At 39.6% G+C, this 72,089-nt stretch overlaps 1 long non-coding RNA gene across 1 annotated transcript; it reads right to left on the bottom strand.

The window, feature by feature from the left end:
• Positions 1-27,146: 27,146 nt before the first annotated feature.
• On the bottom strand, positions 27,147-45,257 carry LOC117559072. Its single transcript, XR_004570920.1, has 4 exons — positions 45,214-45,257; positions 30,222-30,272; positions 29,127-29,592; positions 27,147-27,668 (listed from the first exon to the last, which is right to left on the bottom strand). It is a non-coding gene; the product is annotated as an uncharacterized LOC117559072 (long non-coding RNA).
• Positions 45,258-72,089: the final 26,832 nt, after the last annotated feature.

Genomic DNA, 72,089 nt, shown 5'->3' with positions numbered 1-72,089 from the left:
GTAGATCTCGGCAGACTGGCAACTTTAAAAGTAGATCTCGGTTCAAAAAAGGTTGGGCACCCCTGATCTACACTGTAGCTAATGGGCAGATTACAATAAAGCCTTGACACTTGAAACTTGAAATGATCAAAACTCCATTGTCTCACTGAAACAGCCCTAAAAATCACAAACTGCCTTTAAAGAAAGCCAATTCTGTGCAAAGTACTTGATATTCTACCAAGAAACCAAATTCCTTACAAAGTACTTCATATTCTACCAGTTGTAAAAGTATCTTAATAACACAAACAAAAGCAAAAAAAGCATTAATGTTAACACAACTGGATTGTCTTACTGTAATCACAAACGTACCTTTAAGAGTCACAGTCTTAAAGAAGTATTTCATTTTTCTAGTTTTACAGCTAAACAAGTCATACTATCATCATTAAATATATCTGGTTTTATCGTTGACAAATAATGACCTACTAAGGATACTCTAACAGGTTTCACATCAAAGAGGTAATAAAGTCTTATCACCCCCCTATTGTGCAACATCCTTTATGAGGGGGCAATAAAACAATAAACATACAAGTCCTAAAAGTGAATGGGGCCTCGCCTTCAATGCTGTATCTAGTTCTCTATATATCCATGAACAAATTCATTGAGTTTCATTTCAAACTGTGAGCAACTTTCCAACAAAAGACAAAAGTACGAGGCATCAGACAATGAAAACAATATTTGGACCTGGGGTGTAATTTACCACAACTCAGTGTAAATGTAACATCCCTTACCATCCTAGAGAGCACACCAATGTTGTACTGTATCATATGTTTTACTTCTCTGGAATGGGCATTGTATACCTTTTATTGGACCTTTATTTTATTATAAAGCCTTCGTAACTTCAGTTACATACAACTTAATAAATTACCTGTCATTCATATTATATACTGTAAATGCAGATTATCACAAAGACTACGTTAGCTTTTGAAGATGACTCTCAGACAAAACACTGAGCTGTTGTTGTGAAATTCCAGCAGCAGGTATGAAGAAGATAACATTCTCCAGATCTGTAAAGTATCACTTCCAGCTGTTGTGAAAACCCATCACAGCTGTCTACAGTTAAACCCTGTATTGTCTGTTGCAGAGGTGGTAATAATAGTACGCTTTGATTGTAGCCACAATACAGATCCGATCTCGCCTCCAATCTACCACACAATCTTAACAGTACCAGGAAGGTGAGGTTGGGTGGAGAAGAATGTTGAGATTACATTTTCTTCAGTGATTAGCTGTATTGAAAAGGAATGAATATCATTGTTTCACAATAGTATTTGATTTGCAGTAAATATTTGTACATCTAAAGGGAAAAGTCTCTAGGTACAATAAGTGATACGTCCCCCTCTAGGGTAGAGGAGATTAACATACACCAGTATGGAATTGGTATAAATATAAGCGTTTATTTATAGATATAATAGCGGTAGCAAAATAATAAAGCATGCAGCCTGGCACAAACAAAGTCCAACACAGGCGCAGGATTACAATGAAAAACCAACAGAAGGAGCCTAGTTAACACCAGGAAATAAATGTTAAACGAAAAGTAACAAAACAACCCTCACAGTCAAAAGGATACAAACTAACAAAAGAGCCTGTCTTATAAAACACCACTATACTAAGGGGCAAACAGTCAACATGGAGCTAATCTAAACACAATACTACTACAGAATACACAAGTTAACCACCGTTTAACAGAATGATCTATCATCAAGAGCAAGTAGCGTGAGGTGTCTGTTCGTACAGCAGACCCTCCTGAATGTTCACAGTCCACAGCCTTTGTAGTCCTCCCCTGGAAGTTGTGCGCCGGATGTATGCAGGGATTGGAGGACGTCAAACCAAACACCTCTTCGGAAACGAGGGCGGAACAGCCAATAACATCCAGGGAACCTCCAAGCTCATTTGCATACACACAGAAAGATCAAATACAGAATCAATAGGATCGGAGAGACGACGGCCGTAACGGTAAGGTAGAACCACCTTGTCATGTTGCTACTTTGAGCAAGGACGTTTTCGGGTTGATTGTTTTTCATTAGAAATACGGAAAACTACCAGTCCAGTTTTCATGAAACTTGGTGGAGGGGTGTGACATTGGCCAATGAAGGATCCATATACTTGTTCAGTGGATCGGAATCAAGCGGTAGATACACCAATACATTTCCAGTTTTCCAAGATAGGGCATGACCTTGGATGAGGTCTCACTCTTGCTCGCAGTATATTTTAAGAGTGTGAAGTCGTGTTTTGCATATTTTCGAACATTTTCAAGGACAATTAAAAGTTAAAAAAAGGCTAATAAAGGCTGCAGAATAAAAAGCTAATTATTTAAAATAAGCCTTATCATAGCATGTCTCGACCCTTTCTGCAGAGAGTAATAGGAATGGCACACACACTGTATCTGGATGTTTTCAGAATTATCTCTCAAGCACTCTAAAACGATTTGTCCTTAACCACGGCAGACACAGAGGTGCTATCTCGTTGCTTTCGCTTCTTTAGTTTTACTGTGTTGCAGGGTTCACTAGGAGAGGCCACCGTTTTGTATCAGCATTGTTTTTTTGTTTTTTTAAAGATAAACCATTTTTTTCACATCTTATGAAGCATGAGGAAAAAGCTACATTCTCTCACATTGGCCTGTCTGGGAAAGAAGAATGCTGATTTGCTTGAGGTAAGGAGAAGCAATGGCCATTTAATTAACCTTTCCTGCCTCAATCTGCTCACAACAATTTTGCCTGTGACTCCCTTTAATAGTTTAATGACCTTGCTGTCAGTAAGACTGAGAGGAGGACTGAGTCAAGGTATGATTTAATTAAAGGAGTCCATATGTTTAAGACTGCACCTACGGAGATGCAGAAACATTGGTGTTCCTGGGAGTGACAGCAATGACCTCGCTATTGAGTTTTATAATGACAGCAAGCGGCAAATAGTAAATAATTAGAAAGGAAAAGCGGAAGAAAGGCACTCTTTGAATAGTGTGGATGTATGTTTATCACTAGTGTTTTGTTCAATGTCCATTAGTGCTGACTTTATCCAGAATATGGTGCTAGTGGCCCTTTCAGAAAATAATCTGCTTCCATATGCAAACCAACTGCATTAAAGAATACATACAGCACCTTACAACCTTTATGTGTGCAGTGTTTGAGCCAGGACTGTTTGAGGAGGTCAGATGTGCCAGGTTATACTTTTCTATAGTGCCACAGCTACAGTGAAAGCTGCATCAAAGTATTAGCAAAATGATACAAGAATAGAAGTTAGACATAACATTTTAGGCATTTGGACATTTTTATACGGAAGAAAAGTAGGCTCTGAAGGTGCTCCCATTTCATCAGGACTCAACATTGACACTGACAAATATTTAATCCGTTTTTTTAGTCAACTTTTAATCCTAACCATGATCATTTCATCAAGTGGTTTTGTCGCCTTTAGATAACCAAGTAGTTATGTTACATTTCTCAGCGCCTACAACATATTTAAAACTGCAACCATTTAGCTCTGTCTGAAGCAACAGTGTCATTATTGAAAAAAGAACATCAACAGTGTTTTGCACCAAGATCCCGATGTAAAGCCATTTTGACTGAAGAAAAAAAATAGTCTGGCCAACTTGGGGCCCTACACGAGATTGTGTTATGAGGCCCCCCTCACGAGCATGCTCGTGAACTGTTAGCGCCGGAGCCTCGCTGCGGGGAAACTATTGTGCGCATAATTGCGCCACATTTGCGGATGAGATGAGGCCCCCTATGCAAGATGAGTCCCCACGCAGTCTGTGTGATCTGCGTGTAGGGAGGGGCGGCCCTGCCAACAGGTGAACTGCTGGGACAGCAGCGTAACTTAAATAATGGCAGCACTGATCAAGGTTTTCTTTAACTGTCCAAGTCTGTTCACAGTTATTTTTCATGAACCAGTCTTTAAACTGGACTATGGTGATTTGATGTATATGAATGCACCTGCCAATTGCCTGGTCAAGTTAGATGCTGCGTATCACAGTGCACTGAGATTTGTGACAAATTGTAAAGCATTAACCCATCACTGTACCCTGTATACAAGGGCTGGTTTGCTTTCACTAACTGTACGGAGGCTCAGTCACTGGTACATTTTTATATACAAAGCCATGTTAGGGAAACTTCCATCTTATATCTGCTCCCTGATCTCACAGAAAATTGTATGTGGCTACTGCCTGAGATCGAATGCTGTGGTTTTATTAAATGTGCCAACTGCTAGGACTGTCTTAGGGAAGACAGCTTTTAGATGTGCAGCGCCTGTCTTGGAATAGTCTGCAAATTAAATGGAAACTGAACAATCTGGTGCCACTAAATGTTTTTAAAGCTCGGTTGGATGCGACTCAATCGGAAGCTATTGGTACCTGTTTATGTGGATAATTATGTAAATGATGCTGTATGATGTCCTTTTGTTGTTCTATTTATGTTTTTATGTTTCATGTGGAACTACTTGAGCAGGTCTCCCTTGAAAAAGAGATCAATGATCTCAATGGGATTTATCTGTCTAAATAAAGGTTTGAAATGAAATGAAATGAAACACTGCCTGAGCCCATACTGATTTCCTGTTAGTGTTTACTTCCAGTGGGTCTTCTTCAAGATCTGGATTTGGTTTTCAGTGTTGCAACAGCTGAAAACCCATTTCACAGAGGTAAGATGTGGCGAAGGGAAGAAGAATGTGCACAGCTCTCTGCCCGATTACTGGATACTGCCTCTCCACTCCAAGCCAGAATTCACGTTCATTTGGTTTCAGTTGTGTGTGTGTGAGCAGGCTTGGATTGGCCACTGGGAGATTCGGGACTTTTCCCGTGGGCCGCTGCTGTTGGTGGGCTGCTGCCTTCGGTGGGTCACTGGCTCTGGCATAGGTGGGGCGTGGACTTTCACAGCGCCGGTGTGCCGGTACCGCCGCCGCATCTGCCGCCGCAAACACCCGCCATTGCGAGGCTCCAGTGCAGTGGCGCTGTGAAAGTCTACCGCTGTTGCGAGTCTCCGGCTGTAACAGTCCACTACCGCCCACAAGGACCCAGGTTCGATTCCGGCCTGAGGTCCAAAAAATGTATTTAAAAAATAAATAATAATCTCCCGTTCATCGCATCTATTCACGACCCACCTATCACATCTCTGCGCCCCACCAGTGGGGCGGGCCCCACACTTTGAGAAACGCTGTGCTAGTCCCTTAATTAAGTGTTTACTTCCTGGTTGCGGTCGAATGGTTCAAAAATGTATTTTAACCCCTTTCCTTCTCTTGTTCGCTTTTTTTTTCTTTACTGGGGACAGTTTAGTCATTGTGAATCCAAAGTTTAGTTTTGCTCTCCATAACAGGGATGCAAACTCATCAGGAATGAAAAAGGTGACAAGGATCCGAGCCCCCCACCCCACGGAATATCGGCTTTAAAATGAGGAATAACAGAGGATGTTAGCAGTCTGAACAACTAAGTCTGGAGCCACACGAGAACGGTAACGCAAACTAACCGAAATCGTTATCAAAAAAGTCTTCCATCCACACGCAATAGGCACCAGAAACGTGTCCTTCCACACGAGACCGCTCGACCTGCTGAAGACGCTGTAGTACATATGCCGGGCCTGTAAGTGGCGCTGTACTTCTGCCACAAATTACACCAAAAGCAGCGAAGAAGACTTCCAAGACTCTGATCTCTCTCTCCTGTCCGATTAGACTTCACTCGCGTTTATGTCCATATTGATCAGATCTATCTAGTTCTAGCTAATGATATGACTGCCTGAGTGTCAAAGGACACCTAAACAATAAGCGACATTTTGACCGGAGAATTTTAGATTTCGGCTAACGGAAACTCTGCCGTGCGGGGGGGTCTGCTGGAGGCACCTGCTGAGTGCACCTGCTGGGTGCACCGGGACCTGGCTCGAAACACTCGGAAAACTGTTGTTGTTCTTGTTGGCGAAACACATCAGCAATGACGCGGGTGACACAGGGTTGAGCAGGAGAGGTGGGGAGAGGCGGGGCTATTGCGTCATCGTTATCAGAAAATGATCGTATACTGTAGGGCAGGGGTAGGCAAGTAAGTTTGGCCGTGGGCCAATTTTTTGCTGTGCCGCAAGATGGCGGGCCAGAACATAATCAAAGCCTAATTCAAGGAATTTATTTTGGTAAGAGGGCGCAGCGCCCCTGTTCCCCGGTTCAGAAACAACTCTGATATCGCTGATAAGCCTCCCCATCAACACTCTGATGCGCAGTCAGATCCGCTGATTGGTTCACTGATGATATAGGCGCCCAATCCAGAGCCTGTGGCTAGACCCGCCCAAAGGGAGGCTCGTCCTCTCTAGCCCCATTTCAGTCCCAAAGCCAGGGCTATTATCTGTATTTTAACAGACTTATCTTTTAAATTGAGGTGTATTTATTGTTCTCTTCAAAGTTTATTTTTCTCTGAAATTGTAGGGAGGATGGTCCTCCCTTTCCTCAATGGACGAGCCTCCACTGAGTAAAGTAACTAGCAGTGTTATTTAACATGCTTTTATTCTGATAAGTATTGTCAAGTTCTCTGGGTTTTTGGCATTTATTTGAGTGTTTGCCCACATTTGAGAGGCTTGAGGGACAACTGGAATCATTTTTCCTTTTCTTTATTTAAACTTTTCAAGGACACATTAGGATTCTTTCAGGTTGAAAACCTTTAAAATATACCAAAGGACAAAATAAATCAATTACAGCAGTTTTGCTTTGCAATTTCATATATTATAACCTAAATTAATCAGTAACCAAGTATTTTACTCAAACTCAATGTATTTAATAGTTAAATAAGTACTTTAATTGACCTGGTTCCCCCCAACCACACATTTGCCATATGTGACCCGCTCTATCGAAATCAGTCGAAAGTCGCAACGGCTCATTTCAAAATAAACGTGGATTTGCGTACAAAAATAGTTTTTCGGGGTTCGGGTGTTTTGTTTGATTTTAAATAAACAAAGTCTTGGCTTTCAGAATATGACATTTTTATTTCCAAAATCACAAGATAAATACATGTTTGAAGCTTGAAAAGGGAAGATGACAGCTCTCCCTCGCCACTCTGCTCTTCCACAGCGCCGCTTCCCCTCCCTCCGCTGAATGTAAGCGGATATTTCGGGACAGAATTTATTTTACCGGACAAATTTGAAACTTACCGGTCATGTTTCAATAATAATAATAAGAATGGTGTAGCAGAGTTTCCGTTAGCAGGTAATCACCGGACTATGACCGGATATGCTGATGTTTAAAACTCAGTTAATGGGGCTCATTTTTATATTGCTTCAGTTTATAATCGTTACAGATCAAAAAGTTCAGATTCATTTTTCAATAAATGATTCCACAAACATAATTATTACATTCAAACAAACTACTTGTTGTAGATGAAGTACACTATTCAAAAGTTTACAATAACTTTGAATAATAACACGGGAGAAACGGATCCTCTCTTTTCCCCTCTCCCTCCCTCTCTCTCCTGACAGCCCGTCAGTTTCTCATGCAGCTCGCTAAACAGTGGGCGGGGCTTCAGGTGATCATGCAGAGCTGCGTGTCTCCATCAGACTCAGCAGCTGATCTGATCTCTCTCTTGGGTCTGGTTACACTTCACTCGCGTTTATGTCCATATCGATCAGATCCAGCTCTCCTGATCGGCCTTTATAGAGAGCACCGATCAAACTATTAAGAGTGAATATCGGCCGATAATGACCGGCGGCCGATCGATCGGCGGCTAACGGAAACCCTGATGTGCGACTGTCGGTCCTATGTTGTAAAAAAAAAAAAAAAAAAAAAAAAAATCAAAATAATATTTAATTTTTGACTCTCAAAATTACGGGCCAAATATTATTGCTGGCGGGCCAACAATGGCCCGCGGGCCGCCTGTTGCCGACCCATGCTGTAGGGCGTAGACACGGAGCCGTTTGGCCCCCCAGAGCGCTTCGTCCGCAGATCTACCCACCTTGGGATCCGTTATCGTTATCTGCGTTTCCCTGTCGGCCTCGTGTGGCTGAACCGTCTATTATGATAGAGAACTGTAGCGGATATGACCGTTACCGTTCTCGTGTGGCTCCAGCCTAAAGCAGCAGTGGTAATAATAACAAACACCAAAGAGTCACATCTAATACATAAAAGCATTTATATTAATTGTGTAGCAGTCAGTTTAGTCAGCATTTAAAAAAAGTATTTTCATGCCTCTGTGCAAGGCTTAGTCTGTCTATCTTTATAGCCAGTGGTGTAAGTACTATACTTGGGTACAATTTTGAGATACTTGAATTGTACTTAAAGGTGGGGTAGGTAAGTTTGAGAAACCAGCTCGAGTGCGCTAGAATTCGAAAATACACAACCGGAAAAAATCTGCCACTTCCTTACAGAGCCCCTCCTCCAACACACACGAACGCGCACATGACCAATGAGGGCACGAGATAAGTTTGTGCACAGATGGAAGGCTGACAGGCAGGTAGGCCATCCAGTTATTTTAGCCGGGCCGGCTAAAACGATTGGTCGTGCTTTTTACAGCGCCACGGTTTCCACAAATGACATTTTTTAATGGATTTTTTGTCAAAGCACTTCAGATATTCATTGCTATCGGGATGTTAAGAGCATTCCATGGAATATAACAAAAAGTGTATCTCGAGCCGGTTTCTCAAACTTACCTACCCCACCTTTAAGTATTTCAATGTTTTGCTACTTTGTACTTCTACTCCACTACAAGTCAGAGGTAAATAGTGTACTTTTACTCCACTACATGTATTAATACCTTTAGTTACTTCACAGATGTGGATGAATGATGTGAAATATAATCAAGTGTTAAATCAGACTTTAGTTCCAACTGGAGTAAATCCACAAGCTACCCTGCAGTCATTCAAACTAGCTGCACCTTTACCAGCTTTGAGAACACTTTCATGATCAATCATTATAAAACATATCATATATATTATTCTGAAATGGACCAATCTGCACAATGACTACTTTTACTGTCGCTACTTTAAGTATACGTTGATGCTAATACTTTTGTACTTTTACTTGAGTAACATTTTGAATGCAGGACTTTTACAACTAACAGAGTATTCCTACACTCTGGTACTTCTACTATTTCTCAAGTACAAGATCTGAATACTTCTACTTTCACTCAAGTAGAAGATCTGAGTACTTCTACTTTTACTCTAGTACAATATTTGAATACTTCTACCACCTCTGTTTATAGCCTATAAAAAAAACTATTAGAACACAAAGTCTAAAGCTAACGTTAGCAGATAGTGACAATGTATGCTAGTTAGCTAGCTCAATGATTCCTTAAATAATATTGCGACAGAAAAACTTTTCAGTTCACATCACGCTCTGCCACTCCTACAGGGAGCTCTGCTCTGAATACCTCAACTGTTCTAACAGCGCTCCGAGTTCAGCACCGCTCCAGTCTGTGCCTGAGGGACACCGGACCGCACAGTTACTGTTAACGAATGCACCCGTAGGTAATGTAGCTGCTGAAGTTAGACCCTCATCGCAGAGCAGCAGAGTTCAGCCGACAGACAGGAAGACTCGAGCACACAGCTCGCGCTTCATTATAATATATAAAAAAGAACACCATGCGTGTCATGATGGCACATAACAGCTCGCTGCCGCAGATTACTTCGGGTCCTGGACATTTTCTAACTGGCTGATAAAATTATAAATCGATGCACTATACAAATTATTGATAATGGCTGTTTTTTTTGTGTGTTACATAAATCACATAATAGATATTTTTAAAATTCTTAATATTTAACCGAAAAATAACCCAACTAACAGCGTAGATCGTGCTCATTGGTTATTGGAGCAATGGTCACCTACACTACATCACTAGTGTACATATCAACACATTCCTACAAAAGCTTTAGTGTCTTTTTTTATTTTAACAAGTATTTTTCTCACTATAGATTTGAAACAGCTATTCTGGCATAATCATCCTTAATATTATGACTAAACATGAGAGGAGAGAAATAAATGTCAGTCTATAATTTACTATAATCAAAGTAGACGAAAATTCCTTCGGACTCTATTTTTTAAACAATGATTCCCCCTTCCTAATCTTTTTAATGTTGTGCTTGAAATGAGCCTGTGGCTCTCTTTGTGGCAGCTCAGAGGATGATGGAGGACTGCCATGGTCACCTATGGCAGCTCAGCGGACTGCCATACACAGTACCGGTCCACTGATGAGAGTGAAATTACTTCATAATAGTAGGGGTGTTCCTGGGTTTATATAACGATATGATAATCCTCTTTTCACACAATGATGATAATGATCATTATTATGGCAGGGGAGTAGGGGGCGAGGAAACAGCTCGGAATGGAGACTTTGCTGCATAATCCTCCTGCCTTGAAAGGTTAAATACGGATTTGAATACTATGATCCCCCACTCTGAAAATGATAGTACCGTATTTGAAGCAAATGTGCTGATTGTGCACTTTACCTTGCGGAGCAGCATGAGTGCCACACTCCACCAAAGAAGACATGCTTACAGCTCTGTATTTGCACAAATGGTAGCAAAAAAAACATTCTTTAAGGATGACTGACATTAAAAATTCATTGTTAGAGGAAATGTTGTTATACCTAAGTTTGATTGGGGACTGTCGTAGCCTATAAGGCTAGCAAAGCAGGCATCGAGCCAGAATCACTAGAGCAGAAAAAAGTGGGTAGGGATGTGAATGTGTTTCAGCTCTTTAATGTTGCACTACAGTACCATCATGTTTGCCTTAACCTGTCACCTCAGCTACTCTATAGCTAACAACAAGACACTGCGACTGAAAGCTTCCAAGTGCAAATGTGTTTAACTCGGTATGCAAATGCTACATACTCAATTACATGCACTTCTTTTCGCAGTGTAAATTCAAATAGCTATGTGGATGTAACATAATACAAAATGAAATACATACTATCTGAAATGTACACTAATTGGGTTTAGAATAGATGCTGTCAGACATTTGACTGATCATTTCTAAATTCAATTACACATTTTATATCATTGGTTTTTCAATGAACCTTCTGAATTCAATATCCGACACATAAAAACAATGGTCCACTAAAATATCTATGTTCTGTGTATCAACAATAGACAACAGCCCATGTATAGAAATACAATGGACATCACCCATTGTCTTGACTACTGCCTTTAAGGCTCAAGTTTAGCATTTGGTTATTCACCATCTTGGTTTCAGTGTATATGTGGATGAGAGAGTGGAGCTGTAAAGGAGCAGGCCTGAGGGGAGGCCCTGTCAGCATAGTGAACGCTCACTGGCACGGTTAGTAAGGTGAATCCATAACTCACATTAACTTTGACATTGATTGAGGTGCTAATTTTGGCTAGTAAAACACATGCTTACCACAAATGTACTGACTGGAAAAATGTAAACTCTGAACACTGAACAATGCGTTGGAATCGACTTGGATGAGGCGTCTTGATAGTGTCTTGTTAATGCCAAGGTAGCCATGCACCAATGTACTCATCATTTTTTGTACATGTTTTACAAAATGAACATCAATTTCTGCTGTAGAAGATTTAGCAATTTGATATCATAAAATTGTTAGGAAAAGAGGGTATTACTGATATATCCATTCCAGAAGTAGGGTTATCTTGTACCCTCAGAGATAATATACTCACTGAAGTACCATCGTTTTAGCTGAACGTCTTCCCGCATCCTCGTGCCGTGACCAATGGAGCGGTCGTATGATCTGGCTGGATGTTGGTTTGACTTTCTCTAGAATCTATGCTTTACTTGGGTTCCCAGATGTTTAATCTGAATTCTATACATCATATTATTGCAACAGAATTTGGCAACGTAAATATACTGTATGTTGAATATATATATATTGAATTTTGGATTCTGAATTTGTGAACATTGAAAAAAAAGTGAAGATGAGTTGTTAAAAATTCAAACAATTGAAATCTACAAACAATTCAGATTATTTATTGCATAATTATTTGGTGCTGGAAATGAATTGGCTTTTTAATTTTCAAATCAGATGGAACAGATGTACTACTATACAATACTGATGTCTCTATGCTAACATGTTATATTTGACATTCTCACAAAAATCACAATGACAAAGGTAACATGCTGATGTGTCCCATGTTGTCTATCTTCTAGTGGTGTGAAAGCACAAGGTTAAAAGTCAGAGGATCAATATAGTCATTAGAAATGATCAGAATGATCTGAAGGTTTACTCTGTCCAACAGCTTCTATTCCCCCGTCTTCCTGCTGATTGTAGAGGCACTCATTATGGGACGTACATTGGGACTTTGGCTTAAGTGAGTCACATTGTGTTATGTCCTCGCTCATGTATTCCTCCTCATTCAAATGTATGATAATCTGTATTGCAGGATACATTATTTCTAAATAAAAGGCTCTTCACTCAAGCAGTTAGTCATTATGTAGAGACCCTGAATCTGAAGCACCTTCCCCATGCATTACCCACTACCTCTATGTACATGAAGCTCATGATGTTTGGAACAATAATATTTTATGTTGTTTTTGTCTTTAATTTCACAAATGCTCAATGCAAATGAGGTAAAACGCCTAATAATGAATGTTTTATATATTTGTGATTTATAATTAAAAAGACATTTATGACAGAAAACTGCCCTTATCTTTTTATTTCTGTTAACAAGTGGCAGAATTGTTGCCCATGAAAGAAAATCAAACTCTTGTTGACTTTTGTCATCTTACAAACTTGTTGAACGACCACTCATAAGCAGGCTCTGAACGTGGCTCCACTCCAGAAAGTGACTGAACTTTGGGTGAACCGTTTTGTGTGTGAACGCAGATTTTGCGGCATCTCTATTAAGAACACGCATTATGTGCTTCCTTGGAACATCTAAACATTTTTGATGTAAAAACTGCTTTTTTAATAACTGTAACTCAGAAAAGTTGTTTTAGAAACTGCGACAAAGTTTTAGAAAACACTTCAGTCTGAAAGGTGAAAAACTAGCTGTATTATATTATTGTAGTCATTCAAACAAATACAAATATATATATTGTAAAAACTTGGTTAAACTTGAGTAAGGGGTTTTTCCAGGGTTATACCTTGACAATACAATGGAGAATATTTTATCAATAATAGGGCTTAATTTTTGTGTTACTTTCTATGGAACTATAGTGTATGAAATGAACACCATGCTTTATTAAGGAGGACCTGATAATAGCAATTGAGACCATAAACTCATTAGGTTATTAAATGTTTACTGAATCATGATGAATCAAGTGAAAAGCAGGGTCATTTGTTCATAGACTTCCATACAATCGGTCTAATTGTCCCTTTCGAGACAATTATATGTGTCCGGCCCATTAGCCTTAGCGTACAATGTGTTGGAGCTCTAGCCAATAGAAGAGTGAGTGCTACATAGTGATTTCATTTTGTTACGGAAGTAAACAAAGGAATGGAAATGAACTGCATTAGTGGTATTTTGCCTTTATCCTGATACAAAGTGTGGCAGACTGGAAACAAGGAGAGAAAGGCGTATGCAACAAAGATCCTATGGCTGGAATCAAAACAGGAGATGTGATCAAGTGGCATACTCAACCTTCAGCTACACAAGGATTGGATTTGATCAGCTTTATTTAAGATGATCCATTAAAATATCTCCACATCGGCCCCAATACTGAAACTGAGGACCAGCTTGAACATCTCTAGTGACAATTTGGCTAACATGGTGTTGATAACAGGAAAGGAAAACGTTGGTAATAATGTGTTAGCGATGGGCTAACTAGCTTCCATTAATTAGGTTTTGTAATGGTTATATTCTCTTAATAAAACTATTATAGAGAAAATTGTGTGAAGGCTTTGCAAATGTAGACTTATAATATGTTAATAATTTCATAAAATCACAATTGTAAAAAGGTGTACAAATATGGTTGAACAGTTGTTTGTATTAGGAATGAGTGCTTTTAATGTGTAACTGTACAGTATGCAGTTGTCTCACATGTTTTTTGAAATCTAACCTTAATTGTGCCACAGGTCATGAAAAACAGTGATGTCATAGGACAGGGGATTCTGATGCTTCTTTCATTGCTGACTTACTACATGTACACTGTCTGTTTGGTCTCATGCGATTTCACATTTCTGTGACAGGATTCAGAGAAATGACATTCCTTGCTATGTTTTATGCTAAATCCCAACGTACATATATATTAAATAATGTGATGTCTTGAATACAAAAATGAAAGCAGGAAATCGAAGATGTTCTCCTACAGAGTGGGTGTTCACACACACACACACACACACACACACACACACACACACACACACACACACACACACACACACACACACACACACACACACACACACACACACACACACACACAGTTTGCATGATGCTATGATGCATACATGTGCATACTTTCTGTGTGAGGAGAGACTAGCATGTGTGATGCAGTGAGTGAGTGCAGGGGGGGAGGGGAGTTTGTGCCAAATTTCAAACATGATTTACATTCTCAATGTAACGTATTAAAACGTTGACAGGGCAAAAGGGATTCACAAGATGCTGCATTAGAAACTCAATTTCTGTGATGAATTGCCTGAAGCCACTGAATTACAAACTGCTCCCTACCACCTTCCCCGATTCGCCCCCTCCCATGGCTCAGAAGTTTTTTTGTGCGTGTCAAAATCTTCTTAAACCTCTCTCTTAATCTGATCTGCTGAATGTGAGAGGGTGAAAGGATTTCCAGACTAAAAAGCATTCATTTTTCGTCTTGTTGTGCTTTGCCTTTTCCAAGTGCTGGGTCAGTAATATTCAAAACTTGCTGCTTTGCTCTTCCGTCTCCCCCGCCCCACTCCGCTTGTCTCGGCTTATGGATGTCCTCTCCACTCCGACTCTCCGTCATTATGTGTGACTGGTGAAAAGCGGCCACCATGCCAAACTAAGTGTAAGCATTATTAACTAAGTAGTGCAGATTGATGTTGACAAATATCTATATAGGGTGTTAGCAATCGGTTATGTACAGCTATGATATATATACCACACACACACACACACACACACACACACACACACACACACACACACACACACACACACACACACACACACACACACACACACACACACACACACACACACACACACACACACACACACACACACACACACACACCACACACACACACACACACACACACACACCACACACACACACACACACACACACACACACACACACACACACACACACACACACACACACACACACACACACACTTTACCGGACTACAATGACTAAATGAATACAACTCTATTGCTCGTGGTGATCAGTCAGTTCAACGGTGCAAAGCAGAAATGAGAGTATGTGAAACAATGTTTTATTTGGATAAATGACATTATGCATTGAAATAAACATTAAGTTCTGACAATCACTATAGGTTTTCCAGAAGTATCATGATTCATGACTCTTTTAATTGTTAGAAACAATGATAACTTGTTCTGTCATTTACAGCCATAGGGTGCAAGTCATAATATTTGAATAGCTATTTGCAGACAGTTTGTTTTTTATTTCATGCAAAATACAAATAATGCTACATTTTGTTGGACAAATATATGAGTTTAAATCCAATTCTCCCAGATGCTGGGGGCAGAAGCCAACCCCAGATGAACTCTCGACCTTAGACTGAGCGTTGTCTGCTTGGCATTTAATATTTTAAGTTTTTTCGCCGCTGTGTCCGCCATTTTGTGGGCTCCTCTTGGATGTGTCCTTAGGTTCTGGAACCTGGTTGCTACGTCTTATATAGGAGCTGATGACTAGCATGTACCAAAAAGGAAAAAACCCAGTCAGGGGGCGGGGGCTCTGCATAGACACCACCATACAATTGGTTCATAAGTGATGATAGAGTGAGATTATTTTTGTTGTCTATACTTTACAAATAATTCCTTTTAGAAGTCCTTTCCCATGAATCTAGTTTTAAAGTATGGTGCAACTTAGACTTGAACCTACGTTTTTCAGGCCAATTTATGTCACATCCAAACAATAATAATATCCGCAGTCCTAGGTCTTCTATCCCCCTTTTGTAATCAAATATACAGACCTCTCAGCCTGCGTGTTGAAATAGCACTTCCTCTCAGGCAGGAGCAGAAAGCACATGCTGGTTGGCCATTGGCTGTAGTCTTTGTGAAGTATTTCTGGCCAAGACACGTGATGTGAGAGTTGGCCTTTGTTGCTGCCTATTCTTTGATGTGGGTTTGCTGTGTCTGGTTCTTTAGTGAAACCAGTCCTGTTTACCTACCTGAACAAATCCCCAATCCTTCTCTTTGTATTTTAAATAATAAGGTGCACAGAAAAAACTCAAACGTTGACTTTAATTCATTATGTCAACAGATTTCACATCACTGTATTAGGTTAGTTGAAAGCAATAATATGAACTTGAACCTAATATTTTCTATTTAAACTTAATATTGTTGCTTTCAACTAACCTAATAAATGTTCTGTGACATTTGTTGACATACAACATTTAATTAAAGTCAACATTTCAGTTTGTTCAGTGTGGCTGGAGGGATTTGTCTGTCCCGAGCCATGATTAGTGATCCATTCCTAGATGGTTTTATTCTGAATAAAGCATTTGTATGTGACATTGTGGAAGCTACACATTAAACATTTACATTGTTTGTGGTTAAAACATGTATTTAGTTGTTTTTTTGTGCTCTTGTTCAGGGTTATAAATATGTACACTCTTGCCAAAATAAGCAGGCTTAGTCTACATCACCCTGTTTACTCTACATCAGAGAATTAGGTCTGGCAGTCCAGAGATGTTCACAAGTCTTTTTTTGCAAGTCCAAGTCAAGTCTCAAGTCTTTGGTCACGAGTCCAAGTCAAGTCTCAAGTCTTTGTGGGGTGAGACTTGATCAAGTCTCAAGTCTTTGGTCACAAGTCCAAGTCAAGTCTCAAGTCTTTGTGGGGTGAGACTTGATCAAGTCTCAAGTCTTTGGTCACGAGTCCAAGTCAAGTCTCAAGTCTCTAAAAAAGTCTCATGTCTCTTCTGTTTGTAATAAGCCTTCTATTGTCTGCTGCTATCCAGTCTGTTAAGAATACTGCACAGCTATATCTAAGAAATTCAAAGCATTTACTGTATTATTATCACTCCTATATCTATTAGCATACAGTATCAGTACTGATTAGTTGTTTGCTAATTGATCACTTTAAACAGGCTATTGCAATGCAATATGAGGAAAAACATCACACTTTAGCTAAATGCAAACAACTTATAAGCAAAACACTTCAGAATCAGAAATCAGTATCACAAATACTTTATTAATCCCCCACAGGGAAACTGTGTTAAAAGTACTTCAAAGTAAACATTTGTTCTGTGCCATTTGTAACTAAAAAACTATTGCTGCAATATTATCTGAAATATACTGAACTGGTGATATTAAAAAATGACCTGTTCCAAAAGAGATATCTATCATTAACACCATTTACCAGCCAAATGCTGGTCAATCATGCAAGTGGCTGGTACTGTATGTTGCACGCACCAGCCAAACATAACAATGGCAATCTATTGAGTGGCTGGTAACATTTCAACACTCACTAGGCTAGCCATTTGGCCAGTGGACAAAAATGTTAAAATTTGACCTCTGCAACCGTATTGTTTAATTACACTGGGTCTCTAATGACATCTTTTAAGTCTACTATAAATAAACATATTCCTCTATCCTCTCACTCAAACCCAGTGTAATGGTAACCTGATAAACCTGTAACATTAACGTTACGTGGTCAACAATAAACCTGTAACCTGCCTATAAACCGACAGATGTATTTATGTATGTAACTATGTATTTTTCTACGTTTAACGTTAGCCAGTAGATGGTGGCAGCGGAATGTAATGATTAACGTTACCGACCTTTTTTATGTCATGTCAAGAGTTGGATGTCAACGCCACTCAATGCAAACAAGTGTGACAAGCAAACATTCACTCATCTTTTCAAATATTCAGTTACAAAGCTAGTAGCAAGCTAAGTTAACATTACATAGCTGATGCTGAGCTAAACATGTTTGCTAACCGTCCATATGCGTTAATGTGACTGACCTCTCCGGGTGAGTTTTCAAGTGCCTGATGACATTTGACGTTGTTGCACCAGCATCCTTGATTTTAATATTGCAGACTTTGCAGTGTGCGCTCCTTTTGTTGGTGCCGCCGGCGTTTTGTTCGAAGTTTTTATAGTTGAACCTAATTACAAGCGGTACAGCTGCAGGTGTGCCGCCGGTCGCCATGGTGTTACCATGATGTTAATGTTAATGTTAAAGGTGGGGTAGGTACGTTTGAGAAACCGGCTCGAGATACACTTTTTGTTATATTCCATGGAATGCTCTTAACATCCCGATAGCCGGCCCGGCTAAAGTAACTGGATGGCCTACCTGCCTGTCAGCCTCCCATCGGGGCACAAACTGATCTCGTGCCCTCATTGGTCATGTGCGCGTTCGTGTGTGTTGGAGGAGGGGCTCTGTGAGGAAGTGGCAGATTTTCTCCGGTTGTGTATTTTCAAATTCTAGCGATCTCGAGCCGGTTTCTCAAACTTACCTACCCCACCTTTAATACGCCAAAAATAGAAAACACAATGATTGTTCACGAGTCCCAAAACACGAGTCCAAGTCGAGTCCGAAGTCTTTTGAGCAGGAGTCCAAGTCAAGTCTGAAGTCTCTGTGTGTGCGACTTAAGTGCGACTCGAGTCCGAGTCACAGACTCGAGTCCCCATCTCTGTGGCAGTCACACATTTACTTTTATTATTTTATACTATTGCAATATTATAAAAGAGCATTTTCTATTCCGTCTGATATCATTAATTTTAATTGTATCTAATATAAGGCCTCGTATTTGTTCATTTCCTATTCTGTATTCCATTTATCCTGCCAGAATGTCACCAAGTTCAAAGCATATATAAGCAAGAATAGTATACAATATGAAAATATTATCTGTATGAAGTGTGTTTTTCAGATCCATCTTTAGCTCTGCTACATTGTGTGGCCATGTTTGGTACCCACCCTGAAAAAACGGAATCTTATTTTGAGTGTGGAGTGTCAGAAATAGGATAATAGAAATATAAACAGTGAATAGAGAGCTCGAAGATGAACAATAAATAACTGGAGGAGGAAAAGTACTTCTTCACACGAGTGTCTGAATCATTGTTCTTTGGGTTGATGTTTTATATAAGGATGATGGTGCGGCCCGTGTGATTGTGCCTTTGCTCTTTGTTCTGCTTGATTTACAGCAGCACTACAATGGTGGAATAGGAGTTGGGCTTTGCTGCTTGTGAAGAGGTTTTGGGTAATGCAAGCGGGGTCTTTTGTTTGTGAGCTTGATTGCAAGGAGTAGGGAAGCCTTGGAGCTGTCATCCCAATAAAGAAAGCTCCTCTTACAGCGTTAACACCAACATCCAATCAAAAGAGGGGGAAACAGATTTAGTTCACTGCTGTTTGCTTTTCACACAGAAAGGCCCATGCATTAATGGAAATCCAAATATTCCAGCATTACCAGAGGATGATAATGTAAATTCAAGTTAATATTGGTACAATGTGTGTGTGACAGTTTGCCATAATGCGCTCTTCCTGGATTAGTCATTCATTAAACAGGTTTGCCATGCAAAGCCACTGTCAGATGTTTGTCAAGGAGGACAGAAAAGAGAGAACACAGTGCCAGCAGAAGCTCTTACAATTAAATTCTTCAGCCTGATTATGGTGACCAGTTTAATCTGGAGCATGTGAGTTCCTCTGTAGATCTAGAGCAACAATGCTTTGCAATAATAGAACAGAAAGACAGGCGAAACAAAGGGCCGTATTAAAGCGCTGTGTTTGGTTTAAAAGAAGCTGAGAAGCATTGTCAGGAAAATGATGTTGTTTCACATTAGATGGGTTGGAATAACAACTTCTATTTATACCTCTTTTTTACTCCTTCAATGCGGCGTCTATTTACTTTGCAGCGTTCCATAATGCGAGATATGAGAAAAGGATCAAGTGCTTTGTGTTCAGTGTGCAGAGATCTCACAGAGATGTATAGCTTTTGTCTTGAATGTGCATTTATTGTGTTGAAATATTCAGGAGGCTGTGCACTTTTAATATTCAATATACCGCTAACATTCATCAAAGTGGTCTCTTTTCTGTGTGTAAAAAAACATTTCCCACTGAAAATATTTCAATATGAATCTTTAATTTTAGGTAATTGACTCGCTTTAAAGATAATTTGTCATTTTTTCCCTTTTAATTTAGGTCGTATATCTTCCTAACGACTGATTGAATCTGTATGAAGTCTAGTTTTGTAAACATATCAGTTTTTCTCCAGTCTCTCTTTCTGTTTTCCCTTTCTTTTTTGGCAAATGTTCATACATCATCATTCTGGACTTCTGTATCTTTGTGGGTTTTTTCTTGACAGTATTAAGAAATGTATACATTTTTGGTAAATCTCAAGATAGTTTTTGGTTAGATAATACAAGCTTAATGTGGTGAGGTGAAGTCATGTGACTGTTCTTTAGTTCCATTATACTGTAGCCTAATGCTTTGCACTGCCGATTGTATTACATTTCAGAAATCCTGAAGTGGTGTATTATGTAAGGGATAGTGTGCAGCGGGGCGGTTTATTGCCCTTGTTTCTTTTCTAGAGACAGTTTTCCATCATGAATCCAAGTTCAGAATCAGAATCGAGTTTTTAACTAAACCGTGAAATAAGTGGAGGTCATCCTGATGGAAAAGACGTGTAAGTATCATAAATGTGTGTTTGCAACAAATCTTATTTTCTGCAATGGAAACATCCTATTGGCTTTTAGTGGAGGGAGCCCTTGCTATGCTAATCTCCGGGTATGCCTTCAGAAATACGTCATCACTGCTACACAAAACAGAAAATGACACCAGATTTTTCATCTTATTTTGTAAAAATTTGATGTTTATTTCCAACTTGCAAAAACGTGTCCCTCCTCTGTTAGAATGTATCACCCTAACACACACTTCTAACCCTTGTACACACACTGAGGATCAGTCTGTATACTCTACGAGCTGCTGAAGCTCTCCCAAGAACTAACATTCTGATACAAAGCGTGGTCAGTGTAATCTTCAAACTGTCACATTAGTGCGGATCCACAAACCTCAACACACACACACACACACACACACACACACACACACACACACACACACACACACACACACACACACACACACACACACACACACACACACACACACACACACACACACACACACACACACACACACACACACACACACACACACACACACACACACACACACACACACACACACACACACACACACACACACACACACACACACACACACACACACACACACACACACACACACACTGATATTAGGATATTAAATGGTTTTGGCTTATCTTACTGATAATGACAAATAGACATTTAACAACTTTAAATATCACACACATATGTTGTTACATCACCTGATATGCCAAGAGCTCTAAGAATGAATGATTCTCTGTTATCCAAAGGACCTCCCAAGTTTCATCATCATACATGACGTTTATTATTTCATTTGATCAGGAACATAGCAGAACATTTAGTCCAATAAATCAAAGTTAGAAATGTTGCTTTCTTGAAGCTGTCTGCCTCAAATATCACAGATAAAGAGAGTGAGTGATATTTCCAACAAACATATTGTCTTTTTGTCATCTGTAGATGGTTGCTATAGGGACAGATTGGGAGGCCTGTCTCCAAAACCGCTGACTAGGCATCCACTTGACGTCGTGATTGGTCGACTGTTCAGAGTTAAGAACTGAACCAGAGTTGGAATTTCTTTCCACAGCTCTTTTTCCTATTGAAGTCTCTGTGCTCACCACAAAGTGCAACACTCTGTCTCTCTCTTTCACTTTTCATTCCAAAGTCAAATAGATTGATTTCTGACATTGAGGATAATACGATACATTTTGATATATTTAATCAAAAGCATATAAGGGAAAGTAAAACATAAAAGTAAAATAAGCTCTACCTCAAACCTTAAAATACTGCTAACATGTTAAAGAGTATTCTCAATAAGAGAGTTGAGCACTTAAAACTGAGATATCTTCTTTTTTCATGCTTAATTCTTTCGGGTCAATATCTTCACCCACAATGCAACTCAACTACCGATTGTTGGGTCGAGATTTTGGTGTGAAAGAAACTAATTCCTAAAGCAAAGATGAGGAGGGGGATTCAGAGGTCTTTTAAACTCACATCTTTCAAACTCCTCACACACAACAACTCCTCTTAAATCAATCCCATCCGATACAGTGACATCACTTCAGCAATATATCAGATTTCGTGCAGCTCCATCTGGTAACTGTATTTCCCCAATCTGTTGTTGTAGTCACATGACATGTAAACTGACTTCTGCTTAAACACTTCAATAAAAACTACTCTTCAAAAACAAACATGTAAAATGATTGAACTAAAAGCAATTTTTAGGCCCCATGAATACTTCTGATATTTATACTAATATGTGTCTGGGGCACTGGGGAGTCCCTGAATAAGTTACACAATATTATGTTTATTTTTAAGATTATATAAATATGTATTTTCTTTTTTTCATTAATCGTCATGTCATGTTTCGTTTATGCAAAAATAGGACAGAGAGTGAATACACAGACTATACAGAGATGCTGTGAGAAACCAATGTGAGTTTGGAACATTGAACAATATAAATCTAGACCTCAACAATGGAATTATGATCAGTAGAAATGGCCAAGACATGGGACCTTTACAAATATAAAAATCAAAGCATACTGCATATTTTTATGATATCTGGCTTTAATAATATATAATACCAATTCACAACATTCTTGCATTTTTTCTACTGTCTTCAGATGTGCCTGTATGGCACAGCTAGTGCTTCATTCATGTTGATGAAAAATCCACAGAGCAGTGTTTAGATAGGAAGCGGCAGATACTGTAGTAATATAAGTTTGTTTGACTGCTTTTGTCATCGCGGCTTCTGACACGCACAAGCATCATAAATACTCCATACATCCTCTCATACAAGCCTGGCTTTGGCTTTGCGCTGTTTGTCACTCTTTGGAATTGATAAAAAAAGATTGGTCTCTGGAGAATGTGTTGTTACCGTCATAAAGGGAAGGCCATGTCCACATTATTATTTTTCTCATTGCGGGCAGCAGTGTGCGGCTTTTCAGAGCGCTTTAATCTGCTCTCCAGCCGGACACGTGGGATTTGGCCTTGCCCCCTCGTCACCCCGGCAGACGTTGGGGGGGGGGAATATCAGATGGGGCTTCTGCTGGCGCACAGCAGCGATACAATCAGCATTCAGAACAATGGCCCACATAATAGCAGTTTTTCAACTAGTGGTTAGGTCCCGAAAGTGGTTTGAAGGACCGTTCGGACCCACAGACAGGCAGGTAAGAAATACAATCCTCAAAGACTTTTATACCGGCATTTACTTTACCGGCAGGTGATGAACTCCTGTCACACGTGCACATTCAGGAAGTTGAGCTATTTTATTTAAGTCTTATGATTTGAAGTAGATTTTCCTTTTCGGAATTTGTATTCTCTTACTTACAGTTGCAGCTTTTGGAAAATGCCTGAGCCCCAAAGCATGTTTTTGTGTATCAGAAATCAGAATCAGTTCCAAGTAGGTTTACAAAGGGATCTGCTTTTGTGTTTAGTGGTGCAAACGTAAAAAGCATAAAGACATAAACATCAAATATTTTTACTTTTTCTTAAGCCATTGAAGCTCATATGATTTAACTGTAAAACAACACATGTGTTTTATTTAAATGGCTTTTCAATGGCTTGCATGTGTGACATTACTGTATTGCATATAGCCAAAACATTGAATCAATGAGTTGATTAAATCTCTGAGAAACTAGTTTATAATAATATATTTTCAAATCATTTATTTAGAAACACGTGTAAGTATTTGATAGTTCGTATTTGATAGTTGGTATTTCCTTTTTATGCTTTTCAGATTTCATGTAACATTGTAAATGAAATATCTTTGGAGTTGGTTAGAGTCTTGACATTCTTCACAATATTCTGACATTTGTTTTGAAAATGTCAGAGATGAACTAAACAGCAAAGCTAGCCAGTCTTGCTGTAATTCTAGTAACAGTCCAAACACAGCTGAATAATACTTGTCTTTTTAACACTGACTGACACTTATTGTCATTCCTATTTGAGCACCGTTTAGATATTAATCAGTCAGGTCATGTGGTGAGTGCTGTCACTGCTGGAATAGCTTTAATATGGACTGCCCCTCTGGGACGAACTTGGTCATTAACTCTAATGCCATTTTCTGCCACAGAACCCCCCCCCCCTCCTCACCCTCTTCATTGATTCCAAAATCAAGAGGCAAACGACTCCCAGGACATTTAAGCACACTCCATTCCCCTCCTGCAAACTAAAGGGCTGGATCAAGTCTTTGTCTGAACTCTGACCTCCTCTTCCTCCGCATACAATCACCCGAGGACATTGGACACACTTCACCTACTCTCACTGTCTTAAACAATTTGTGCCTTGTTAGGAGCATGGGGAACATCGGGCTGAGGAGGGAGGGGTGATGGGTGTTGAGAGAGAAAGGCAGGAAGCCAGTGATGAAGACGAGAGGAGGACAGCTCAGATGGCGAGCTACATCTTTAACATAGCTGCTATTGATTTCAGATTGTCCCCATGGGAAGACAAAACGATGCATGCACAGTGTGAGTAGTTAGCACTGTCTGTGTGTGGGGGGAACAAATCAGGTACACACATGACCTGTGGTCTTATATCTAACGATATCTAGGAATATCACAGCAGGCATACACATGGTTCAATTTCTTTTTTTAACCATGCACTCAAAATGTGAAACATACGCCATTTTTTTTAACTGCAACGTGTTTTCTTCATTCTTTCTTAGCACTCTGTTCGTGATCAGATCTGTAATTTTCAGCAAAGAGGAGATAGAAAACCTTTATTACTTTACTTAAAGGGTGGGCATCTATGTTACAATATCATTTGAGCTAACTTTCCCTACAGTAATGTATAGTATACACATTTTCAAATGTTATATGGTCAGGCTAGGTTATCTAGCTTCCTCTTAACAATTGTTAGCTTGTTAGTCTAACTGACATCTGCCCAATATTTTATAAAATACAAACATAACAGCACAAAAGGTTCTCCCAAATATTTTAAAGTTGTGTAAGGCAATCATGGCTGTTATAAAAGTGCGTTAAAAGAAAGAAAACAAAAAGGAAATGTCTTCTCCTTAGTAGTGCCCCAAGTTTCAAACAGGTCCTTCACATTAGCATTAGTATTAGCATCTAGATGCTGCAGTTGGATATACACACTCAGAGGCTTAACATTTGATGCGGTTTCCATAAATATGTCCCAAGCCAATTTGATCCTTTTTTGAAAAACACAGGACTGGTTTATGTTTCATTAAAAAAATAAGAAGGTTGTATTAACTTTAAACCTGGTAGTGGAAAAACAGCATGTGCACAGTTGTTCTGCTGACTCGATAAAGTAGCTGTTTGATATCGCCGCAAGCATGTTTACCTGTTTTGTGCAATGCAAAGGACTAACACGTCAGAATGATCTCAACTGAAATCGCTTGATCTTATACATATACACTTCTGGTTAAGCAATGTATTCCTTTTTATCAGGCTGCATTTTGGACTATACAATAAATGATATGCGCTATACTTATGTGTGTCATTTACACATGTTGATGAACCAAAGATTAAAAGCATGTCTAAATACTTTCCTTTCATTAACTGTGTATTCTCTTTTGTACATTGAAGAGGTCAGAGAGGAATGCCTGTACAAGCACCAACAATATATAGAGTGTATTAAATAAAGCATGAAAACCCTCTCTGGACTAATGTCTGTGGAAGTAAGCAATAAGGAATTGAAATGATGCATTTAAGAGAACAAATATTACCATTTGAAATGGACTCAGCTGTTGTCTGTTAATTAGATGTCCTTGAGAGATAGAGCCTGCATTGAAAAGCAACAATAGTCTTTTCAGCGTTTTTCTATGGCTCTGCTATTTAGGCCTTCCCTTTGTAGACTGTTCAAGGCAACCGCTTGGCCATCTTTGGACCCAGCATTTTCTTTGTCTTCATCATTTTATGTCATTTAGAGAGTCACTGTTACCCTTATCTAGATATTTCAATTACATGGCTTCTTTGCCACAATGTCATTTATTCAATCATTGCTTTGCGCAGTATTATTGGTCCACTGTGAATAGTAATGGTTTTTCAGAACACAAAAGCCACCACTCACCACTATATGTGGTCCACTCATGGACGAGATGTACCCTAATCGTTATTCTCTGTGTGGAAGAACATGAACATTATTTTAACAAAAATAATATGTTTTTATTTACCATTCATATGGGCTCTTGATCAGTTCAGTTAGCATAGATTAGCAATAAAGCCAAGCAGCTACATACAGTAGGAAGAATCTCTTGTGACACAAAGGTACTGACATTCTTACTGGCAGTAGATACAAATGAAAAAACAAGTCTCTTATTTGTTATTATCCTGAAGTATTTCATCAATCTTGTTTTTGCTTCTGCTTTCTTTCAGCAATAGTCTTTCATTGTATTTGTATTCAGTGATTCCCTTTCTGTTTAGTAGTTTCCATTTGCAGAGCGCATCACTGCATGCTGCACTCAAATGACCCACAGCAACTTGATATGAGGGATTCACAGGGAATAATGCAGCATGCTGTCTTACTGTTTTACATTTCAGCCTCACTGTTGACTGTGTAACTCCTCAGGCCATTCTAGAGCTATACTAATGCTAACCAAACAGTACATATAATGTTGTATATCTCATTCAGTTGATTATTATTACTGATCCATTACATGTTCGGAGAGCTAGTTCTAACTGTTTTATATAATGTAGAGCAATTACATTAGAAGACAATGCATCGTATTCTCTCATCTTATGACCTGAATCTGCAAAGTAACAGTAAACAGTTTAATATTGACTTCTAAAATAAAGTGGAGATGAAACTATACAACATTTGAAACAATCCAAGAACTACATAACTGTTCATTAATGTGAACTATCCCTGTTGGTTAAACTAATACATAAATAGAAATAAATACACTCAACTGGTGAGATATGCTTATTTTTAATGTAAAAAAGGCACACTTTGTGAGACTGACGACACTTTGAAATGTATCTTGTGTCCCTGATCCTTTAGCATTGTGTTTGATTACTTGCTGTGACCTACAGTATATAGTCAGAAGTGACCTACTTTGATCAAATGAGCACTATAAATTGTGATGGGAAGTGCCTTCCTAGCAACCAGACAAAACAGCACTTCCTGTGCACTGAAAAAACTGAAACTAAATGTCATTAAATATATTATGTCAACAGATTTCACATCCTTGTATTAGGTTAGTTGAAAGCAATAATATTATAATAAAATGATAAAAAAAGATTAGGTTCAACTTTAAATTATTGCTTTCACCTAACCTAGTACAGTTGTGAAATGTGTTTACGTAATATTTGTGTTATTATGTAAAAATGGTAAATCAATCATGTGATTTCCCAGTTGGGGGAATGTTTAGTTGGGTGCATCAAGCTTCCTGATGTGATGGTGAGAGGAGACTTGACGCAGCAGTCTGCCGTCTCTGAGAGCTTCCTCCTGCATCAGTCGTGCACAGAGCAGGTTAACAGTGCTGCGCTCAGGGAGATGAAAAAGCATAAATTAAAGCGTTCCCTGAAGGAGAAGAGGGGGTGCTGGGTTAGCAACGCATTATCAGAGCACAGAGCTCAGTTTCATCCTCATGTTCTTTGTTAACACAAAGGGGCTCACCTCCATATGAAAGGACATATAACAACACAGAGACCCTGGCACAATGGCTGACTGCTGACAAATTCTCCCCTAATTCTGCCCTTATATTCTCCATTCTCAACTTGGGCTCTTTCAGGGAGAAAGCATCAAGGCTATGGTGATACAGTGCCGAAAAAAATAAAAAAGCTGTGTGCAATACAATATGTTTGCTGATGAGAAATATATCACAAAAAATAAAACAAGCACGCTCATGCTCACTTGAGAAATGTTTTAATTTTATACAAAAGAATGCAGCTAATAAAGGAGGGAATTAAGGCAAATGCTCAGAGCGATTGTGGGAATTTGGCCAAAAGGAAATGAGTTGCCTCACAGCCTCTGTCTGTCTCCCTCTCTCCCTCTCTCCCTCTCTCCCTCTCTCTCCCCTCCATTAGAAGCCTGCAACTTCAAGCAGTTTTGTAATCAGCTAAAAAACATATGTGGCTTTGCAGCTAAGACAGCTTGCCCAGGCGCTGATAAATGCCTATCACTAATTTGCATACGGTAGAAGCTACCCTTTAATCAGAACCTCTAATCCCTGACGGTATTAATGATTTTTTTTCTCCTCGTATAGTATCATGTTTGCTAATTCCAAAGTGATCAGCTTCTTGTATGCGTCTCTTTTTTTGTGCTGGCATAATGGCCGAGTTGAGAACTTCTGTTATCCTACTTTGGCACATAATTAGGACTACAAAGGGGACAAATCGCACTGAATGGGACTCACAAAGAGGAGCTCCTTTTTTCAACCCCTTCTTTTCTGCTGAGCTCTCGTTAACAGTTGTGTCACTCCACATACAGTATAGCCGCAGAAACGGGGAGAAAGAAATGCCAAATCTGGAGTACACGACAGCGCTTAAGAGTTCTTCCCGGGCACAGAGAAAATATCAAAATGTACCATGTAATTAAAATGTCTATCACCCCCCGGCTGCTTTAGAGGCTGCGTTTTCTCCGTAAAGTGGCACTCTAGGCTATAAAACACTACTCTTCATTTCCCTCACTTCAGAATGCTTCTACATTACCTTGTTTTCAGTTTTCATAAAAAATAAAATCTCACTTTACTGGATTAAAGAAGAAAAAAAGACCAAACTTTGTGATAATACAACAACAAATATTAGTATGATGAGAATCACGACTGAGTTCAATATTCCTTACGTATAAAAGACAAATAAATAGCTGTAGAGGGGCATGGCCTGCAGTTTTGGGTCATAATACTGCACGTGTAAGAGCGGGATTAAAAATGAAAGGGGAAAAGAAACAGAATGTCAACTAGGTGCACATGACAGCTGATTTATACAATTCATTTGGGCCATTACTTTTCATTAAAGATCAAATGAAATGGGTACTTACTTACTAAGAGGCCTTTGGGGAGCTGAATTGCAGAGAAGAAAGAAGATTAAACTTTACATTCAGCCCCAAATTTAATTCAGAAGTAATCAATCGCATAATGGGCCAGCAACTGTAGCCGGGGTGATTGAAATGAAATTACCATATTTTTAATCTTAATTTTCCACACTGTTTATCTGACACTGTCAATATAAAATACAAACAGATAATGAAATAGCATTATATTGACACTACAATCATCTCTCGAGCAGCCCTCTGTGATTAAACCGCTGGAATGTTTGATTACATTTTGTTGGCTGACATTACAAATGACACGGATGCTTCGCCGAGACTTGCTGCCGGCTGGAAAATGAGCCTATCCATCAAGGACTGCTGGCAGCTCTCCCTTCCAGTCGATGGCTACTGCCAACGGTCTGGGCACCCTTCTGTCAAGCCGTTTAGCACCCTCGAGGAGGGAGGGCTGGGGGAGCTTGAAAAAGATGGGGGGGACAGGGGGGTGAGACGAGTGATTCACGGCTCCCTTGCTCCGCTAATGATACAAAAGCAAAGGAGTCACAGAGTGGGAGAGAGAAAAATGTCCCAGGCAACATATCGCCCATGCAGGTGTCCCTTGGCGTACCATAAAGGGACCATAAAGCCCCCACAATGCACGGCCCCCAGTCTGCAAATCAACAGCTGCGCTGCGGCCCCGGATAGGGCTCCATCAGCCCCGTCCACCTCACGCCATGAAGGGCCTAATTACTTTTTAAGGGGCTCATCAATTTGCTCTTTGGAAAATTTGGAGAGAACTTCAATAGAAACAGGAACAATGTGAATACTTTATAACATTCATATATCAGTTTATTTTCTTAATACATTTATCCAACAACTTTTTAAGCTCAAGTTCTAAGTCACCTAATGCTCTTTTTCAAAACACTGAACATTTAGCTTTTTGGATACATACGTGTAAGGTGTAACATGTACAGTATGTACTGCAAACAAATATGTTCAAATGTTTGAAGATATATTTTCTTTGTAAGCACACTGTCATCAATGTTTTTTAGATGCTGCTCTTTGCCAAATTACAAGTAATTATGAAAACTTGAAACATGCACTGACCTTGGAAATATTCTCACATGAATTGCTGTCTATAGCATTGACACAAATGTCCTGTGTGGGAACAATACAAATGAACACATTATCAGTGCAACAATTCACCATATTGGATTAAAAAGCAGGGTATGAATGCAATCATGCATGCAACACATGGCCACATCATATTTCACCCCAGCATGGATATTGACAATAACTACACAAATGTTTTAATTAAACATTAATTGGATGCATCATTAGTGGATAGTGACATTTACTTCCATGAACTTAACTTCTTGTTTTCTTTAATATTAAGGGGCAACACATTTGGCCAAAACCCTCATTATGAATACAAACAAGAAATAATAAACAGACAAACAATATTAAAAAGGTGCCCTGGTTTAAATATGGGGTACATTGATGGATTCATTTCAATAGTGGAATAAGTATTCAAACCTATAACTTTAGTAAAAGAAACAAAACATTATGCATTTAAAATCTTACTTAACAAGTAAAGAGTACAAAAGTATTAGCATAAAGTATGGAATATGTATTATATTATTGAATAACATTGAATACAAAAATACTCTGAGCATGCACAGTGTAGTTTTCACAGTAAATGTTAATTTCTACAGTGAGAGAGGGGCTTGCCCCACATCGCTCAGCCCAGCTTAATGCAGTCCGAAGCAGCAATGTAGAGACCACTAAACATGATCTTAAAATAAATGTTAACCTATATTTTATACATATTTTTGGAATGATTATTTTAATTATTTTCTGCTGACCGTAGGTGGGGGTGGGGCGGTGTTCAAATGATTGAATTTACTTTAAATACTGCTGGGAAGCATTGCCTGTAATTTCCATTATAATTTGATAGTTGATTTATGTTTGGTAGAATATAAAAGCACAATATTTCCCTCCATAATGTGTTGGAGTAAAGGATACATTATCATACAAATATAAATGACCTTGGTATTGTTCTCAAGCACAGTACTTGGGTAAATCCACTAAGTTAAATTCTACATTTCACATTTAAAGGGTCTATTTATTACAAATTTAAGAAAATCATCTTAAAACTAGCAGTAATGAATTATTCATTTATTACATCATCTACATGGAGTGTATTGATTTATTTGACCCACATTAAATTACTCATTAACTTTATTCCATCTGTAGTCTTCAAACGCTTTGCTTCATATAAGAGAAACATGAAGTTGATCTTCACAATGGCTGATTTTTCTTCCAACCAACACATCCATTCATACATATTTGACATTATAGAGCCTTTCAAAATGTGCACAGACATACTGCAGAATCTCCACTCCTCTATCGTCCTGTGGAGGTGACTCAGCATTGCTCTGACGATGAGGAGGCTCATTCAGTGTTCTCAGCCCTGCTCCAGCTGGTATGGGAAAGACTTGGAAAGATTTCAGTTGCACTTGTTTAAGAAGTGCAGTCAGAAATGCTGGATTAAAAACACCTCTCCACCAGTGACAAGCTGTTGTTTCTACAAAATGCCAAAGTTATAGGAAGTGGTGTAAAGCGAGGCTGAGCACTCTCATATCTGCTGGAGCAACACACTCTCACTCCCTAAGCGTTCAGGAGCAACGCTTGGTCAGGGTCCTATGGCGTGCAGTTGTGACGCTCCGAGTCTCCTTCAGCTTCATAAACGGACGCAAAGAGCTTTCAACTGATTGCAATGTATTCCCATCGGCGGCGGTATTTGACGCTCAGGGAAGCACCGCACCCGTTTATGTCGGCGGCTCTTAAAGGCAATGTGAGCGTCCATTCCCATTGGATAACGGAGAATTGTACACCCGGAAGTAAGTGTTCTCCAAACCTCGTGATAAGTCAACAAGCTCTGTGATTGGATGAAACATAAATTCATACAAAAAAAGTGACTCTCATCTATTATTCAAAACCATTCTATTTATTCTAACGTAAATTACATGCCAGTGTTTTATCTTTGTATTACTTATATTTGTATACTTTATTTGCTATGAGTTATCTGAAGCAAATGATGTTCTGAAGATGTGTAGTGAATTCCACCCTTCAATGTAGCAGAAATGTGAACTCTCATTACAGGAACAATACCGGAAACAGACGTAGGAAAGATCCTCAGCTCGCTGATTGGATGTTTTAGCCACAATGCATGTTTTTAAAGATATTACTGATTTTCTTTGAATATAAGAATGTAAATACTGAGTTGAGAGAATAGTCAGGGGATTTGGGTGATGGGAGACACATCTATGGAATCACAATTTCAATAGCTTACCATTAAACGATGGATATACCTTTCTGTCTGTGATGTTTCACAAATCAGATATTAATGTGTAGAAGTAAAACATGAGAAATAGTATAGCAATATCCTGTAACATTATGTGAAAACATGAATACAACTACACATCTTCAGATGTTATACATACATAAGTGTTCTACACTAATAATACAAAGTTATTATTAGTATGCTGTGTGTACCTTGTGTGCACCGCCTAGTGGTTAAAGCACGTTATTGAATTATTTTTGTTGAATAATGTTATTTGATGAGACAAATATTAAGAGTACATACTTTCATAGGGGGATAGTAGAAGGTCAATGATAGAAATATAGAATATAAAAAGTCAAGAAGATACTATAAGTGATCTCTACAATAAAACAGTTTAGTGCACGATGTACAAAGATATTAATAGGAGGATGTGCAAAACAGACAAACTAATAAACCTTTATTAACACATTAAAGAATACTTTAGATTAAGGTATTCTTTCAAATAAGAAACAAACTTTGTCAGGCTTAATATTTATCTGTAGATAGTAGGGGTGTAACGGTACACGTACCCGTACCGAAATTATTCGGTACGGGCCCTTCGGTTCGGTACAGGTGTGTACCGAAGTGTACCGAACGAATATAACGTTAAACGTAAAAAATTGAGAACGTGAACAACTTTTTGGAAGTAATCTTAGGTGCTGCGTCGCAGCATTCAGAGTAATTTGCTCACATTGGGTTCAACGCGTCATAGAGCGAGCAAGTCATTTCATTGGATGAGAGGCATACTATGAGAGCTGGTCAGAGGGATGCGTTCAAATGTAGTCAGTAATTTGAGGAACTGTCGAAAATTAATGGCGAACGCAGATAAAGTTGAGCTCGAAAATCCTCCAGCATCATTGAAGTCTCCGGTTTGGGAACATTTTGGTTTCGCAGTTACGTACAAGGATGAAGGACAAAGACAGGTGGACCGAACCAAAGCTGTTTGTCGGCATTGTTCAATTAATATTGGTTACGCGGCTGGCAATACATCAAACTTGCACACTCATTTGAAAAGGCATCACCCGAACGTGAATATCACCGGTACCAAAAGAAAAAAGACTGAAGTGCAAACCCAACTCCCGCTAGCATTTAAGCCTCCACCACTCGCAAAACGATCAGACCGAGCCAAAGCTATTACAAACGCCAAATATCCTTATGTTGCCATGTTAGCAAAGCGCTACCTGGCTGTATCTGCTACCTCTGTCCCTAGCGAGAGGGTGTTATCCACAGCAGGAGACATTGTTAGTGCCAGCAGATCTGCCCTTTCGGCAAGCAATGTGGACAGGTTCATCTTTCTTTAAAAAAACATGAAAATACAATGACAAGCAAGTCCTAATGTCAAACTGGCTGCTTAGGTACTAGTACAGTACAGTTCAAATACAGATTATTTCAGTTCATCGAAAAGCTGCACCTTAATGTTTATTTTATTATATTTTGTATTTATTTGAGTGAATATTCACAGTTTAATAATAATTAAAAACCCAAAACTAATAGTTTATGTTTTGTGAGTACTAGTAGCCTACAGTAAAGTTCAAATACAGATTATTTCAGTTCATCGAAATGCTGCACCTTAATGTTTATTTTATTATATTTTGTATTTATTTGAGTGAATACATAATTCACAGTTTAATAATAATTTAAAAAATATATATATATATGTTTTGTTCTGTGAAAAAAAAATCTGCTGTACCGAAAACGTACCGAACCGAACCGTGACCAAAAAACCGAGGTACGTACCGAACCGAAATGTTTGTGAACCGTTACACCCCTAGTAGATAGATACCCCCAAAGTACTTAACGTCTAATATATTGCTTTCCTGCGATGTTAACTATGTTGAAGCACTTATTTTAACTGATATTATACATATTAATTATACTCTTATGTATGTAGATAGAATAAGAAATGTACAGAATATGACAGTTTAATGGTGGAGGTACACACATATTGATAGATGTCTTGTAATGTCACTGTTGCATAACTACACCGTAGTTGTGTATATGATATGTCAATAAACCTTAGAAAATCTTGAAATCTTGAAAGGGATGTGCAAAATAGCAATTATATACAGTTTTTAATGAACTATTAGTAGAGAATAACGAGTAATGAATATACTTTATAGGGATCTGCAGATAAATGTTTCGTCTTCTCAAGCACCAACTATCAAATATCTCTCCTGATTGTTGGCACTTGACAATCACCTTCCCTGAATTTTACTCAGGTGTAACTAAAGTCTGCTTTAAGGGTAGTTTATATTTCACATCATTAATCAGAATCTGCAAAGTAACTAAAATAAATGTAGCGGAGTAAAAATACCAGGTTAACCTCTGAATTGTAGTGGAGTAGAATTACAAAGTAACAATGAGCTGTCATGTGGGTATATATTAATGCTGCCCATTATGGATACAAGCGATTTTCACCCATTTATTAGTTATATGTTTTAAATGTGCACACACCAATGTGTTTCCTATCGCCTAAACCTCCAGGGCTGTACACAGTTTAATACTAGCAACTTCTAATTTTGGGGAAAACGAAAACGTCTTTTTAAACTACAATTCCCAGTAGAGACGTGCCATAGAGAACATGTTGCGAAACACAATAGCCAGCATGTGTAGTTCTGTGGGGCGTTCAAGTCCAGTTTTGAATAGTCTGCCGTGGTTTCGTTCCATTTCAAAGAGCTTGACGCTCGGGGTAACCTTGGCGCACTGCCACTCCAACATCCAATCCCAGAGCTTGAAAATAAATCACAGAGTTTGTCGCAAAGCGGACAGGCGTCGTCACAACAATAGCTGGTGTGAGTGTTTGGCACTTCACATTTCAGAGAAAACAAGTTGTTTCTCAGAATTGAAGGGGAAAAACACAAAAGCATTGTACACAATTTAAACCTATTGTAGCGTTCTACAAAGGGAGTCAGAAACAGGCTTCAAGTTATTGGGGTTTATTCACTCCTTTGTCCGCACACGGACACAGGTTACATGTTAGGTTGCAGGTTTATCCTCACACCCACTCTACACCCCAACTCACACCCATATATAGGGTCAACGTCACAACGTCCCCGCCCTCCCCCGTCTGCTCCCCCAACCACTGGCCCGCACCCAGACCAGCATCACTGTGCAGCTCTGTGATTGGCAGAGAGACGGGGGATGCTTGAGTGACACACTCAGCACCCTATACAGGGTCGATACACTATCAATGTCGTTTAATTAACAAAGGTAATCTGGTGTTTTTGAGTTGATGAGTAGTGGAGATATCACTGTCAAATCAATCGTCAGTAGGGTTAGGGTTAGGGTTAGGTTACAATTCTCCGTTATCCAATGGGAACTGGCTTCCAGTAACTGCTAGAATCCACTTCAAGACACTGATACTTGCATACCATGCTGCGAATGGATCTGGACCTTCGTACATCCAGGACATGGTTAAACCGTACACCCCAGCCCGTGCACTACGCTCTGTATCAGCCAAACGACTCGCTGCACCCTCGCTGCGAGGGGGACCCAAGTTCCCATCAGCAAAAACACGTGGGTTTGTTGTCCTGGCTCCAAGATGGTGGAATGAGCTCCCCATTGACATCAGGACAGCAGAAAGCTTACACACCTTCCGGCGCAGACTGAAAACTCATCTCTTTCGACTCCACTTCGAGCGATAGAATTATTAACAAAGCACTTTTATACTAATAAAGGACTGGCTTACCTAAAGCCAGTTGAGTAGCACTTGAAATGTTTGGCTCTATCAAACCTGATGTACTTATATGATTCTGTTTTCTTCAAGGTTGTGTCTTCCTGGTCGAATGTACTTATTGTAAGTCGCTTTGGATAAAAGCGTCAGCTAAATGCAATGTAATGTAATGTAATGGAATGGACGCTCACATTGCCTTTAAGAGCCGCCGACATAAACGGGTGCGGTGCTTCCATGAGCGTCAAATACCGCCGCCGATGGGAATACATTGCAATCAGTTGAAAGCTCTTTGCGTCAGTTTATGAAGCTGAAGGAGACTCGGCGCGTCACAACTGCACGCCACGGGACCCTGACCAAGCGTCGCTCCTGGACGCTTAGGGAGTGAGAGTGCGTTGGCTGGAGCGGCTCACTCTGCTCCAAAGAACGGACCGAGTGTTAGAATGAATCTGTGACCCATATTACTGCCACAACCATCACTGCTGATAAGAGTCAAATGTGAGGACAACACTGCTTGAAATAGAAATTCGATAAATTATTTAGAATTTGAAGTGTCCTCCAGTTTGCCAATAACTAAGTTTGAAATCTTGTTATTGCATTATTGAAACACAATAGCATGTCTCTGTTTTAATAATATATAGATACAGCCTTAATAAGGCTATAAGGATATGGCTTATTATTGATGAAAATTGAATCAAATAAGAGTGAAAAAAAAATAGTTTTGCTCTAAAAAGAAATGCCCAAATAATATATCTTATATAATGTATATTAAATGTATTGCAAACAGAAGGACTATATATGCACTATTTTTAATAAGGAGACCTTATGAACATCAAGTAACTGACATGTGTATTTCTCATACACAATATTGTATATTTGAACCTAGTCATCATAATGATCTTATTAGCATGAATGGTTTATCTGCAAAGGAACTTATAAGCTGCAACTTTGCATTTGTCTAACATCAGAACCGGTTAAAGCGTAGTTAAATCCTGAACCAGAGCTGTATCAGCAAATGTATTCATGCACAGTTTTGTTGTTAATGAAATGAAACTGAACAGGTTAGTGTCACTGAGGAACAGGAGTTATTTCATTAGACATGATGTTGTTCTCTTGTTACACAGAATTCCTGAACAGTAATCCACAGCGGGGTTGTTTTGGAAGCTCAGGATGGCAGTATTTGTGGAATCAGGAGTATCAGCGCTCCTGAAGGTCAGGCTGATAAGACCAGGGATTTCCGCCTCAGAAGCATTGTGCTGCGACCTTCAGGCCCCTGAAGTCGATCAAACCTCAGAGCGGCCGCTGCACCGCAGGACAGCCCGTTCACAGAGATGTGGAATAACTGAGGATCAGTGCTCAGCCCGGCCCCTGAGGAGGGGGGGGGGGGGGGGGGGGGTTGATTGATTGATTGATTGAAAAGTTTATTAACAGCTTGTATATTGGGTACAGTACAGTACAGCTCAAACATACAATTGTTAAGGGGATGCAGACCAGAGAAAGACTTTCGTCTTGTTTACATCAGGGTCCCCCATTTCCAATTCATCATATCATTTAAGACATATAAGACATATAAGACATATTTGACATACAGATGGCTTATTTACAATTTACATACAGGTGGTTTTTTACATACAGATTGCTTATTTACAATTTTCATTTTAGATTTTGTTCTAATACATCCTAACCGGACATTTAAGACATACCAAGTCTACAGATATACAGTTGGTAACAGAGTCTAAAATGCGAGTATGAACAGGTTACAGGTACCAACACACTGTAATATTCAAGTGAACCACACTGACTTTACAGGTAACTTCATGCAATATTCGTCTAATGCAGCGTTTCTCAAAGTGTCGGGCGCGCCCCACAGAGATGTGATGGGTCGCAAATGGACGCGATGAACGGGAGATTGTTATTTTTTTAAATAAATGTTTTGGACCACAGGCGATCGAACCTTGGTCCTCGCGGGTGGTAGTGGACTGTTACAGCCGGAGACTCGCAACAGCGGTGGACTTTCATAGCGCCGCCGGAGCCGCCGCTGGAGCCTCGCAACGGCGGGTGTTTGTGGCGGCGGATGCGCTATCGGCGCTGTGAAAGTCCACGGCCCACCTATGCCAGAGCCAGCGGCCCACCGAACACTTTTCGAAATCCCGTTTGTGTCCCCCCACTTTACAAATAGGCCTATGTTTATTATAATTTGTTAACGCAAGCCTCTGAGAGAGAGAGAGAGAGAGAGAGAGAGAGAGAGAGAGAGAGAGAGAGAGAGAGAGAGCATTATTATTAATATAGCCTATTGTAAAAAATAAAGTAAGATATCATTCCAATGTGTACTATAGGACAGTAAAAAAGGGGAGTGATTAGTAAAATGTGCATAAAGAAAAAGAAAGAATGCTAACTAGGTAACATAAGATCAGAATAAACTAGTTTAAATGATTGGTTGTGATCATATTCTAAAGATGTTTGGATTATTGAAAAGTATACAGCTGTCTTTCATCTGAGTGTTGAGAGCTGTATCCATAAATTCATGTTGTGCTCAAAGTGCAGCAGATTGATGCATTTCACTTCAACATTTAAAAAAATATCTTCCCGGGGGTGCATGCCCCCGGACCCCCCTACAGGAGGTGAGGACCCCCCTAGAGGAGGTGAGGTCCACCCCCAAATAAAGCAGGTTAAAATAATTAAATTGAATACATTTTATTTTAGTAAACACTGCAAACGGGTCCCACAGACCCAAACAGCACACAAAGGTTAAAGGTAAGCATATAATAATGTTAAAATGTGCTAAATATATACACTGCAAAAAAACTAAAAATAGGAGTAAAAGTAGCTCACGACTTGTTTTATTTTTGTGAAAGTAGCTCTCATCCTAAAAAAGGTTGGAGACCCCTGTTATAGAACGATACATTTGACAATTTTAAGCTTGGCCTACCATTTGATTGGAGCGATGAGGAACAGGTGGGGCTTGAAAAGGCCCACCTGTTCAAAGTGGGGAATGAGAGGACAAGTTTGAGAACCACTGCTCTAATGTGATGTTGCTTAATCTCAGCCTTTCAATAAATGTGGCCACATTGTATTTGAACTCCCGTCATTTATAAGTTAAGTGACATAAAAATGGGTTTAACATATTTTGATATTTTACAAATGTAATTTTCAATAGGCATCTGTGTATACTGTAAATAATCAAAACTGTATTGCAACATATAGTTCTCATACTTCATATTTTATATAGGCTACACATATTTGGCCTGTTATATTTATACAAATCATGACTGAATTTCATATTTATTTATAAATATTATACTCTCTAAATAAGGTCCTAAAAATGATATATTTAACAGGAGGTAACCACATTTGGACAAAATGGTGGAGCCGGTGGGGAGTTAGAGCAGGTCAGGGCAAGCGTAGCAACGCAAGGTACCAGCTAGCTTGTTAGCACGGTGCATACTTCACGTTTACTGTGATGAAAACAGGCTTTAAAACAAAACGTACTGACATGAAACAGCAGACTATTGAGGTCTCAACACTGGACAACACTGTGGAGCTGACAACATGTCAATCACAAGACGGCCACGCAAATGTTTTGTTTAACTATTAGGGCCATTTTCCCTGTATCGCAAAAGAACTAAAGTGACATTCTGTGATGATGAATATATGACAGAAACATTCCATGACACCTCAGAGAAAGGCCACTCTGTGGGTGTTCTCATACTAAAGCCTCAACAAAATAAAATGCTACTTTTCCAAATCCTCTTGTAAAGCTCATCCTCTGCAAGCTCCTCACTGAACCCCAGTCTGGCCTCTGTAACCTGTTGACGCCATGCTGCTTTTATCCTTCACATCCTCTCTTAAATACCTTCAGTTTTATAATTTCATTAATATTTTTGAACTTGTTCCCTCTTTGAAACCGTCTTCTCAGCATCCTCTTGATGTACAAATTATTATCCTCTGTTCCTTTATCTTCTAAAACAGTTTGAAACCTTTGTGAATTCCTTTAGTTCTGAGACATCGCGTATCCCACCAAGTCTAACCTTGCCGGAGTGTGTTTTTCTCCCGACTGATTCTCAGCACTCCTTTACTTTGAAAGTGTATGGCTATTTGAACAATGGTGCAATTGTGTTCCAATATGTGCCACAACCTGATTGCCCACTTAGAGGAACATTTCTGGAATTGAAAACTGTGAATAATCAATAAAAGGCAAAGGTCTGAAATTGAGATCCTTTAACTTGTTTTTGTATTGTTTAATTCATCAGACTGCAGATTAAATTACACCAGCCTTGAACGATATAACAGGGACATTCTGTATTTTAGAAATCAATTACTTTAGTCAGCGATGGCTCCATGGTGACAACAACACAAAACCTCAACCCACTCCAATGATTAAGTGTTTTTGGACCAACAATTATTTTTTCACTTTTTTTTTTTATGAAGTGTTTGAAAATAAATATCTTTCAACAAATATCCCCATTTGATATCCGCTTAATCCTCCTTTGTTCATACACATTTTCTTCTTCCCAAGGACCAAATATATTTGTATTATATTGCCCATATGTGTCCCAAAACGCTTCCAACTCAGAGACAAGGTGTCGCGAGTGTACAAGGAGTGGACCCAAAAGCACGGATGCAGACACAGGATTCAAGTATCAAAAATAGTCTTTACTTGAAAAGCAGTTATATTACAAAATATATATACAATAAAGAATCTACACTAATGCTTACCTAACAATAAAATAGTCAAATACTATTACCTGATCTTACCTTACTATAACAACATATGCGACAATGACTGTAACGATACTAAGATGCAAATAGGATAACGCTGGAGAGTTTGGCAAACGACACAAGACAATCTGGCAACAGACAAAGGGAGACAGGACACTATACAAAAGGTAAGTGGACACAGGTGGAAACAATCAGGGCCGGGGCAGACACTGACGATGGCGGGAAGTAAAGGAAACAGGAACGAGACAAGGTGAATACAAAATAAAACAGGAAGTGAAACATAAAATCCTAAACTAACAACAAACATTTAACACAGTTGCCGACGCACACCACAAGGTGACATGGCCATCTTTTTGCAATGTTGTAATGCAACTTTTTTTCACCTTTCTTAAATTGTCTTTTTAGCCACACTCTCAGGGACGGCAGTGTCAGTGGGACACACTTTTACCATGGCCAACAACAAAATGGTAAATGGCCGCATTAAAATACTGCTTTTATCAAAAGCTCTTCACAGTGTGCCTCTCAGTCAGTCATTGATGGCAGAGTAACCAGGTCTCCAGTTTCATGTTCAGGCTCTTGTTAAAGGACATGGTTAAGACAAGATCCTCAACCATGGTATTAGTATCCATCGTCCCCATAGGATGAATTCCACAGACTTTCGTGATCTGCTAAATTTGCATTGTGTGCAACCATGAGGTTGATATTCTTGTTTTTATTGAAATGTCTCAAGACTATTGGTTGATGGTCATGACACTTTTACATATTCATGTTCTCAGAAGATGCACCCTAATGACTTTAGTGTCCCCCAGACTTTTCCTCTAGCCATTTGTAGTTTTGAGTGAAATGTAGAAGCTTTTGTGTCATCAGAAGTTAAAGCTAATGTCGTCACGATCCTATTCTGCATGATGATGTTTAGTATAGTCTTATTTAGTCACTTGTTAGCAACCTCCGTTTTTAAGACACATTCATCAGTGGGGTATTTACTGACGTATTTGATGTTGTAGAACAAAACGTGAGAATCTGTCCAGCTTTTGTTAACCACAGACCCTTATTTCAGGAAGTTAACCAGAAACACATTAAAAAAACTCCGACTTGAAGACGAGGAAACTGGAGTTGGTAAAATGCTGACAAATTCTGGGGCTTTAGGACTCATTACTGCACCACTCTATTCATGTCCCTGGGGATGATTGTTCTGTAATGTTGCTGGAGTGATGCTTAACTAACAAGGTGAACATGGTAAACAGCAGCATGTTGTCATTGTGAGGCCTGTGTTCATGCTGATGCTAGCATCCAGCTCAAAGCACTGATTATATCTCAGTTCTAAGCACAGCCTCATGGCTTCAGACTCTCGGTTATTCATTGCTCAACATGACAAAATGTCACATGTGAACTCCAGCCATTCTGACAGAATTCCAATGATGGAGGAAAAAAACATTTGACAGTCCCCATGACGAGCTAGCTGAGGGACGCTGGTGGCTTAGGAATCACGCCACCTGTTGGAGGACAAAGCCTCTTTCACATAAAGTGAGACAGACATCCCCTCACTCCCCCCTCATTTTGTCAAGGCGTAACCTTTTTCCCCCTTCAAAATGCAGCAACTCTTTCCAATTGAGTTGTTGTTGCTGCCATTGCTATTGGCTTTCAATAAGGCACGGGGTTATCAAAGAGTGAAGGAGAAATTGCCTTGGCTCTGCCGTAGCCCTGATTGCACTATCAGAGCCGTCAGGGAGGCTCTTTATAAAGGCAGGGCACGGGGGAGAGCGAGGTGGCGGCTGGCGTGGCCCCCCTGATAAATCAGCGCGTGCTGGCAGCCACTGCTTAGTGCAGCCAGGCAGCACCGGAGCCTCAGTTCAGGGTCGGTACTTGGCAGCCCCCCTCTCAAACAGCGCAGACCCCGCTGCTCCCCGGCTGATCCTCCACTGCTGCCCTTGTCAAGGTTTGTTTGTTTATCCCTGATCCCCCCCCCTGCCCTCACCACACCATATTGTTTCCCACCATGCCAAATGATTCTCCCCCTCCTTTTCTAACTTATTCTGCATATTTCCCAACTTCATTTATTAAATTAGAAAACTGTGCTGTTATTTGAATTTGAAACATGCTTCCCTTTTTTGATGATAATTCATTGTCCCCTTTATTGTATTGGTTGGTGCAGCTGTTTATAGAACCACATGTCTTTTGTTTTAAGACTTTCTTTATGCTATTTTGGGGTATGAATACAACCCTCCAAGTGAAAAGCAGGCATCTTTGCAGTGAAGTCAATATCTTTGTAGGTACATTTTAAAGGGACAAATGGACTGTAATTATAAAGTTGTTCAGAAATGTTTCTGCTGCTGACATATTTATGGCAGAGATGATTAAATATTTGTTTAAGGTACATATTTATATGTTTATATCACCTTAAATCCCAAAACATCACACCATCTGGAGAGGAAATTATGCCACCGTTAACATTTCTCGTAAATATACTCTTCATCTCCAATTGGATGCTGGAGTTTATTACCCCCAATAAAAATCTTGATTTGTTGTGCCCTCAAGTGTTTGCTTGATAAGGTTGGAGCACAGTCATCACTTCCAGTGAACTGACAAACCAACATCTCCCTCCTGCTTGTCTTCCATATACATTTCCGTACGGTCTTTCAAAGGGACCGGGATTCTGATCGTTGGAAATTAAAGGATCACAACGCTTGGGGATGGAAATGGGGGAAATTATTTAATTAATCTGGCCTCCTCCACTCCAGGTGCAGTGGGTTAATGCAGATGCTCTTTGCCGCTGCTTTGAGATTGCTATAAGTGTCCAATTACACATACTTAAAAAGGCACGGGTGAGGCCACACTTTGCCCCCCGTTCAGTTCAAGTCCTGATTAATTTCAGATGTATACTGTCATTTGCTTCACCCTTCTTATTTCTCCTTCCAGGAGGAATCAGTTTGGAGTTGGACAGGACCTCCTGAACTTCTCTAATTAGATGGACATGAGTATAGTGGCACATGTCATTAACAGGGTATTGATGTACATGAAGCTATGGGACTGAGATGCAGCTGGAGACCGACTGATCCACAATGTTTCCAATGTCAAGAGGCCATGTTCTTTTACTAAAGCATGCAAAAATATGCATTGGATAATCTTACCTGATCATTCATTTTCTTAATGTAACTGAGATTCAATCTTTTTTGGTAATTTCATAAGGCTGGTTGAGCATGATCTCGATGGACAGAAGTTTAAACAGTGTATGTGTGTGGTGTCTGGAAGTATAGGTCCATGGCTGTCTGCGTAAGGTGCTAAAGTAAAAAAATGTTTTTATTTCTATTTATATAATGTATTAATGTATAATGTATTCCCTGTTCAAAGAATAAAAACCTCTTTAGGGCAGATTCATAGAAACAGTGGCAAAGCTTCACCGACTCATGTTAGTGGATGAAGTTAAGGCTAACGTCTGTGGAACACCACGGACTGGAAAAGGACATACAGTGTAGACTCCGCCCCCTATCAATAAACCTCATTAGTCATAAACTGTTGACAATTTGAGACATCTGCACATTCACAACACAACAAATTTGCGAGGTTGTGCTGCTCCTTTGTATTTCAGTCAAAAAGCAGTCGCTAGTAAGCCTAGCCTAGCTTACTAAACTAACTTCCATCCTAAGTAACATTACTGTCGCAGTTTTGAACTGTGGTTTATACGTTTTTGGGATACAGACTTAGAAGTGTTTTTGTGAAAGTCAAGACATATCTTGAAGTAAATCAAAGTTAAAGGAATGCTCCACTCATTAGATAATTAATCAAAACTTCAGTATTTAGTGAAACATTATGTTTAAACCATACCCTGAAGAAATCAGCGATATTCCCCGGTAAATAATGATTTTATAGCTCTTTTTTATCAAAAACCTGTATATTCCGTCAGGCCGCTGCCATTTTGCCCATTTTCAGTAGTCACGTGATGGTCGTGATGTCATCCATGCGTTCACTTTGTAAACACACGAAAACATGGCGAAGTTTTGAGCAATATGAAGAGATTGGATGGGGGAATTCAGCCATACAGGTTCGAGCCTACTTAGTACTACTTAGTAGATACAATGATTTTGATTACTAGATATGTATGCATGTAGTACCACCCTTGCTAGCGATTCCCTCTCTAGTTTAGCATACTCAGCCTCGTTGTCCCTGGCCCTAGAACCACGATTTTATGGGGCCGGAAAAACTGGGGGGAAATACCCACTAGCTGGTACTACGCTATATGGAAAGCCCACCAAAAACTGGCCTGGCCTGGACGATAAAGGACGTTTAAACGGGGCTACCCGCTGCAATGGAAATGCGCCATAACATACCTTATTCTTACTCCGAGCACTACTTCTGGTCCTCCGTCGCTTCACACTTGCAGAGGGCGATTTCTCAACTGGCCGAACTGGTGTCCTGGTCGGTGATGACACCAGAAAGACCGATGGTACTGCATCTCCATTAAGTAATGGTTGTTCAATAAATCCCATGTTATGTTTTATCATACTCTCAGAGTAGTCGTCCGGAAACTTGAAATGTTCGCTGCATACATGCGCCTGTGGATCTTTCGGTTCGGGCCGGCCACATTTCGCTAGCCCACTGCCTCCGAACGTACTTCCTACGCTTACTTTTGGCAACAGATGGAACCGAGCATTCCGTGGATTGTTCCTATCAGAATTGTGGCAATGTTTCGCGATACAATGAGGCATATTTGAAGAGAGTAACTACAGTAAATAACATGAACATCAACGTGTCCTCGAAACCAAACGCATGGTTTACGTCACGTCCGGTAAAATGGCGCCGCCCACAGTGTTGATGTTATTTCGGTAATTAATCAGTTTAAAATCACTGATAATGTCATCGGATAAAAAAAAAAAAAAGAGAGACTGGCAGAGACTGGTCTGTTTTATCGGATGATAAAACAATTTAAATGAGTGTCATGAGCATACCATTCCTTTAAAGTCAAAATGTACTTTTTGTCAATCTTCTGTGTGTGTGAGATACAGACAGGGAGATCGAAATACTGTTTTTCACCAATCCAAGGAATAAGAGTTAAAAGGTCTAAAAATACCTACAAAATACGTTAAAATGTAGTTGACCACACAGTGTTTCAGTGGGTCGTCTTATCTTTTAGGAGCGTAAAGAGAAGATCTAGGTAGTTCTGTGTCTTCATAGTTCCAGGTTTGGTTAGAGCGAACGATCCACATTTTATATTTTACATCTCACAGCAACAGGTAGTCACAGCACCCCAGCTAAACACCATTTGAGTCGCAACCAGAGTAACTTATGTCGGAGGTGACGTAGAAACCACAGTGACAGCCAATCATTTTGTGGGGCAACTGCCTTAGTGGCCGCAGTAACAGAAGTGATGATAACAGCAGGCACTGTAACACAGAAATCCAAAGTTCTATTTTTTTTTTTTATAATTTGGATTTGATGAAATATAGATAAAGTCAAAACAATCACAGATGGTTAATATACAGTTCTTCGTGAATTGTTTTATAACAAGTATACTATTGACATTTAAGTGACAATCAAATCTTAAATCCAAACCTATAGCAATTTAATTTACTGTATTTCAGACTAATATGTGTCAAAGCAGTGTCAACAAGTGAGCCTGATCACTGCTAACAGAACAGCGTGTTCACCAGAGGCCTCACCCCCCCCTGGCCCTCAGACAGGCCCTTCAGCCGGGCCCCCTCCTCCTCTTTCCCATCCTCCCTCTCCTCCTGAAGCCGGGGGACGCGCTGGGCCTTTTGTCTGAGCAGTGTGGGGGGCCGCAGATGTCGTTCCCCAGAGACACAGCGGAGGTTAATGATCTCACAGCCTCTGCTAAAATAAATAAATCATTTCCAGTCAGCAGTCTGCATAAATCTCCAGTCAAACGGCGATTTGCTGGAGCAAGCACCACCAGTTGCTAATGACTGTTTTTTTTCTTTCTTGATTGCCCGGGGGGATAGACTGTGACACAGATGAGTTCTTTCCCTCTCTCTCTCTATTCCCCTCCCTATTTTCACACACACACACACACACACACACACACACACACACACACACACACACACACACACACACACACACACACACACACACACACACACACACACACACACACACACACACACACACACACACACAGACTCTTCGTGACCATTTTCATTCACAGCGTTTTTTGTCAGGGGACATTAGCTGGCTGACAGGCGTCTGCTTTGGGTGGGGGGTGCATTGGTAGTGACAGTGTTGTTTCTTGTTTCAGCTGAGCTCCTATTAGGAGACATGTGTCTGTGAGGCGGGGCGGGGGGGGGGGGGGATGTCACAACACAACACCTCGCACTATCTCACCCCTGTACCCTGCATGCATGCTTCCTCAGGCCAGCATTAGCAAAGCAGTCCATTCTAATATTTTGAATTATTATTATTTTTAGATGTGTTATTTTGGTGTCATGTTTCCAGAAGTTTCCATGTTTAACTGAGGCTGGAGTCCTGCAGTGGTATGACATTTTACAATACATCATATCAATTGAATTGATATTGATTGAGTTTTTCCCTTATAACACTCATTGTGTTCAAAACTAGATTATTTTTTTATGTAATTCAAACTTTTGCATGTAGCTTACAATGTGGCTTTATGCAGAACCAATATTTGTATTGCAAGGTATATTCTGCTTGCATCTCCCTTATTTTGATAATTTGCTGCTTTTTCTCAGTTTATTACAATTGCAAACAGAATTTAACGTACACAATTATTAATTAATACAAAAATAAATGTTTGTAATGGTAGTTTCATCATACGTATAATCTCAAACACAGGCAGTAATGATTTCATAAGGGAACTTAAACCATGCCAAAAAAAGGGAAATCATTCATTGATTTATTTACATCCGTTTCATCTGAATCTACAGTTACTGTGAGTAATGAGTGCCCGGCTGATCTGTGTGCAGTGTAATGACACAGCAGTTAGCTGGAGTCACTAATTAGAGAGCACTTTGTGTCTTTAGCTGCTTTAAAGTGCCGTCAATAGACACGCTGCTAATCAATGAACCCATTCACAGCTAATTAACAGAGTCACACTCAAGCAGTAAAATATCACAATCTGAATGATTTATCTAAATATAGCAATTAAAGGAATGTCATAATTTTAGGAATTACCATTTTATATTAAAACCTTGTTATTGCATGACCTTGATCAGCTTATTTAATGTATGGCCAACATATGTCCTGAATGTGTCTTTTAGTATAGCAGAGCAAATGCTTTGCACCCGTGGTACCCGGCAGAAAGAAATGCATGTCTGGATCTTTATTTCAAGGTGAAAGAGAAGTCAAACACACTTACAAATTATAGATCAAATCATAAATATATTGACTGAGGTTTATGAAAAAAAGGAACAACAAAGTCAGTAAATAAAGTAATTACCAGAGCTCAGAACAGAGGCACCCGTTTTCCTCTTTTATCCCGCAACAACAAAAAGAAAAAAGGAGACAGAGGAGGAAGGAATAACAAAAAGAGAGAGGGAGAAAGAATTGCACAGAGGCTTTTCTTTTCTCTAAAATGCTGCATTAGGTCTTTTCCTGCAGTCAGTTTTCATAGTTCAAAGCTGGCAGTTCAATAAATAGCTGGAACTGGCACATCTCTGTTCTTGCAAAAAGAAATCAATGTTAATCCTATTACCGGCAGTTATCACCTAGCCCAGAAACGGTGGCAAGTAAGAAAAAAAAAAAAGGAAAAAAAAAAACTGAGATGTCAAAGCGGGAAGGGGAGAGAGAGCGAGAGAAAGGGAGAGAGAGAGCGAGTCACCCTTCATTCACTTTCAAACACAGTTTTGATAATTTACTTCTGTAGAAGAAGAAGGGTGGCGGGGGGATGGGAGGAGGGGGGTGAGCTTCAGTTACTAGGATATGTGTGTGTGTGTGTGTCTGTGTGTGTTTGTGTGTGCTTGTTCGCCTGTGGAGAGGGGGGTCCAGAGCTACTGATGTATTCGCACATAATGCTTGGATCAGACCCTGCTGCTGTAAGCAAGATGTTTGAGGCACAAAACATCATTTCTGAAAAATGTTCACACCGCTTAGCAATCCTCTTCCTGGAGCGCCCTGACATCTGGCCTTTCTCCTTCTCCCCTTCTCCCACTTCCAGTCCAGCCTTGGCTTTCTCTCGCTCGGGGAATAACTGAGGGCCGGTGACTGTGGCCCCGTGGCACAAAACGCTCCGCACACTAACTGTCGCTGCGTCACTAGAGCTGCACGTTTAACAAAAGACATCAAGATAAGATACCCGGCTTCAATTACAATTTTAAAGCAATGTTATTTTGGCTCTGATTGTATTTTTGTATTTGTGTCTGCACTGATTTGTTTCCCTGCGGAGATGATTGACATTATTTAATGGTAGAGCTGAATCGATATATATCTATTCAATGTTAATAGAAACAACCCCATTCCAAGTGCCAATGTGTTTTATTTCATCTATAACCTAAAGACATTCTGATTATTAACACATACTTATCAGAAAATCAACAAATATTTATAATACAAAATCTAGAATTGAGTAATTCTGACATTTTCCCTAACATAAAGATTTAATTATTTAGCAAATTGCCCAATTATTTTCTGTTGAAATTGATTAGTAATCATTTGAGCTCTTATGAGACAAAACCTAATTCCAAATGTAGGTTTCGGACTGTTTTTCAGACCAAATAAGACAGGCTCCAAAACATCCGCAACAATTAATCAATGAATGATTCTGTTATTCAAGTCGCAGCTCAAATGATCATTATTATCATTAAAGGTCAATTAAACATGTTCAATGGCAAACTATTGGAATTCTAACGGATAATACATCTCAAGCCCACTTTCTAACAATTTGCCACAAAAATAATTTTCCCACTGCAAAAATTGACATTACAGAAGACACAAGCCTCATCTCTGACATTTTAGGACAACCTTATTCACTAAAATAATTGGTTGATTATTTGATAAAGAACATCTTTTAGTTTCAGCCCTGCATCCACTTTTCCCTTGAATATCAATACCACAAAAGATGTGGATTGCACTTCACATAGTTTCATAAACGTGTATTCTTAGTGCAGAAAAAAACTTGCGCGAAACAAAACACGCTGCCATTAAAAACCACATTCCTCCAAAGAACAGCAAAAAGCCTAGATTAGGCCTAATCACTGTCAGCAGGAAGCAGCGTCAGGCCTCTCACTGCGGATTAAGTCTGTTGTCCTCATTGTTGTTGCTGAGAAATAATTACAGCTGAATCTCATCAAAGCCAATTCAACTCTTGGCAGGACTCTGCTCACTTTTTCCTTTTTTCCTTCGTTTCTGCGAGGAACCTGAGTTTGCCCTGCATGAAAGTGAAGATTAAAGTAGTTAAATACTGCGAAGTGAGCTGTGTGTGTGTGTGTGTGTGTGTGTGTGTGTGTGTGTGTGTGTGTGTGTGTGTGTGTGTGTGTGTGTGTGTGTGTGTGTGCTTGAAACCAGACTCACTGCTGTAACACACTCTTGTTCCAAAGACTGACAAAATGCATCTTGCTGACACGGGTTTTCACCTTGACTTGACTGACTTTGTATGAATTTATTTCTGGCGCCGCGTGAAAGCAAGTGACCCCATTCCATTCCAACCCATTCTGTATTCCTATAATAAATGAGATGGCGATGCCGGGGCTTTAACATGTAAAATAGTGGTGACATGCTAAATAATGAGGCGGGCCAGAATTATGTAGTGTTGGCGTGCGGGCTCTGGGGTATTCCCAGGCCTCCGAGTGGTCCGGGCCTCTACTCCGGGAGGCTGAGCATGGTTGGGGGGGGGGAGCTGAATATGAAAATGGAATTAATGTACCAACGCCCAAAGGCAGATTACACTGTAACCCTTTCGGCCATGCTTCCCTCTGTTTGGGACCAACAACCAAAAGAGAAACGTTTCATTCGTCTTGGAAATGGGTGCTTTTATTACTCCCCGGTGGAGTTTCAGACGTATTATGCTTTCTTTTTTTTGATGCAGTAGGTCATTTGGGTACAGTGCAGCAGGGTGTGATGTCTCCATCATCTTTGGGCACTTCTCTGTGTTGTTTTGAGAGTGATGCACATGCAGGAGTGAGTTATGATTGCGATAAAGATGCTGGGCGGCGTGAGCAGTGTGAATTCTAGGCAGAATGTAATCATCTCACAATGACTTTGCCACTTTGCAAACAGCAGCTGTTTGACTGCTATCATTGTTACTTGTGAATACTGAGTGTGTGTGCTGTTAGGGTGTTGTGCAACCTTGAAGCCCCAGGGTAAACTCTTCTGTTTTATTGCTATTGTCGCAGCAGGAGACAGATTTACCAGGTTTTATGCGGCCGGTTTTAGTTTGCAACAAACACGCTTGTAAACCTGCTTTACAGCCCCCTGGCTTTTTGTCCAGGGGGGCTGAACTGATGAGCACTGCCTGTCCTTCAGGTGACACACAGTGCAATCCAAACTCGCATCACACTTTATAGCCAGCTCTCAGTAAATACAAGAGTGACTGATGATCTGTTAGCTCATTAGGAAAGTCATTTCTGATCTCAAACACAAACGCAGCATTCTCTTAAAGTACTGTGCGACAAAGCCGGAGATGCTTTGGGATCTGTTACAGAATGAAAAATGTCCTCTCTGTTTTCTTTTCACTTTGTGCCAGCTTTTCCTGTCAGACTATATACCGTTATATGTGCACACACTGGCTGGATTACATTTGTAATGGCTCCATGGGCAGTTGTCCCGGCCATAAAAAAATAAAAAACAGCAACAGTGTGAAAGCATTTTAGTGCAAATACATTTCTGTTCTTCTCTCAAAGGATTGTGAAAACCCACAACAGTTTTTATTTTGCAACTTCCTGATAGTGAATTAGAAAGCCGTGTGTGGATCAGCAGAGTTGCATCAGATGAGCGATAAGAGGGCAATCAGTATTCACGGCCTGATGTCCTGAAGTGGGAGATCACTTAAAGCCTCGTGTGAGTTACGCGCGCTGATTGTCACCCGACATTATGCACACTGTTTGAGGCTAAATAACCCAGTGTGTGCATCATAAACTGTTCCTCTTGCATGCCACCTTGAAGCGGGGAGGCGCCCCCTCCATAAACAACTCTGTCATTTTAAGTAAGCATCGCCCTGCTTACCAGGCACCTTTCTGGCGTAGCTGCACCTAATTTAGAAGCTTTTAAATCTTTCGCAAAGTGTTGTTGTGAGAAATGCCTGGTTGCAAATGTCTTGTATTGAATGCTGACTCTGTGGTATTACAGGCTTGCAGATATGCCGGTGTAATATGTCCCCACAGCTTTATCTTGTAATAGTAAAGTGTATTAATTTTCTGGGACTGGAAGAGTGTGTGAAGGGTTAGAATTGACTCTATTTGGGATTGGACTCCAAACATGGTTTTCACATAAGGACTGCAAAAGATGAAGCGGGTGGGGGAAATGCTTTCAATTGGTAGATTCCTTAAGTAAGCCTAGCGGTTTATCACAATCCATCATGAGGAGTGGGATCTGAGTAATTAAAGACTTTTCCAGGAGTGGCATTCTTGAAATTGGAATTGGAAGTCCACTTAGCATGGCCACTGACAGGGATTCACCTATGGAGTTGTGCTTCATACTAATTCACTGTAATGTGTAATAATAGGAGCATTTGATAGAGAGCTATTCTCAGTCACAGTGTGGCCAGTGTGTTTGTCAGACTCACAGCACAGAGGCAGGCTATTACTTTGAGGTAAATGGAGGTGGTGGGACTTTGTGCCAACTGTCAAGAAAAACTGGAAAGTCTCCCTCAGCTGTGTACTCCACACCACTGTGTGTAATTTGATTTGCACACAGAGAACTCCTATCTTACACCTTTTTGTGATTGGCTTATGGACACATAAAATAAGCCCATAACAGCGCGCCTGCACAAATGTCTGTCATCTGTGACTTCAAGCTAAGTTTCTTTGTCAACATTTTTTTAAAGCAAATAGTGGGGATAATAATAACACATTTTCTGTGTCTTTACAGTCCTGAATAATGATTCTGTCGTCCGTGTGTTAGGATAAATAAGTTCACGCCGTCTAAATACTGTCCTTTTGTTGGGGTCGATCTGAAAATCGAGCTGACTAAAGAGTCTCCTTTCTGCTCTGATAAAAACACTCGTCTCTAAGCTGTGAGGAGATGGCAAAATGGAGGAGAGCCGGTGGTCGCCCAAGTTTCTACAGCAGTGCTTCTCCTGATAATGCCACACATTTGGGTTCTGCTTTCAGTAGCCTTCGCACCAGTGCTCCAGTCTCACACGGCACTTAAGTGTGATTAATAAGGTGCTGCGTTGTGTGTGTGGAGGGGGGTTAAGGTGGTGGAGTTTATGTCAAGATAAACGTGGAAATGACCTAGCAGTCACCAGCTTTTTCCTTTCGGCAGCCGCACTGTGCCTCGCTGGAGAGCAGGAGGTTTTATCACGCCGAGGGCTCAGACCACCAGAGGCTCTTGTGAAGGAAGGAAATTACCGGGTGCAAACATTCACAATACCCCACCTCAACCCCCCCTCCCTCGTCTCCCTCGTCTCCCTCTTCCCCTTCTCTCTCTGACTTCCACTCTCCTGTCCCTATGTTTATCAGGTTTTGGGGCACTGTATTTTGATGTCAATAAGCAATTTTTCCTGCCTGGTCTCCTGCCTGACCCCTTTAATCCATCAATATATTATTAGAGATAAAGTTTTGTGGACGCCTGCTGCAGTCACAAGATAAATGACATCTCTGAAGTCACGCATTAAAGACTAGATTAAGGCCTTGTGACTGTGTCTTCAGTCCTCATCTGTGCGCCTCTGTCCAACCTATCACACTAAGTGACAAGAAAGAAAAATAATGAACTGAGGCAGAAAAAGCAAAGAGATATTTCTTACACACACAACCAGCATCTGTCTTCAGCTAGGATTAGGACGCATTAGAGGCGTGCTGGAGGAGAGGAGAGGCAGCGAGGAGCGGCTGTTTGTGTCGGGCTGAAAGAAAGACCATTTCAAACCTCTATCCTTTTAAACCACGGGATAACACTATGTCTGAAACAATATAAGCCCCATATTTTTATAGTTAGCATATGGGAAGATTGTTACATTTAAACCACATACTGTATATAAAAGCTCAGGATAAGATTATAACTAAGGGGCTGTGTAAAAAACAATTAGAAAAGCTTATGTTTAACTCAACAAAAACACCAATATTTAAAAAGATATTATAACAGTCAGATTGTTTTTTTATTGGAATTAGTATTTTCAAGAAAACGTGCACTAATGTTCCCACAGCAGTCAATGAAAAAGCCAAAATGTTTCTAGCCCAGATTCCAAATTCTAAAATATAAAAAATGAACTCACGTTGGCCTCATATGTATGAAATCAGAAACCAATCCATTATGTCAGCTTTGATTGGCTAACTCAAAGGGGGATGCTTCCTCTAGGTATGTGACAAATCTGCAGCATTATTTTCTATTGGTTACTATTTTATTTTGATGATCAAAACAAAGCCTTAAAAAAAAGAGGTTTGTTGGCCTTGGCATTACCCTTCTTTAGAAGCTATTTTTTAACGTGAGTATTTCATTCCATCTCAAAATGTCTTTGTGCTTTGACAGAAAATCGCACAAGGAAAGAATACAATTAAATATACATGAGCACAATTTAAAGTACTCATCTGCTTTCCTGCCAAAAAAATGTTTTTTGTAAGAAAACAAATATACAACCCTACCCCTGCTAATAATTTTGGTACAGTCCCTAAATAGCAATTACAGTTAGGGCTAGTTGAATGACTTTCACAGCCTATACAGTATCCTCCATTATATATATAATATGTAATTCAGAATATATTAGAATAAACACATAATTTACTAATACTATCTTAAAGTTTACATGTCTGCATGTCAACAAAAGTATACTGCACTTGTATCTATGAGCACTAACTAAAGTGTAATTGCTAAATGAATCCTCTCCGCTCAGCTGAGCAGTCTGCTCTCTTTCTGTGGCAGCGCTCACCTCACATCCAGACCCCTAACACCTCACACTAATAGGCAGGATTACAGACGCAAAATGACATTTTTATAGCATAAACTCCTGACTACCTGGACCAGCAGATATTAAACGCATATCTGGTAGCACTTAGTGTTAAGTGGCACCGAGCTTATTAAGTTTCTGAGGCTGTAAGTCTGCTCCGGCCGGGCAGATACGGGCTGCTGGGCCTGGTGGAGCAGGTAGATTTGCGCTGGACTAAGACCCGGTTATCAGTGGCTCTCAGTTAATACAGCGCCGTGGTGACATTGTCATGATTGGCAATATTTGAATTTCCCATTAAGCTCTTCCTGCTGCTGTATTTTCATGTGGAACGTTCTCACCTGACTAGCCACTTCCCCTCCACGAGACACAGCCATACTCTCCCTCCAACATTTCATCAGGAAAAGAGAAGGCTATTGTAGGGGGCTGAATACCGCCATGTTGTTCACCTTCACATCACATGTAACCTCTCCAATGTTTACCCCATGAACTTGTCAACATGCACTCCTCAGAGGCTGCTTCCTTTCAAGGGGCAACTATAAATAAGGTGAGGGCACAGCATTCTGTTTATTCTGTGCGGACATCCATCAGAACATTTGGCTTCTAAAATCAATTAAATCCTTTTCACTCAAGGTTGAGATAAAAGATAAGACGGTGAAAGCAGACATGAACTCCTGTAATTCACAGCTGCACATTCATTTGGCTGGCTTTTAGAGACAAAATAGTCAAGGTCTTTCTGTGTGGCTGATTATATTAGATCTTCCTCCTCTTCCGCATTTATCTCCTCTTCTGAGGTGAGCTTTGGTAACTGAAGCGCTCTCTGATTGGCCCCTGGATTGTTCCTTGACAAGGAAATATTTTTGGACATTATTTAATTTCATGCAATTCATAAACTCCATCTACAAATGAATTTATTTTTGGCACAATCATTGCATTTGGAAGGTTCCTCTTTTTCCTTCAGTGGATCATCAGTTCTGTTGTGAGCTGAATATCTCAGTTCAGTTCATATCTGCTCTCCATTCAATGGGTTGTGCCTTTTCTGCACAGCACTCTTTTTAATACTCAGTTCAATTCTAACATTTAGTGCAATCACTGACATCATAATGAACTGCATTGTAGGGCTGTCCCGAATAAAAAATGTCGGGCTCCGGATATTCGGTAGTAATCAACAGCGAATATTTGAATATTCGGCCCGCGTGGGGGGGGAGGGGCCCTAGTAATCAGCAGCAAACCGCTTCAACACGTGTTTTCACGGCATTCATTTTGTTATTCTACAATATTGTTGTTTTATAGTTATTTGTTAATGTAACCCAATTTGTGTTCTTTGAAATTGAAAAGGATATGGCATTGTGTTTGTTACTTTCGTTGCAGTTGTATATGTCTTAAGTGTAATTTGGCTTGGCTTCCTATTTATGGACATGCTTTTATTTTGAAGGAGAGTTAGCGCTGTTGACAGGAAGTTGTTGTTGCTATGGAAACAACGTGACGGAGATTAACGGAGAAAAGTCATATCTACATATAAAGACGGAGAAAGTCAACTATAACGTTTATGGTTAAGTGTTAGCACCAGCCGAAGACGCACAAGCTCTTACGTTGATATTGGAGATTTCAATAAATTCAATTTGAAAAAAAAAACGGGGAAAAAAATGAAAAAACAAACAAAACGAATAACGAAATTGAAACCCGAATAGTACTCCAACGAACGGATATTCGGGTACAGCCATAGTGCATTGATCTAAATACAGCCATTATTCCGTCAACTTTTGTAGTTCTTATTCTGTCGTTCACATTGTCAGTGTTATATTGGATTGTCAGTGCTGCTGCTCAAAGCATATACGTTTAAAAATGAAGATATTGTTGCAATTCATTTTTGACTGAGTGCATGGATATGGAGATAAGAGAAAGGTTTTGCATTTCAGTTCATATTCCAAAAGTTATGTTTAAAACAATATAGAATGGAAAAGGTTTCTTTTAATATCAATAAATACTAAACAAATAACAACCATTTACTCATGTAGTTAAGAAGTTTAGTGCAGAATAAAAATAAGTTCGAAGAGAAAATATATAAATATCTCCAGCTTAACATTGACTTTGTTTACATGCGTACACACACATTCAGAGTACTCAAATTAAGACAATAATGACATTTAAACTGAAAATCAATCACATTTGAGTTTAAATGTGCTTGTTATTTTCAATTCAGTCAACATTATAGTGAAATCTGGTTAAATTATTTAATTATTTACAATATAATTTCATAAAAAAAACAAAACTCATTCAATTGAAAGACTGCCCATTACATGTCACATTATTTTGTATTTGCTTTGACATTTTGTACGTAAATTGCATTTACAGTATACGGCTTAATGTTATATAGCAGGAAAGTCAACGAAAGAGAAGTGGAGTGATGTTTGTTGTAGAAGGATTTAGAAACCCCTTTCTAGTTTGTGAAAAGAGACAGGACCCTTTAATGTGCATATGCATAAAGGTCTCATGTCATGCCTTTCCGGTTATTACCCGTCCCCTTGTGTTATGAAGGTTTTTCTGCATGTAAACGGTCTGCAGAGTCACAAACCCTCAAAGTACACCCTGTAGCGAGTAAAACTCTAACACAGAAAAGACCTGTCTATGCTGCCCCAGAACGCCTCGTTGGACATTTCTCTTTTTCTTCCTGGGTACAGTGACGTGACCATACCCAAATGGACCCATTGGTCCAAATGGACCAATCCGTGGAGTTCCTCACACACACACTCTCTCAGCAGCGAAACTGTGATGCGCTGGGGGGGGGGGGGGTGCTATAGTGGGAAGACCGGAAGCTGTGTGGTTCATAAAAACATGTTCTTACTCAATATCAAGCCACGATTATTGTTTTTATTTTAAATCGTATAATTTCGGACTTTTTTTGCCGTCTGTGAGGAAAATAAATGGGGCTCAGAGCCTCAGGATACTGAAATCTGTATTTTTTAAATCTTATTTTCCTTCTAATTTGTTATTCTTTTCAAAATAACACACTGTTATTTACTCACCAATAACACACAATTATCCTTGCTTTTATTTATTTGTTTAATTCCATAATCTCGGGCTTTTTTGGCGTCCGTCAGGAACTGAATTTCAAAATAAAATAACCGAAAACAGATACACACCCACTGAACTGATTACCCAAGATCCTCAGCTATGGTTTAAACGGGTTTAAAAGGTGATTGGGTTGTTTAGCCGCAATGCACGTTGGGATATGGTGTTTATGCGATATGAAATCTGAAAAACATTTAAAAAAAAAAAGAAAATAATACTTTATTCCGAGTGTTCTTGCTTTTCTCTTTGAAAGTCATCACATAACAGCATTGTAATACACGGTTCGGCTGCATTACATATTACAGATCTGCCGTAGTTCTTTATTTATAGTGCCCTGATGAGAAGACCTTTGGAAAAACTGAAGAAATGCCGCCGAAACTGAATACTTGACGTGGATCATAAATATAACAACATCTTCAATTTCTCTTCACACAATACGTCTCCTTGCAGTATCAACACTAATTTGGCTGACTTTTACATTTGATCTAATTCACAGATAGGTTATATTTACACCACAACGGTGCACAGCTGATAGAAAAGGACTTGTAGTTTTTAAAGATATTACTGATTTTCTTTGAATACAAGAATGTAAATACTGAGTCTGAAATAGTATAGCAATATGCTGTAAAATTATGTGAAAGGATGAATAAAACTACACATCTTCAGATGTTGTACATACATAAGTGTCCTACACTAATAATACAAAGTTATTATGGCTGTGTGTACCTTGTGTGCACCGCCTAGTGGTTAAAGCATGTTATTGAATTATTGTTTTTGTGTGTTATATTTGATGAAAAAAATATTAAGAGTACATACTTTCATAGGGGGAAAGTAGAAGGTCTGTGATAGAAATATAGAATATAAAAAATCAAGAAGATACTATAAGTGATCTCTTCAATAACAGTTTAGTGCAGGATGTACAAAGATATTAATAGGAGGAGGAGCAAAACAGAAAAACGAATTAACCTTTATTTAAACATTAAATAATACTTTAGATTAAGGTCTTCTTTTAAATAAGAAAAAAGCTTTGGGGGTATCTATCTACAGATAAATATTAAGCCTGACAAAGTACTTAACGTCTAATATATTGCTTTCCTGCAATGTTAACTATGTTGAAGCGCTTATTTTAACTGATATTATACACATTAATTATACTCTTATGTATGTAGATAGTATAAGAAATGTGCAGAATATGACAGTTTAATGGTGGAGGTACACACATATTGATAGATGTCTTGTAATGCACTGTTGAGGAACCTGTGACCCAGGATTTTCATTCATTGCATAACTTCAACGTAGTTGTGTATGATATGTCAATAAAACCATAGCTGAGGATCTTGGATAATCAGTTCAGTGGCTGTGTATCGCAATGATGCTCGAAATGTCCCTTATAGGCCTACGTCTGTTTCCGGTTATTTTTATTTTGCCAAAAAAGCCAGAGATTATAGAATTAAACAAATAAATAAAAACAAGGATAATTGTGTGTTATTGGTGAGTAAATAACAGTGTGTTATTTAGAAAATAATAACAAATTAGAAGGAAAAAAAATACAGATTTCAGTTTTCTGAAGCTCTGAGCCCCATTTCTTTTCCTCGCGGATGGCAAAAAAAGTCAGACATTATACGATTTAAAATAAAAACAATAATTGTGGCTTGATATTGAGTAAGAACATGTTTTTATGAACCACACAGCAAGCCTTCCGGTCAAAAATACATACTACCAATATAAATACATTGCTTTTAAAATCGTTCTGTGTGACACGAAAAAAAGGGGAAAATGGTGTTGGTGAACACGATTCAATAGATTAAATGTTGTGACTATAACACAAAATGCCGTGAGACTGGGTTGGGGGGGGTGCGGGTGCTAGTGGAGCCTCGCAAATGGAGCTGCAGCACCCCCCCCATCCCGCGTCCATTCGCGATGTCTCGCTGTCTCGCAGATCCCACGCAGCAAGCAGGAAATGGACCCAGCTCACACTGTCCGCTCCTCACAGCAGCGAGCCGCACATCGTCCCGCCAACACGGCCCCCAGCCCCCACGCAGCATTCTCATCTGTTTGTCCTTACTGGTGTCATTTTCTGGTTGCTAACAAACGCCATTGTAACACATAATCACTGATGTTCCGCTGTAACGGTGGTAGACTCATCAGAACAGTGTGGGCGAGCTGACCAATCAGAACACAGTGGGCTCACAGGGAGGGGGGAGGGGGGGGGGGCAGGAGCTCCAACAAGCCGTGTAGGACAGAGAGTGAATACACATACTATACAGAGATGCTGTATGAGAAACCAATGTGAGTTTGGAACATTGAACAATATAAATCTATTCTAGTAGACCTCAACAATGGAATTATGATCAGTAGAAATGGCCATGACATGGGACCTTTAAAAACTGTAAGCAGTGTGTGTGTGTGTGTGTGGGGGGGTCTTAAAGGGCTCACAGTCTTCCAGGAGCGGAAGATCAGATCAGCTGACAGCAGGAAGCTGACCTGAGATTATTTGGTATTGATAATATTAGCTTTTGCAATTTAAAAAACAATGTGTTTCTATCAGAATAGTTAAATACAATGTAACATCTTCCAGAGAAATAAGCAAATCACTTTGCTGTGATCTGCCACACTGAGCCACATCGTGCTGTTCCCTGATAGTGAGCAACCATCACAGCTGATCAATACAGAACAAAATGACCCCCCCCCCCTCCCCACACACACACACTTTCAACAGCTCACATGGTTGGAGACTCGCATTATCTTCAAAAATGTTGATTCTGTCTGTTGTAGCTGACGATGACAATTTGATTTTAAAGCTAAATCTGCCATGAATCGTGTTTTTTTATGCAATGATACTTGTTAGATAAAGACTAATAGTAATACTCCAAGTGACCCAAGAGCATTTTACGTTAGGGTTGCTTTTGCTTCGAAGTGCGATGGAAATTCACGTGTTAAAATACGAAGTGAAGCTACGCTATATGATATTCTGTACAAACTGTGAAGTCCACTGAGACAAATGTAACATTTGTGATATTGGGCTATATAAATAAACATTGATTGATTGATTGATTGAAGTATATTCAAGTATAATCACGCATTGAATAAGGCAGCTCAACTTAATAGACAATGAAATAAAAAAACAGTTTTGAAGGAACAGTTTAAAAATCCTAACTGTTTTATTTGTTGTGTGTGTAGTGAGTCATGGAGTTGTTGTAACTGATAGTATCAGTATTATTCCTAGAATTTGTTAACATAAAACTCAAAGTTTGGGGCAAATCATAATGTTCAAAACACCTCTAATGAATATTTTGATAGGTATTTTATAATGTAAGCGTTTCTATTGACTATGTGTCTTTGATCATTTGACTGTCTTTCGGCTCATGGTTCTGGTTTTGCTGTTCTGGTACGTCTCAGCGCTCTCGTCAGCCTGTCTCCAGCAGACAGCCTTTTCAGTTGAAAAGCTGTAATACACCTGGGGTACGTCACATGCACAGCACAAAACAGCACACACAGTTAATGACTACATGTAGCTAGTGGACAATTTAGATACGTATTTTTTTTCTCCCGCGCTGGTGGAGACCAAATGAGAGCTTTAAGATGAGTTAATGTTATTTATCAGGGGGTCAGAGAGAGGTCTCCAACTGATGCTCATATCGCTCTGTGTCCGCTGCATGTGTCAATGGACACTACACATTCATCATATGATACATTATGATATCCTCATTTGGAAATGTTGTGTTTAGCCCTGAAGACCAATTTTTGCATCCCATTTATGTGACGCAAGTAAGTTAACTTAAGAAATATATTTGGGTTCATCATTGTATTCTACTTAACTCACGTAACATAACATACACAACATAACAAAAGGACACATTTTTGACCAAACCATGATATTTTCATAACGTTCAGAATGTTTCAAATTCACGTGTTAGACATTGACACGTAGTTTTGTGTAGTGAGATATGGAGTAATTGTAATTGATTAATAGTATTAGTATTATTCCTAGAATCTGTTATCATGAATATTATATATTACGGGTTCATATTTGTATTTTGTACTTACCTCATAACATACGTAACAAGATAACATATTTCAAAACGAGCCATGACTGCAGATGGAAAGGAGCTTCTCATCTCTTCTCTTTTTGAGATTCATATATTTTAATAGATGGTCCTTGTTCATTAAAGATATAACACAATGTTTAAAAGTGACCATGCAGGCCTGTTGCTGATATCTTTTAACGGTCATTCATGTGGTTTTGGGATGAACTGGAAACAATCAGTCCATTAGTTCTGAGGACGTTCTGTGCAGTTAAGAGTTGTTCAGTAAAGTTTCTTTTGGTTCATTAGTCAGCAGAATGATGACGTGCGCTCCTAAGCCGATGTTCCCTTTCTCTTTCTGCTCCCTGACAATTATTGGTATTCTTCCCTGCGGTGGAACCTTCCCTCGCAGGATCACGAGTGCTTCATTATATGCCCTCTCTTTCTATGCCAGCATGTTTTGAAGGGAAGCTGGTTGGTGGTGGGGAGGTACTCCTCTTTTACAAATGAATGTGATGACACGTTAATAGCTGGGTGTTCTCAGGCACAGACGTACAATGGCTGCACATTGAGTGTGGTGGGCTAGGGCCGCTGGCATTGTGAGTTATGTGCCCCCGCCCCCCATAAGAGCCAACCAAAATAGATGTGTAGATAGCCTTTCTGAGCGTGCTGAGTGTTTATCCTGCAGTGCATGATGGATCTGCAGTGATCAGTTAAAAGCACATTGATGATGAACTAATGAATCAGAGCGCGCATTAATCACAGCGCGGCCGCACAGGAAGACGGATGGAAATGCAAAAGTTCCATGCTAATGATGAACTACTTACAATTTGGTGGTCGACAAGGAGAGTGGGAAAATTACACACCGGGGTTTCATGCATAATCTTGGAAGATATTAATATCCCCCCCATCAGCCTCCTGCCTTTAGAGGCATAATCAAATGTCATTACCAGCCAAACCGACATGATTAAACAGAAGAGAGTCTGGGTTCAGAGCCTCACACTGCGGCACACGTTGGCTGCCACTCAGAGGCGTCTCCACCCCCTCCATCATCCAGCAGCCCCCTCCCCCCACAGCCCACCCCTCTGCCCCAGCATGGCCCCGGTGGCTCACACAGATCCGAATCAGCGTTTCATGACCGGCCTCACATCTTTGACCACACGTCCCCTCCGCCTGGGCCTTTATCTGTCAGTCATGCGAGTCCCCGAGGAGAGGGTCTGCCGCCGCCGGCCTCCCCATCGATGGCTGCTTCCTCTCAGGCGGGATAACAGCGGCTGTCTGCTTAGAGACAACAGAGAATACCTGCCTTGTAGCACGTCTCACACGTTGATGAAACTCCACTCTGCACTGTGAAATGCTGTGTGTGATGTGGCGCTGAAATTAAATATTAAAAGTGTGAATTTCTCTGAATTTGTCTCATGTAAGAGCATGATTCATGCCATGTAGCATTAGGTGAGATAAGCCGGTGAGACTCTTGATCAGCGGCTCACAGTGAATTCTGTTTCTGATGTTAAACGCTGTGCATTAGAGCTTCCTCTCTTCGCAGCAGCTGTTCTTTAGCCCACTGATGCTTGCCTGCAACGACACTGTAAAAACTCAACATCTTCCAAAGTATATTTGTCTAACTTCGAGTCAGAATATCTCATAATAACAGTAACAATATACTGTAGAGCTTGTTTTTAGACAATGCATCTTAAATATCTTGTTAATTCAAAGACTCTTGAAAACATCTCATACTGTATCTCACACTGAAAAACTGAAACGTTGACTATATATTAAAATATTAGGTTCAACTTAATATTATTGCTTTTAACTAACCTAATACAGGTATGTGAAATCTGTTGACATAAACCATGAAATTAAAGCAAACGCTTCAGGTTTTTCAGTGCAGAGCACAATTGCTTAAGATGCTGTGGTAAAAATGTATCATCCTGTTTCAAGAAATACAACTTACTTGATTTTAGAAAACACATTTTAATTGGAAAATAACCAACTAACATCAGAAAACTTTTGATCTGGCTTATTTTGTAACACAACATTTGTTGATCCTGGTAAAATATAGTTACAAATAAGCTTCCCAGCTCATTACAACATATAATTTCTCATTTAAATATCCCATCTTATTTTAAGAAATAAATATGACCAAATGTGTTCTGCTTTTGTACTTATTACAATTGAAAACACCTTGTTTTTATTATTAATTTTCTTGATTTTGGAGCAGCATTTTTTCCAGAGCACGATTAATTCTGTTTGTGAGAGCAGAAGCTCCATCTTGAGTTATAGTTGGTTCCCCCCGCTGACCCCTGCAGTAACCTCTCACCCCCCCCCATCACACTCCAGGATCCCCGCCCCTGACCTGCTTCCTTTTCTCTATTCCTTATTTACATGTATGCTCCTGTGAACGCGTGTGATGTGGAATGAAAAGCGATATTAGATTTTTTGTTGTATCTGTCATTTCCTTTCTATCTCCCACATGACTTCTTAATCCATCTGAATGCATAGAAGATAATGTTTTGGGCGAAATAACATAAGAGGAAAGATAGACTCCCAAGGACCAATATCTTTATTGCTTGGAGGATAAACGGATTATGTCAGCCATTTTCTGCTGCTGACAGCTTTTCTTATTAACCGATTTTATTTTTAATCTGCCAGGGAAGAAATGCGGTTTTATGTCACAATAAAACGCTGGTCACATCTAATGCTGCCCTCAAACAAACAGATTTATCAAAGCCTTGCTGGGAAATTTGAAATAACTTTAAAGAGGGGTTTTGGGGGAAAAGGGTGTGGGGGTGGTGAAAAAGAGAGAGGGGGGGGGGGGTGTTTCCACAAGCTTGTTGTGAGGAGGACTAAAAGATTGTTAAAGTCCTCCACAGTTGTATTCTTCTTTTAAATATTTATTTCTCTATTTTGCTGATCTCCATAGGAAAAAAAAGGCTTCCATCAGGACAAACTGGCTCGTGTGCGGGCTGGCCGCATTAGGATAATACCCAGAATGCAACGCTTCACTAACACAAATAAGTGTGTGTAAGAAGACACACTGAAAAAACTGAACCGTTGACTTTAATTAAATGTATTATGTCAACAGATTTCATACGACTGTATTAGGTTAGTTGAAAGCAATAATATTAAGTTGAACGTCATTAAACGTAACATTATTTACATTTCATTCAACCTAAAAACATTTGTTCACATAATACATTTAATTTAAGTCAACGTTTCAGTTTTTTCAGTGCAGCTTCAAAAAAACAAAAGTCACATCCTGATGACTTTTATATATTCCACTCCCCTCACTCACATCAGACCAGGTGTTTCGCCTCTCCTCTCTTAAGTGTGTGAGGAGATTCTGGGGATCATCTCCAAATGAAAGCAGATTTATATGGGGGGGTGGGGGGCTGTTGGGTGAGGATGCCAGGCAGCTATCATTAGCCTCAGGGCTTTAGCGCTCCCTGCTCTCTCATTTCATGCTCGTGATCTGAGGGTGTGAATTAGCCATCGCTCCGGGCAACCCAACTTAGTTACCGGCTGGACAACATGAAAGCAATACACAGAGCTGCTTAAAGAATCCTCTCAAAGCCCCCCCTGCTCACCCCTCAGTTCCTCTCTCCCCTCCACACCCTGCATCCCTACCTTCTCCTCAGGGACCGGGGGGGCGGGGGGGGGGGGGGTACCCGTGTCATGTCTATAATGGACAAGTGGCAGGTTCACCTTTGCCTGTGCTGGGGAGCAGCTTAGAGTCAAATATTATGATTTACTCTGCGATGTCCACATACATTAAAGCTTACAGTAAGTCACCCAGGATAAGTGAAGTAATGTAATGCTGACATGATAGAAAAATAAATAAATCATTATAAAGCAACCACGAGAGGAACATCATTCTTAATGTTTTAAATATACAACATATTTTTGGGGGATAAAGAGCACAGATTTATTTTAAATGTGATGTGCACACAGCTGCTTTTACTTCCATATGCTTCCTAAATGTGCAGAGAAAAGCCACAGAAACATTTAAGATTTGACCAAGAGGTAATGTATTTTTCCGGCCACTATACCTGCATTCACTTAACCTGTGGGACCATAAATGCAATTGTATGTACTGTGAGTCTATATTTTTGTGCATGATTTTAAATGGATTTGGTTTGTACACACTGTACCAGCTGATGGAATAACAACACTGTGCATTCAGGGAGGGATGATTGAGCGTGTATGTGTGTGTGTGTGTGTGTGTGTGTGTGTGTGTGTGTGTGTGTGTGTGTGTGTGTGTGTGTGTGTGTGTGTGTGTGTGTGTGTGTGTGTGTGTATGTGACATCAGTGCAGATATGGAGGCAGACACCTGAATCAAGTCGCATGTCATTAGGGGATCCACATTCTCCATGCGGACCCCCTCCCTGCAGAATGAGCGACATCGACTCCTGTTTAGATGTTTACTGGAATCTCACACATTATTGGAGGCAGAAATAAGGTGCTGTTCACAAACAGAAGATACCTGCACACTAAATGCACCATCATATCTTCAATTAACAACTTTCCCCTCCATTTCCTCCCCTTAAAGTCCTAATTTGTGATAACATCTCTTATATGGATATTAATATTGTTTTTTAAATGTATTTTATTCAAGTAAGCATACACAAGGATGTTTTGGTTTGTTGTCATTAACTTAGACTTTGTGAGTCTGCCTTGCTGAGCTGCAGTGATCCTCTGTGTCTCTCCTCCAGCCACACCGGGGCGCTGCTTTTTCAAGCCCCCCAGTGGCCTGTTATGCAGATCAGTGTATGAATATCAATATGAGCATTAGATTGCTCTCTGCCCTTGAGGTCGACACACACACACACACACACACACCCACACACACACACACACACACACACACACACACACACACACACACACACACACACACACACACACACACACACACACACACACACACACACACACACACACACACACACACACACACACAGTATGCTCCTCCTTTTGATTGTGATATCAGCTAAACTTTTGTCATCCTTTACAAATAAAATATAACTTAGGTTACATTTTGAAACAAATTCACCCTAAAATCCTCAAATATGAATTTATATCTCCAATGCATTCATCGTCTTTTTTGTCTGTCGGTTGGACAAGACAAAAGATATAATAATATTTAAACTTGGGCTTGATTGAATTACAATAGGCAGTTTATTTTCTTTTCTTCATTGTCATTAGTTGAATTCATTAATACTGTCCCTGTTGGGTCCATAACCCCGTTTCATCATCATCTGTAATGGACACTCTTTTATTGAACCTTTCCTTAAATAAAGGATGAACTATTAAAGAATAATAATCTATAGACTAATCAACAGATATAATATAACTCAGTCCTTCAGAACTGAAACATTACCCAGGGTCTGTGCCTCAATTCCTTTAGAAATCATTTAAAAATCTCCAATTTATTTTGTGAAATACTGTGGTAGAGTAACTGTGACACACAGAAATAAAACAAGTTAGAAACCGAACAGAGGGGTTTCAATTGAAAAAATATCAGTTCAAAGTAATCAATACTGAAATTCAACTCAAACACACTGCGTTCAAATGGGCAAACTAATAATGTTCTCTTTCTTTTCCTCACCTGTTTCCCTTTACCTAAACACATCAGGAGGTCAAGGAGATGTAAAGAAGAATTCATCGGGACTTAGGGAGAGAGAGAGAATCCTGATGCTCAACATATTGATGCTGGAAATCCTAAAAGATGGTCCAGTGTCCTCTATGCTAAACGAAACACAAAGGAAGGCGCAGAAGCACCTTCTTAACGTTCAGAGAATGCTAGCAGCTCTTATCATGCCTGATACTTCAGGGGCGGTTAGGAAACGTCTCTGCAGCCAGACCCAAAGCATCGCAATAGAGTGGTGCTGGAATGAGTCCTAAACCTGGACATCACTAAGGAAATAGAACAAATACTTCAGTGTACAGCATACCCTACTGGTGAATGTACGTTAGCTTAGCGGTGATGTAGTTTGTTTATAGCCTAACGTTGGCTTTTTAATTTTGGAGATTGCATTTATCTTTCAATAATCAAAGTGATATTTATATGTGGAGATGATCCTGCTGAACAACACATGTACAGAGAGTATGTTCTGCAGTATACTGGAACCCAATGGAAGCATCCCATTGCTTTTTGTTGAGGGAGCCCTTTGAGATGCTACAACTTTCATCACTCCACCAGTCTTTCTCAGGATCACTTCTCCTAGTATTTCATACATCGTTCTTATCGTTGTCATGCTTTATAGAGTTAAATAATAATGTCATTTACACATTGAACCAATGAGGATTGCTCTGCAATATACTTAAAATTAGGACATTTTTTAAACAGACATACAATGAGTCAAATGATATGAACTCAATCTATATGTAATGAAGCTTTTTTGCAAATACATTCATGCTGTTGTGAATTCCCTATGTAATCCATATTTATGTTTGACACGCTGCCATGTTTCACTCGATGTGTTTGCTTGTTACAAGTGTTCAGTGTTATCTGCAGAGGAGAGCAGTGGAGGAAACGTTGAGAGAATTAGTGGAGATAGATTCCTTCCCTATCATTAATAACAATCCTGCTCATTTTCTCTTCAGACTTTCAGATGTTTGCATATCATTTGTATTTTTAATTGGTGAAGTTTGATTAAACCCAGCCCCTAGTGTTATATGGCATTAGGCGCTGCCATATGTTTGGTTGTGTGCAGATATCCATTTCCATAATCATTCTGCCTGTTTGAGGCGCTCGTCTATTTGATTGCATCTGCCTCAACCTAAACCATGCCTTGTGAGTTTTCCCGCTCATCGCTGTGACCTTTAATCTACGACTTACAGAATGCTCCCATCCATCATGGTTGTCACTTTGAAATTCCTAATCTGGTCTGAAAAGTCTTTACAAGTGCAGCTGGATTACTCCGTGATAATTAATCATATTCAAATGCATGAAAACAAATGTTGTTTACATATTTGCGATCACCTAAAAGGAGGAAAACGAGGGAGGAGTGCGCGGTTAGGTGAGAAGTGCATTTGCATAACATCTAGTTTAAACAAGCGAGCGGAGGATGAACAGGGCCGTCTTTCTTTTTTCATTCAAATCACATTCACATCAGAGCATTTATACAGCTTTTGATATTCCTTACAGGCAAAGTCATTAATTTGACAGGTTATGTTCATTTTAGAAATGAACATATGCAAACAGATCCAAGCATCCGTGAGTCCTTATGCATGTTGATGGCCTGAATGCAAATGTATTCTTCAATGCTGCCTCAAAGGTGGGCCTAGTACATCTGCTTTATCCCCGGAGCAACAGGGGGCAGGTTTTTTGTTTCCTTGCTTTCAGAATGGTTGAGTTCAATCAACAGGAAATTCAGTTTTTTTGTAATAATACTAATCATTATTAGCTCTCAGAATTATCAAACGTCTGCATTGATTTCATATTTCATTTTCTCACAATACATTCTTACAATGAACTACTACATAAAGTATCTGGATATACTGCATATATTACATATAGCACTGAACATTAAAGAGGACATATTATGCTGTTCAGGTGTATATTAGTATTTAGTGCCTCTACTGTGACATGTCTCCATGTTTTAATGTTCAAAATGCTCTTTATTTTTGTCATACTGCCTGTGCTGCAGCACCTCTTTTCACCCTCGGTCTGAAACCAGAGCCCAGTCTGCTCTGCAGACATGCACAGAAACCATAAACCTATAGAACACACTACAGGAAAGGGAAAACCAGAAAAAGCACAACAGGGCCTCTTTAACCTTTTAGAGCATGTAAAACAACACAGTCTCACTCCCTGATAGTCCAATAGCGACGCTTGGTCAGGGTCCTGTGTGCAGTTGTGACGCACCGAGTCTCCTTCAGCTTCATAAAGGGACGCAAAGAGCTTTCAACTGATTGCAATGTATTCCCATCGGCGGCGCTATTTGACGCTCAGGGAAGCACCGCATCGGTCTATGTCGGCGGCAGTTGAAGGCAATGTGAAGCCATTCCCATTGGATAACGGAGGATTGTACACCCGGAAGTAAGTATTCTCCTTACTGTCGATTGATTTTACAGTGATATCTGCACTACTCATCGACTCAACAACACCAGATCATCCTTGTTAATTACACAACGTTGACTGGTTTAAATTGTGTGCAATGCTTTTGTATTTTCCCCCTTCGATTCGGAGAAACAAATATTTTGTAGGAGTTTAGGATGGCAGAAGACACTACACTACCCAGAATCCTCAGCTATCGTTTAGGACTACACCATGCGCTTTGCTTGACAAACCCCGTGATTAGTCCTCAAGCTCTGTGATTGGATGTTGGAGTGGCAGTGCACGAAGTTTACGCCAAGCGTCAAACAGCACTTTGAAATGGAATGAAACCCATCGACGGCACACTATCCAAAACTGGACTCGAACGAAATAGTGAAAATAGTGCAATAAGAGTCTATATACAAGTGATTGGAATATGATATATTAGATAAATCATTTCTAAGTAGCAGCCAGATGAATGTTATGGATGTCGTTTCAAAGTTCAGGTGTTTAACAGCCTTATGGCCTGTGGGATGAAACTGTCCCTGAGTCTGGTGGTTTTAGTCCGGATGCTGCAGTACCGTTCTCTATTAATAGTTCATTAAAAACTGTATATAATGACTATTTTGCACATCCCTTTCAAGATTTCAAGCTTTTCAAAGGTTTATTGACATATCATATACACAACTACGGTGTAGTTATGCAATGAATGAAAAACTTGGGTCACAGGTTCCTCAACAGTGCATTACAAGACATCTATCAATATACTGTACCTCCACCATTAAACTGTCATATTCTGCACATTTCTTATTCTATCTACATACATCTTATAAGAGTATAATACATATGGTATAATATCAGTTAAAATAAGTGCTTCAACATAGTTAACATTGCAGGAAAGTTGATTGTCAATTCCCAAAACACACCATGCAATATATTAAACGTTAAGTACTTTGTCAGGCTTAATATTTATCAGATACCCCCAAAGGTTTGTGCTTACATGTATTTAAAAGAAGACCTTAACCTAAAGTATTCTTTAATGTTTAAATAAAGCCTTATTAGTTTGTCTGTTTTGCTCCTCCTCCTATTAATATCTTTGGACATCCGGCACTAAACTGTTTTATTGTAGAGATCACTTACAGTATCTGCTTGATATTTTCTATTCTATATTTCTATCATTGACCTTCTACTTTCCCCCTATGAAAGTATGTACTCTTAATATTTAAATGTTTCATCAAATATAACACATTCAACAAAACATGCCTTAGGCAAGGCAAGGCACGTTTATTTATACAGCACCTTTCAAGATAAGGCAATTCAAAGTGCTTTACAAAAATGAAAGACATTAAGAAAAAGGCATTTTAAAACAGTCATTAAAAAGCAACACAATAGAGTGCATCAATGATGTATCCTAAAACCCAGATGTAAACTCCTTCCGGTTCCCTTGACAAAAACGTAATGCAATTTCTCCATAGGATTTTGGAAAATAGCTCCAAATAAGGTCTGTGGTTAACACACATTTAAGAGACGGATCACGTTTTGTTCAGCCGGATAATATCCACATGTCTATCCTACTTTTATAATTTTCTAATCATAAATCTAGTCGCCGGAAGCAAAATGCTAACGTTATGCTATAAAGGAACTACAGCAGGGTCGCTGCTTCAACGTCACGCCAACTTAAGATCCATATTCAAACATACAGATTGTAAATGGTACGAGTTGAAGTGTTTGTTTGAACAGTTTGCAGGAGGCAGGTACTTGCTTTCAAGCAGAACAGGGCAAACAAACTTAGAGGAGTGTTTACGTGTTTGGTGTAATGACGTAAAACGGCCTGGACAACTTCTGTAGTTCTATTCAGCCACTTGGTAACAACCATCGTTTTTCAGACACGTAAACTCTTCAGAAATCACCAGTGGGGTCACTGCTGATGGATTTAATGTCGTAGAAAATCAATCGACAAGGCAAGCCAAGGCAAGTTTATTTATATAGCACCTTTCAACACAAGGCAATTCAAGGTGCTTTATAAAAATGAAAGACATTCAGTAAGACAGTAAGGAGAATACT

This window comes from Gymnodraco acuticeps, unplaced genomic scaffold (genome assembly GCF_902827175.1).
Source record: "Gymnodraco acuticeps unplaced genomic scaffold, fGymAcu1.1, whole genome shotgun sequence".
NCBI lineage: Eukaryota > Metazoa > Chordata > Actinopteri > Perciformes > Bathydraconidae > Gymnodraco > Gymnodraco acuticeps.
Note: the sequence above shows the minus strand (reverse complement) of the source record. Positions and strands in the feature narration are given on the sequence as shown.